The sequence below is a fragment of the Dromaius novaehollandiae genome, chromosome 2 (assembly GCF_036370855.1).
Source record: "Dromaius novaehollandiae isolate bDroNov1 chromosome 2, bDroNov1.hap1, whole genome shotgun sequence".
Lineage (NCBI taxonomy): Eukaryota > Metazoa > Chordata > Aves > Casuariiformes > Dromaiidae > Dromaius > Dromaius novaehollandiae.
In genome coordinates this window covers 167,795,250-167,864,870 of record NC_088099.1, presented here as the reverse complement: position 1 = coordinate 167,864,870, position 69,621 = coordinate 167,795,250, and the positions used below count along the sequence as shown (strand labels likewise).

At 46.5% G+C, this 69,621-nt stretch overlaps 4 protein-coding genes and 1 long non-coding RNA gene across 5 annotated transcripts in view; 4 read left to right on the top strand and 1 right to left on the bottom strand.

The window, feature by feature from the left end:
* Positions 1 to 2,918, top strand: part of LOC112991263 (lymphocyte antigen 6E-like) — a 5,015-nt gene extending 2,097 nt beyond the window's left edge. The window contains exons 2-3 of the mRNA XM_026113616.2: positions 1,828 to 1,947; positions 2,658 to 2,918. Of these exons, the coding sequence (XP_025969401.2) occupies positions 1,828 to 1,947; positions 2,658 to 2,869 (332 nt within the window). The 3' untranslated portion in view covers positions 2,870 to 2,918. The remainder of the gene's footprint in view (positions 1 to 1,827; positions 1,948 to 2,657) is intronic.
* A 9,193-nt stretch (positions 2,919 to 12,111) lies between these two features.
* On the top strand, positions 12,112 to 19,218 carry LOC112991306 (lymphocyte antigen 6E). The gene is made up of 3 exons (XM_026113697.2): positions 12,112 to 12,266; positions 16,975 to 17,094; positions 18,317 to 19,218. The coding sequence occupies exons 1-3, from the start codon at positions 12,215 to 12,217 to the stop codon at positions 18,523 to 18,525; spliced, it is 381 nt and encodes a 126-aa protein (XP_025969482.2). The 5' UTR covers positions 12,112 to 12,214; the 3' UTR covers positions 18,526 to 19,218.
* Positions 19,219 to 34,418: 15,200 nt separating this feature from the next.
* On the top strand, positions 34,419 to 41,566 carry LOC112991308 (ly6/PLAUR domain-containing protein 2-like). Its single transcript, XM_026113700.2, has 3 exons — positions 34,419 to 34,502; positions 39,684 to 39,803; positions 40,717 to 41,566. Exons 1-3 carry the CDS (start codon positions 34,451 to 34,453, stop codon positions 40,926 to 40,928), a joined length of 384 nt encoding a protein of 127 aa, XP_025969485.1. The 5' UTR covers positions 34,419 to 34,450; the 3' UTR covers positions 40,929 to 41,566.
* Positions 41,567 to 60,182: 18,616 nt separating this feature from the next.
* Positions 60,183 to 64,520, bottom strand: LOC112991298 (secreted Ly-6/uPAR-related protein 1-like). The gene is made up of 3 exons (XM_026113688.2): positions 64,384 to 64,520; positions 61,177 to 61,296; positions 60,183 to 60,397 (listed from the first exon to the last, which is right to left on the bottom strand). Exons 1-3 carry the CDS (start codon positions 64,433 to 64,435, stop codon positions 60,183 to 60,185), a joined length of 387 nt encoding a protein of 128 aa, XP_025969473.1. The 5' UTR covers positions 64,436 to 64,520.
* On the top strand, positions 60,216 to 65,063 carry LOC112991299 (uncharacterized). The gene is made up of 2 exons (XR_003261261.2): positions 60,216 to 60,290; positions 63,874 to 65,063. It is a non-coding gene; the product is annotated as an uncharacterized LOC112991299 (long non-coding RNA).
* Positions 65,064 to 69,621: the final 4,558 nt, after the last annotated feature.

The following is a 69,621-nucleotide window of genomic DNA, read 5'->3' as shown; positions in this document are numbered from 1 at the left end:
AACCCCAGTCCTTAATAGTAACCTAACCAGTTGCTTCTCATCCTATATTTATGTAACTTATTTTTATTGCACGTTACATTTCTCTTTATTGAACTGTATCTATTCTTTTTTCTATTCTTTTGTTACACCCATCTGTCAAAATCACTTAGAACTCTACTTTAAAATATTTTCAGCTCTTTTCCCCTTGGTATCACCTGAAAATGTGGTGGGCATCCTTTATCCCATCTCCAGTGTCACTAGTGATGATAAGGAACAGTACAGAGCCCACAGCAAAGCTCTGGAGAACCTTATGAGGTACAATGTTCCAGTTTGACCAATAACTACCCTGTGTGTACCCATGTCTGGCTTTGCACCTGTTCTGTTGCATTTTCACTTGACTCTGTTTCCTGAGCTTGCTCATAAGAATGCCGTGAAAGACTACCAAAAATTTTGGTAAAACCTTGTTGCATCTCTTCTATCCAAAAAACATGCAGTTCTAGCATGTTCCATCCCACACACGAAGATTTATACTTACTAGTGATGAACAAGGCAAAAAAGTCCCATTACGGCCTCCCCAGTGTCAACAGTCAGTAACTTCCCTTCCCTTCCCCTTCCCCTTCCCTTCCCCTTTCCTTTCCCTTCCCCTTCCCCTTCCCTTCCCCTTCCCCTTCAACTTCTCACTTCATGGTCTCCCTGACCTATGTTGCCCTTCACTTTCTTGCTTCCAACTTCTTATCAGGCAGAACTGAATTCATGAGAACATGCCTAGCAGTTGCTTTCTGCACTTTCTGTACTGACAGGTTGTCCCCAGACTTACCAGGAACTTAGCAAGCATTCTGTGTTGTGCTAGATTCCCTTTCCAAAAATGCCTGTTTTTTAAAAGTAACTCATTCCCTCTTTTACACAGACGCACATATTTTGCTCTGGATGATTTTGCTAGCTTTAAACCCAATCACCAACTTCAAACCGATTAATCTCCCTAGTTAGGGGCTGTCCTGCACATACTTTGGTATGGTTTTTCATCCACATTGTGCTCTTGCTCTTGCCCCTTTTCATCATTACTTTCCAGAGGCTTTCCAGAGGTTCATCCTACTACCTTCTGGATTTCAGGGCAAGCATGTGCATCCTTGATAGACAAGACAACTCACCACTTTCCATCTTTGCTGTCTGTCCTCTTCTTCATCTGCTGTAGATGTATGAATTATTCCACCAAATCTGTGTTTACCAGTTTAACCATAATTTTGGTTAAGACTTCCCATTTATTCTCTGTCTTACACAGTAGTATGAAGTTCAACAGAGCATCTGACTAGTCTCCTTGGACTTCCTAGCACTGAGGTTAGGCCAGTTCGGTTCGTGGTGTTCAACTACAAGAAAAGACAAGTGACAGTATTCTCCAGGCCAGATAAAAGAGGTGGGATGCTGGAAATTGCCAATCTCCTTGAAACATTCCAGGCCCCAGGAATCTTCAGGTCCTCCCTGACTATGCCTGTGTACTGTTTGCATAAGACAAGTGACTGTGCAGTAACTGGTAATTCACGTGACAGAGCTCTCAGGACAGAGAAGCTATTGCTAAGCAATAATCTCCCTCATAAAAGACCCCAAGTCCTTGAATTCCACTCACATCTACTGCTGTTAGATATTGCAAACAAATCGATAACACTTCACAGTCTGAGGCACATGAGACAGAGAGGGATTTAATACTGCTGCCATGGGGCAAGGGGTAAAGAAAGTCACCGGTCATTCACACAAGCATTCACCAGGCTACAGTTAGGAAAATGTAGCTATCAAGAGCATGAGTATCACAGTTTCTAAACCACAAAATGTGCTCCTTTTGTTCCCTTCCCCCAGCCTATGCATTTATGTGCTACGTGTGCCAGGAACAGGAGTCCAACAAGAACTGTTTGACCATTTCCATGTGTGCAAAGGAAGACAAATATTGTGTGACTATCCGTAACAACATCGGAACAAGTACGTTTCAGAACAATTCCTTGTTTGGGCTGCGGGACAGGAGTCCCAGTAATGGGCTTGGGGAGTCAGGGGCAATGCCTGTACTATGTATAGTAGCACCAGAGAGCGACCTCAAGCCTGGGACTGCTTCACTGCTAGCTTCCACCCAGCTTTGCTCTGACTACTCCAGCTAGCTCTCTCCACGACAGTACCCGAGCATAGTTCAGTAGCTCACTCCCAGGGTTGTTTTCAAAGAAATATGGACAAAATTGCACCACAGCTGATTCCCTCTGCCCTGCACAATCTTTCAGCTCTTTCCATTGGGGCTCTGCCCCCTCAGACACCTCCATGTGCTCTCACACTGAGTCCCGCGTCATGCAATACTTCCCCCTGGTTTTGTGCTGCAGGAAAACCATCCTGGTGGGCAGCAACCCAGACTGAGCATTGCCTCAGACAGTTTGAACTGAAACCCACACCCACATGCTAATCCTGTTCTTGGCACAGTCATAACATGGAGCCCAGGAGAGACTCAGCATCATGTTCCAGCAGTGTGGACATGACCAGACTGCTCTAGATGGGGCAGCTCCTGAGCAGAGGACATATTTGCATCTGGGACTGGTCCCTGTCCTTCTTTCATTCACCAGTGCAGATTTAGTGAGGGAAATATTTTAATAATTATTCTTCCTTTTTGCTCTCTCTTACTTTTTTTTTCTTCATCTCTTCTCCATTAGAGCCCGACAAGCCAAAGTATGTCTTCTCCAAGATGTGTTCTCCAGTGTGTCCAGCAACAAGTCAGCGACAAAACCAAACATATCAGAAGGTTTCTTGCTGTGAGAAACTATTATGCAATGTGAATGGAGCAAGCAGCAAGCAAAACAGCTATGGAGTGATGTCGCTGGGTGTCCTAGCTAGTATCACTTATATCTTTAAATTTGGACTGTGATGGTTTAGGAAAAGCTCCACATGATGGCATTGTTTGAAATAAAAGTGTGTTGCTCTGGGATAATTCCTACCCTTAAAGAGTTATGCCTTGCAGACAAGCTCCCACTGGGGTTTTCAAGAGATTTTAAATAAGTTAGGTGCTGAACTCTCATTGATTTCCTAAGCCTACTTGAATCCTAAGTATCCCCAGACATCCAAGTCACCTCAGAAAATACATAAAAGGCAGCCCTTTTGGCATGTTCAAGCTTCAAATCATTATGACTCTGAAGAAATCCTTGAAGACATATTTTTGTCTCTTTGAGTTTCAGAACACTGCAAGGAATAACAATCCACCCTCGCAGGAGCACAGGTAATAGCTCAATAGCTATGCTGACACAGAGTTCAGTATCCTCCTTCATTCACAACAGGTTGGTTATCACATGTCAGTGAAGCAATTCATAAACAAACATGCAGAGGTACAGCTCATTTCCAGCAGTATTTTGCATACCTCTCCAGCCTCTGTGGGAAACAATTCCTGGCTCCCCTGGCTCTTTGCTTTTGTAGGGGCATCGCATTTTGAAATGAGTATCCTTCATCACCCGGCTCCAACGCATTGGATGAGCTTGGGGAAAAGGCAGAGAGGACCAAATGTGGCCGAGAGAGGAAAGGCAACCGAAGGGTACCAGATGGGAAACAGGAGGAAGGAAGGAGAGGAGGCAGCGTGGTGGACACTGTGCTGGAAACTGGGCCTATGTTGCTTCCCTCCTCACAGTTTCCCTCTTCCAGGCTGGAAAAGACAATGCTCCCATATCTGTTCCCCTGTTTTACTGCAGGGCCAAATTAATATGACAGCTGTTGCCAACTCCAGGCATTTACAGACTCTGACGCTGATGTAGAAATGATCGAGTTTGCTGGGCTTTTTTTTTGTTATGAGCTTTAGGCTCTCTGCTTCCTCCTTTCCCTGCAAGAACTGTTCAGCAGCTGTAGGGAGCCAGAAAAGCTCTGTAGAAGGCCTAGGGGTGTCCACAGCAAAGTAAGGAGAATGGCAGGCAGCCAAGGACTAACACACTAACATGTACCAATAGTCCAGAGCCTTTTGGTCATAGTCCCTGACACAAGCACACTTCTCTGGACAAAAAATAAAATTAAATTAAAAAAAATAAAAAAGAAAAGTTGGCAGCATCACTGGCTCAGTTGTGTTCTGGCGGAAACCAGAACTTGTCCAAATAATTCAAAGACTTTTTTTTTTTTTTTTTTTTTTTGGATGAGACAATGTATTTTGTGAGCCCTTAGGCTTGTCCAAAGCACTTGCCTTGAAAATCTGCCTTTTTTTGTTTGCATCCATGGAAGAATGCACATTTGAGATATTTCATGTTACCTACTGGTTTCCGAACAGGCTGATCAGCAAAGTTGCCCCATCAACCCAGTGTGTTTGTACTGTGATCCATGGAGTCCGATGCTTGGCCCATGCTTCATACATTTTGTATAAAGAGTAGGAGAGGAATGAAACAAATGAACCAGGTGACACCAAGGTGCCAAGCAGGGACAAGAAGCTGCTGACACCCGTTGATCTGGGCATACTGGTGAGCTGGGCCTGGGGATGAAAGACACATCTCAAGAGAGCCAGAAGTGAACTTGCTTTCTGTCGGCAGAATTTACCGTTAATTTCTCACACCAAAGACAACCACAAAACGGAAAGAGGGCTGTGGTGGAGAAGAGGGAGGGGAAGACTGGTTAAACACAAAGGAAGGAGGAGATGCCTGGCTGCTGAGCGAAAGGGGTTGGCAGCATTGATATGGGTTGTGGTGGTTGTGCTGCATCACGCAGCCACGAACACATTTTATGAATACCTCACACAAAGGGAACCCACTTCTTCCAACAGGCTCTGCAATATAGCGGATGCTTTCAAAAAATTCCAGGAAAGATGGGCTTCAGGCCAAATTCATTACTGTTTTTACCACCAGGCAAGTTGGCACAGGAAAGGGGAAGCAGAAGGAGCGATTTATATCTCGACCAGTTTCACTTGCTGTGAGAGGGCAGAGACCTGGCGGGGGAGGCCAGCTGGCAGGGAGGAAAGGATTCAAGGGTTGAGACAAGTCCACTGAGGCTGGCGGCACACAGAAGACCAGGCTGTGCAGATCGAACGCAGGAGAGGAAACTGCAGCCAGATCTTTGCTAGAGCAGCAGAGGAGGAGCTGCTGCAGGGTCTGGAGGGAGAGCTGGTCAGCTCAGAGCCCAACAGATGCTGCTGAGGACCATCATTCAACACCTGCTTCTGTGCTGGGATCTCTGGGAAGAGGAAGACCATCAGCAACCAGATGCTCTTGAAGGAAGCTGGTTGGTTCTGCTCACAGGGAGCGTTTCCTTCCTCTCTTCTCCTGGGAGATATCTGCACGCATCACTGCATGTCCGCTTGCAGGCTGCTATTGCCTTCCCAACACTTCCCTCCTCTTTGCCACACATGTTTAAGTGCTGCCTGTTAATAACATCTAAATGGATGTTATTGCCAACAAATAAAATGGATAGAAGGGTTTCAAGGTCTCCCTATCTAGATATTTACAGGGTGCCTTTTCTCCCCTGACATTTCCAAATACCAGAGCACCTGCCTGACTGTATCAGGTTTACCCTGATTGCTTTTTTGAAGCAGCAGCACCTTAAAGTTTTCACTGTGTTTAAAAGGAATTTATTGGTTGCATTGCTAGTCATACTGGCATCTGCCTGGCTCTGGGAGTGAAACCCCACAGCTGTGAATTAGGGGCTGAGGGTCTCTGACTAGTGCATGTATAGGATTTATGAATTGAATTTATCAGAGTTGATGCTCTGAGTAGGAAGTCACCGAATCTCTTCGATAAGAAATAAAGAAGGAATGGGGAAACTTAAATGCCTTCCTTCTTGGCTGGGGGAGAGCAACAGGACACATGCTGGTCCAGCTACTGAAAAGGCCACAGCTCCTTCTCTGCACTTTACCTGCCTTCCCTGGGCTGGAGGAAGGTGCAGGTAGAAGATCAGGGTTCCTGTGGCCCAGGAGTTTGGGCACAGAGTCACCTCCTCTTCAAAGGGAAGAGCCAGTCACATTTGCCTTTTCAAATAAATTTGCAGTGTGAGGTGTAGATGATGCTCTCCAGGCTGAGCTGTGCTTGCCTGAGAGCAGGTGATGCTTGGAGGTGCCGCTTCAGTGTTGAATTTGTTGCACAATATCATAACAATTGTGAGCTGCACACCCAGAGTCAGGAGACATGTTTTCCTTCCAGTTTGCAGGTACGTGCAGAGTAAAAGGAAACACAGGTGTGGAGACATTAACCACATCTAACACATGAATAACAGAGCCATTCTGCTGCTGCAGATGTTAAGATTAACATGTATTAGCCAACTAATACATCAAAAGCAAGAACATTAAAATGAAGCAGGGCACAGGTCTAAGCAAAAAAAAGGTGGAGTTTTCAACTTAAATATGCATATCAGCAAGGGATATTAGCCAAACTAAGTAGTGTCCAGGCACAGAGGCACTGGGAAACGAAATATTTGGCATCACAGCTACCAAACACAGCCTGTCTCAGCTGCTCCTGGTTTCTTTGCTATGGGAAACACTGAGGATTTCAGAAGACTGCATACCATTAAACACAGCATCCATACTTAAAAAGAGGATGGGGAAATACAGAGCAGTCAGCCCAAGCCCCAGTCTTAGGAAAAATCTGGAATAAATCACCAGACAATTTGCAGTGATGTGGGGGATACTGTTCATTCCTATCTCCTCGGTAAGAGCTTTGTGTTGAATGAGTCAATCCCACCTGTGATGAGGTGGCAAAATCTGTAGTTAGGGTAAAAGTAGAACCTGTCACATATCTCAGTGCTAATAAAGCTGTTGGCACCGTATCACATGACAGTCTCATATGCAAACTAAGAAAACACAGGCTAGATAAAATCACAGTAAAGCAGATATAAACTGACTGGATCATGTTTTCTAACAAATAACTGTCAATGGTTTGCTGTCACATCGGTAGGATCTATTAAACGGGGTCCTTTGTGGCTTGCCATGATTCTGATATGATGCAATATTTTAATTAATGGTTTGAATGATGGATTAGAGAATAAGCTCATTGAGCTTTCAGGCAACAAGCTGGGAGAATCTGCAACTAGATGGGAGGACAAGGTGAGAGTTCTGAGTGATGAATAAATCTAAGCGGTGGTCTGAAAATGAGGATGCAATTTTGTGAGGACAAACACAAGGCTCTACAGTTAGTGGGGGCCAGTCATCTGCACAAGTATAGGATGAAGAAACCTCTTCTGCAGCAATTTGGCTGAAAAAGAAGTTGCAGTGGGTGTTATACCAGACCACAAGATATATCACACCTGGGGGGGAGGGCAAAAATGGCCTTGTTGGAACTTTGCAGTCCCTTGCAAAATTGCATACATCACACTGGGAAGTGCAAACTGGCATGTGATGGGATGTGATCCTTCCAGCCTCTTCTCCAGTGGGAAAGTCTGGGCTGGTGCATTCTCCTTCCTTTTTTTCTGTTGGGTTCACATGGCAGTAATGAAGCTTTTAGATAGATGCTAGGTAACCTTTCTGATCCTAAGGGATGGTGAAGAGCTGGAGTCAACTGCCTGGAGAACAGCCTCCAGCAGCAGCAGATTGAGCATCATCATCAAGATGCATTAAAGTATGATAGAAAAGTATCTTCCTCAACTTCTGATTGGGTTCTTCAAGAAGGCTGGAGGATGAACTCAGCTGCTGCTCCTGGTCCCCTCAAGTTCTCCTTGCTGTCATTCCCATGTACCTGTTGTGGGTGCTGATTTCCTTTCCTTTATTAGAGCACAACTGTGCTGAGCTGTGCTGCATAACTGTAAAACAAAACTTAACTTTGTTTTGCACACGATGCTTATCATCAAACATGAACCAAAGATGCTCTTCCATTGGCATCTTGTAGGAATCTCACTCCAAAGGACTTTCAACCCCTAAAACATGCTTTGTGTTCCCAGGATCTCAGTCAACAAGTATAAGCAATAGATGTGCTGAGCAGGTGAGTCAGCTCTGCATGATACGAATGACATTATTACCCTCTTCAGCTGATTTCTCAGCTAGGCAAATGCCTTAACATCAAGCAATGTGTTGTCACACAGGGAGGTGACAAAGGTTTCAATTTTACTTACTTGGTCCAGGAGGGCCAGGAAGCAGATGCTGACTTCATGTCCAACGGTCAGAATTGCTCATCTGGGACCTGCCCCTGGCTCCAAGGCCTGCCCAAGCATTAGGTGTTAATCAGCAATTAGATAATATGCAAATGCTGCCCCTGGGAACAAGAAACTCCCTCCTCTGGTCTAGAGGAAATGAGTGTAATAAAACTTAGTGCAAGATCTTCTGGAAGACAAAAGTGATTTTATTGTACCAAACCTCCAAGCTAGCTGATTTTGTCCTCTCACACTTGTTCTTGCAGAGGTCATTTAATAAGTCTTTCACATGCACCAAAATGTGTGTGCCCAGGTGATCTGGCCAGTGTCACTTGTGTGTGACATGTGGACAAGGGACTCCTGTTATGCAGTCCTCATCATGCCTCTAGAGATCTTTTCAGTAGAGGATAACAAACTGATTCTGGACTTGCCTTTTACAGCTTTTAGGATGAATGCTGTTACCCTCCTTTGTCCCTTAATTTGCCCATCTTAGGCAATTTCCCTGAATTTTACAGTTCCTTTGTTTTCTTTATATGTTCTTCATCCTCTTGATTCCTTAGGTGAGTGTGTTCTTCCTCTTGATTTGAATGAAATCACAAACAGATGCTCTAGAGCAATTAACACATACCTTTCCTTTTAACCCTTGCGCCGCTGTTTCTTCTAGCTGCTTTCACACACACATTTCCATTCTTACTTCATTCATACCAAAAAATACTTCTACTACAAACCACAAGCCAGCATCTTGCCTACAGTTTCAGCATGGTTCTTCCTTCCTTTCTGGAGCCCGCTGAACTCCTTGTTTGCAGACAGGCACATTTTTGGTGGAAGGGGTGGGAAGAGTCTGAGATCCCTCTTCCCTCCCTCAAACAACCTGGCAATGAGGTCCCTGCCGTGGGTGAAAAGAGACAACCTTAGCAGAGGATCCTCTCCAGGAAGCTGCAGAACCTACTAAGCCCAGAGACAGGACTAGAAACAAGGCTACAATGTAGGTCTAAAGCTCACTCAGGAGATAGAGACAGGACTAGAGACAGCCACAGTATAGGTCCAAGGGCCGTCCAGGAGACCGGACTGGAGACAAGGCCACAACATGAGTCTAAGGGCCATCCAGGAGAAGATACCAGAAATGTAAAGAAACTACCTACAACATGAGTCCAAGACCCATTCAGGGGCCTGCTGAAAATAGGCACACCTATAGCCTAGCCCCAGCAAGGGTTAAGGCCTTTTAAAGGCAATGAAAACTTTAAGGCTCCTGAGCCTGTGTACAGAGGGCCCAGGTGAGACTGGTCAGGGCAATTGAGGCCCATGGGTACACTCAGGGGGTGGCACCATGGGCCCATTTATAGGCGAGCCAGTTTACAATACCAGAGGACATCATTCTAGAGCAACTGTTCTTTGAAGGCAGCTTATCTTTCAACACATTCTCAGCAGCCTGGAGAGATCACAGCAGCAATCAGAGCTTAACTTTTTGGGTGAGTAATGACCTCTGCTTGAAGTTTTGCAATTCTTCTGTCAAAAGACTAGAATAAACAAGCAAGACAGAGGGTGAGTCATGCAGGCTCTGCAAGTGAGGAGGTGTGAAAGTACTGACTTCTCCAATACGGACTGAGCATGCACCAGCCAGCAAACCACCTTCATATTAATGGCTCTGGGAGAAAAAGAAACCTGGAACATTGACACTAACCAGAAAAGAAAGTTCATAAACTTGACAGAGCCTGACTGTGACTGCAGGCTGTGCTTTAAATGAGCAAATTAAGGTCCTATTCCAGTAGATACCACAGCCCAAAGATATGCCTAATTATGCACCCACATTTTCAGTAACCTCAGTAGCTAATTGCAAACTAGTTCAGGTCTGTCCCCGTGGGTTGCAGTAGAGACCAGCCTGTTGAGGTGATGGAGGACAGAGAGCTGCTTGGCACTGTAGTCAGCAAGGAAACCCAAATAAGCAGCACCTGTGGCACTCCAGCAGGTGCAGGTGTTCAGACCTGCAGGCAAAGGCTGAATCATTTAGCATAGTGTTTTGCTGTGTGTTGTTCTGGAACAGAAAGCCCTACCATCAGATGCTTGCTGTGCTTAGCTCTGCAATCTGCTCTACCACACCGCAGTCTTGGTAAGGATGTGAGAGATGTGGGTCTTGCCTAGCAAACATTTCAGAAGGGCTTCCTAATCTGGCACATCTTCCACTGCAGAGAAGTGGTCCCCCATTGCTCTGTCCACTTGTTCTGTTTGTATCTTCCCATAGTTAACACTGTCCCTGCCCAGTCATTTTAGTAGTGCTGCAATGACTCCAGATCCTGTGGTGGGTTGTGTCCTGTCACTCTTAGCTCCTCTTCCTTCCTGGATGCAATCAGGGGCATCTCCAAGAAGCAGTGGAACTGCTACTGTTAAACTTGTGAGGGAGAAAACCAGAAAGCTGTAGACCTTTGTATACTTTTCTTGAGGATGGAGAGAGGGTACAAGACCCAGAAGCAACAGAAGAGCTGAAGGAATGTGCTACTCCTTCCCGATACTCAGAAATTAAATCTCGGATAATACATGGCAAAACTAACAGACATGCTGTGAGGTTGGGAACACGTAGTTTAGAAATGCCACACTGACTGTTACAGATACAACCTGAATTTGGTCTTCGGGCACTGTATGACACAGGGGTCTTGTGAGTGCATCTGAATGACGGTGCACCGAGAGACCAAGTTACAGTTACTCAGGCTACCGCAAAGCTGAAACTTCCCAGATTTTGAGCATTTGATTTGCAAACCAGAAAATGAAACAGTCCCAGAAACTCATTCCAGTGGAAGACATTAGACCACAGAAACACATTGTTCACAGCCAGTTCCTGCTAGAATAACTGGCAATGACAAATGGAATGAGCCGCAGGAGAGACCAGGGAAGTGGGGGTTTGCAAGTGTGGATTTGTTTCCTGAGTAGAGGACTCTGAGTGCACTCCAACATGAGAGGAGCTGGAATTTCTTCTGACAGACGTATTTGCCAGAAATGCTGATTCTGCAGAATTAAACCCATCTGTGGCACAGAGTTTTTGTCAAACCTGACTGTTTCTTGCTGGCTCACCAGTTGTCTGCTCCATTTCCAGGCTTCCTTGACAGCCAGCTTCTCAGGCTCTCCCCCCCCCAATGCCCTCAGTGCAGCTAATATGCTGGAGGCATTTGCTGTTTCTCTGGGACCTACCGAACCTGTGTTGTTCCTGCAAACCTTCCCAGTGGACTGCCTCGTGCAATGAAGCCCCATTCTGCCAAGTAGGTGAGGCTGCCCCATGCCTCCCCAGCTGCTGAGCCCTTGTGCCTTCAAGCTTTCAAGCCCTGACTGCCTAAAGCCATTTGGGCTCCGGGAAATGTCTCAGGGAGCTGAGAGCTACCTTCTCGGGACTGGCATGCAGGGGACTGTGCACACAGTGGGGTTGTACAGGTTGGTTGAGTATGAAGGGGGGTTGTTCATGCCAGGAGGTTTGCACATACAGAGGGGCTGTGCATGAAGGAGTGTTGCACATGCAGGGGGTTGTGCATGAAGGGGGGATTGTGAATGCAGGGGGTTGCACATGAAGGGGCAGGGGTTGTGAGTGCAGGGGTGTGTGTGCATGCAGAGGATCCGTGCATGCAGAGGGCTGTAGATGCAGGAGAACTGTGCATGTTGGGCGGTGTGTGTATGTGTGTTGCACACTTAGCTGGGTTGCACTTGCAGGGGATCGGAGCATGAAGGGTGTCATGCACACCCAGGGGTTGTGCACGCAGGGCGGTTGCACGTGAAGGGAGCCGTGCACGCAGGGGGATGGTGCATCGGGGGGGGGGTCCTGCATGCAGGAAGTCCTCCTGCTCCTGGCTCTTCCCCCAGGGAGATGGGGGGCTCCCAATGCGGGGGGGGGGGCACGGTGAGGGGAAGAAGAGCCTTAGGGCTGGCACAGAGGTGCAGGGCCAGGGGAGCGCCGGCTCTGCCCCAGCGGGGCTGCCCAGCCCCACCGCGGGCGCGGCGCGGCGCTCCGCGGAATGCGCCGCTTCCCGACCGCGGAGCTCCGGAGCGGGGAAACGAAACCAGGCGGAGCCGGGCAGGCGACGGGGCGCGGCGGCGCGGGGCGCAGCCCGGCCCGCGGGGCGGGGCCGCCGGCCTTTTCCCGCCCCCGGCGCCCGGCCCTGCCGCCAGCGCTGCGCGCCGCCAGCCTCCCTGCGCAGCTCGCCGGCCCCACCGCCGCACCATGAAGGTTCTGCTGCTCGCCGTGCTGGCTGCGGTGCTGTGCGTGGAGAGAGGTAAGAGGGGGGGGGGAAAACACTCCTTCCCCCCCCCCCCCCGAGGCCACCGCTTCCTCTCCAAGGTCCCTCCACAGCCCCCGGTTTGGGAGCAAATTGAGGGGGAGGGAGCTGCGTCTTGCAGCGTGAGCTCTGGAAGTTGCAGGGCGGGGGGAATCGGTGTTGCAAAGGGGCTGGGGGGACAGGGTTGAGCCCTGTTTGGGGGCTGGTGGGGGCTCTTCCCAAGGCCTGCTTTTCTGCAGTGTCCCCCTTGCAGCAGGAACTTCAGGGCTGCTGTGCCGTATGTATAGGTGCGTATCTCCGGCGGTACGTTTTTTGGAGCTGTTCCCAGTTGCAGCTCGAACAAAGACCAGGGCTGGCTCTGCTCCTCCCTTTCAGTACAGCTAGCCGGGATAACGACGCTGAAACGGGCTGAGATGCAGCGGAGGGGAAGGAGGATGGAGCCCAGCCCCGGCAATGGCTGATGGAGCCAGTTGTGGGCAGAGCCACACGTGGCCCTGGCTCCTGCGGTCCCTCGGCAACATTTAGGGGCAGGCTGGGGTTGCCAACGCATGGGGAGGTGACCCCCAAGGGGCAGGGCCCTGTGGAGCATGTCCTGGGCTTGCCACTAAACCTGAGGAGAACGTGTTTCCTGTTGCTGGGTGTTAAACTGCAAGTTGACCAAGTCGCAGGTCTCTTTTCTTGCCTCCCTGATGACTCAATTTCTGGTTATCGAAACGCCACGGGGCTGTGCAAAACCCCATATTGTTTCCATATGTCAATGCTAGGAAAAGCCAAACAAAGAGCAAATCGGAGAGTTCCTGGCCATCTGAGCACCTGCTTGTAAAACACGGATCCTCCCTATCTCCTGAGAACATAAGTGAAAAGAAACTACTTGTTTCCTGCCCTTCCCATGCTCCTCCTCCCTGTGGGGTCCAAGGAGGCAACTGACAATTAAAGCACTGGGTCAGAGCCCAACTGGCATGTGCTGAATTCCGGCCCAGAAGATGGGCTGTCCAGGCCCAGGCAGGAAGGGGTTTAATCTTCTCCTGCCCTAAAAACCTTTCAGTGTTAGAACAAGTTCTCCTTAGCTGCTGAAAAGGGTTTGTTGCAGGTAGCTTTATCCCCAAACACTCCCGTCATGTCCAGGGACTCTTTCCCCCAAAAAACAGCTTTACCCACTGTTCAGAGATCTGGCGCGTGGTGTATGAGGCTCTTGTCTGAGAGCAGTGGCAAAGAAAAGAGCATTTGGCATAGGGACCGAACGGAAGAGCTGGTGAAGCAACAGCATTTTTCACCACTGCTGCTGAGCTTTAGAGCAGGCTTTTAAAGGCTTTTTTGTGCCTTGCTCCTTGGAAGAATGGACCCAACATGCCTTATCTAAGGAATTCCCCCAAATGATCTGCTCTCTTTCATGAGCTCTTTGTTCCCTCAAGGAGCCGAGCAGCAAACAAATAAACACATAAATACTTCATGTAGAAGAATGCTGCATTTTCTAGTTGGTGAAAACGAGGCTCCCCTTTTACATTGTTCAGTCTTGGCTTTTTTTTTTTTTTTTTTTTTTTTTTTTTTTTAGGCTTGAGCTCCAACTCTTTGCTTTGTCTCCAACTGCGTAAAATAATTCTGCTCCCCTCTTGCGTTTTGTGTCTAATTCAGCCTGTTTGCTTTCTTTACTCTGCAGTGATCAGTAGATTGGGTCGTTCAGTTATCTAGTTTGCTGAAATAGGAAGCGGCAGTACTTAACTGAATGTTTCCTCTCTTAAACTATGTTGCAAGACTCACCTTTCCTGCAGAGATTCAGTCTATGTTTAGTATCTATTACAGGTGTTACAGGTTATAGGTGTGACAAAGGAAAAAGGTGGGGGCAGTTTGGAGACACAGTGGTAGGAACATAGATTTAACCATTTTGCAGAGAATTTCATGGCTAACAACACTTTTATGTGTTATATAATATACAAATATTTTTGATGTTTTTTATATCAGTAATCTCTAAGGCTTAATGAATAGTACTGCACCACTCAGCTTGTGTGTTCAGCGTAGTGACATAATACATGTGGGGTCATATGTGCTACTGTAACGCCCACAAGAAACCTGTAATCCAGTTCATTCCTGGTTGCAGACAGTTTGGTGAGATGGGGTGAGTCACTGATTCTTCATGACTCAGTTTGCCCTCGGGGTGGTTGTGAGGAGAGGTGTTTGGGACAGGTCATCTGAGACTTGAGAGTAGACACACAGGGGATCAGGGGACCAGGAGAGAACTGTGATTGACCCCAGGGTCTCAGGCTGAGTTTGTGGCATTACCAGCGAGGTCGAAAATGCCACCCATAGAAACTATGGGCTCAGCAAGGAGCATTGACAGTCCTTTGACTCAATCACTGGCTCAGTCCTCCTCTTCCTGTCCTAGATCCAGAGGCAAGGTCTACTAGCAGATATTTCCTGAGGTCTTTGACTCAGCTGATGGCCCTGTACTCCTGGGTGCTGTGTGTAGGTTGTAGCTGCTGTGTTAGCTTAGTCAGGTGAATTTTTTCTGTTGCAAGGATTTTTGGCAAATTGATGATACTTTGAAGTGGTGTGAGCCAGTCCAGGAAATTCTTGCTAGGGAGTTGTGGTATTGGCTTTGTTTCCAAACCAGAGTCATCTGGATATCCTGGTGTGACATGCTGGACCTCCCACTAACCTGCTTTATTCCGTTTTCCTGAAAAATGCTGTTGTGCTTTTGTTTTCATCCCCTGCCTTGGCCATGACAGCTTAGAAGTCATTCCTCAGAGCACAACTGCTATTTTTTTCCCCAAATTTCCTGTAAAATGCTTTTTCTGAGAGAAACAGAATGGAGAAGAACCTCAAGAGGTCATGAAGGCCCATGGCAGAATGGGACAGATGCTGACAGATGTTTGTCCAAATTACTCTTCAAAATAGGCCATGGCAAGGACTGCTGAACCTGAACAACTTATCCCAGGGCTTGGCTGACTTCCCCTTGTTTTGGAAAACTGTTTGTGATGGAGCCGAGAGGGGTAGGAGCAGGAATAACACTGCTGAGTCCCTAGCGTCTCCCATCCTGAATCGGATCCCCCTCTGCTTTGCATTGTGTAGACACAGGAGAGACAGGCAGTGCCTCATGAAAGGGCTTGCAGTCTGAGTGCTCAAAAATCGGAGCCCGTGAAGCATCGGGAACAGACCTGAGCTGTCTGCCTATGTAGGTCAACAATTGCAGCATGGGTATGATGTACTTATATGTAAAATACAGAGAACACCGTCCATCCATTGTGAAGTGCACATGTCCCTGCTGAGTCACTGGTCCAGGCTGTTTCTGTGACCATTTCCCCTGGCTGAATATCACTTCCCAATCTTTACCTTTTCTGGGGCAGAGCTAGAGGAAATGCGACGCGAGCTAGCTGGTGCAATCCATCCTGTTGGTGCAGCGTAGGCCATTTTGGGAGACCCACCATGGAGGAAGGCATGCTTTTTTGCTCATGCCAACCCCCCCCCCCACCCCAAATTAGAAAGGCTGGAAGTATGTGCTGCCCTCATAGTGCTATGACTCCCTGGACAGCAAGACTGTGTAAGTGTATAAGATTGCTTCCTAGGAGCAGATCCTGTGGCAGAGGTGCATTAGGAGAAAGCAAAAGGCAGTTTGCTGATGCCCCCTTCAATGCAGGATGTTCAATTTTGACTGGAAAAAAAGAAGTGGTTATAAATGGGACCTTAGTCCATGAGCTCCTGCAACTCCCACAGGACCACAAGGTATGGGTGAATTCAGGGGTTTTAAATGTGGGTGATTGTCCTGGGGTCAGGGAGATGCTGTGACTGAGGCTATATGACAGATGTGTTCCTGTAGCTGGACAGGTAGAAATCTTTGCTGCATTGCTGAAGGACCTGAGTTCAGGTGCTGCTGAAGAGCCTGGGGCGGGAAAGGGCTGTCAGTGGATGTAGTAGGATGTGGGGGTGCAGGTTGCCAGATGTCCTGCTGAGAAATGAATCCCCTATCATCCCATTGCTTTTCTTTTTCCTTTGCCACTGACTCAAAAAATTGTTACTGAGCCTGCTTGGAAAATGAGAGCAAACCACCTGGTGTCCTGTCCCTCTGTAAATAACCCATAGGATTGCTCATGGCAACTGGTCTGGACTTCTGTCTACACCTCCATCCCTCCATTGGCCTTGTCACCTCCTTGCAGGTCTTGCTACAATGCTGGGCTTACTCTAGCTGAGAAGTTGTTCTTTCCACCATGAGCTCAAGCACAGTCTGAGCTTCATGCCCTGCTGCCAAAGGCAGGTCATAGGAAGCTCAAACCTGTGTTCTTGCCTGGAACATTTCCCATCAGTGTCCATGGCAGCGGAGGTGAATTAGCGCAAATTTCCACCTCCGGCCTGCAGGTCTGAACTTGCCACCGTTGTTCAGTTTAAGATTAGCAGCTGTTGTTTGACCCTACTCTTGGTGCAAACAGGTGCCTGGTGACAAACATCAGGCTGACCTGTGATGGCATTGAGACTTTTGTCAGCAATTGGTCCTGCCCAGAGCTCTGTGGAAGACGTTCAAAATGTAACCCATAGACTTGAACCCTTAACTTGGCCAAGCTTGGGGGGGAAAAATCCTATTGCAGATTGACACAGCTCGAATAGCAAACACTGCACTGCGGCTGGATGCAGTGCATGCAAGGTGTTGGAGGTGGGGACTGCTGAGTGGGGACATCTCCTTGCCAGCCTCTAACGGAGGTGTGCCTTTCCCTTGCAGCCCACACGCTGATCTGCTTTTCGTGCTCGGATGCATCCTCCAACTGGGCCTGTCTGAAGCCTGTCAAGTGTGGAGAGAATGAAAACCACTGTGTGACAACGTATGTCGGAATGGGAATCGGTGAGTGTTGACAGGACCTTCTTTTGTCTGTCCTAGCTGTTTTCCCTGATGATCTGGAGAGATGCAAGAAGGTTTTCCTTCCTTTGGCTGGAAGAAGGAGGGATTTCTGCTCAGCAGCTGAGTGTCAGACCGTCCTAGTGCTTTTTACAAGTGCTGCCAAATGGAGTCACATTAAAGCACACGTGCCTGCACCAAAGCCAGGAGTCCAAGGGGAATTTCGGGGTGGAGGGGAAGTTGTTGATGAATCAGTGAAAGGGTGGCAAATGCTGCAGGCTTCCTTGATAGGAAGACTTCAGGGTTACCCTTTCTGCTTCTGCTCTGTGTTGGCTGATGTTTGGGTTGTTTATCCCTGACTCCTGCCTTTGCTGCTTCTCCCTCCGTGGATGCGGTGGGGATGCCAAGAAGGGAGATTTCCAGATTTCCTCCATAAGCACCTGCCTTTCTCAGAAGGGGGAAAAGCACTGAGAAAGATCTGGGGGCCTCTGCTTGTCAGCAGCGCTTCCCAGGCAGGCGGGCTCCTCTGCCAGGTCTCCTTGATGCACTGCAAAGACCCGGCCTGGCCTGCCTTGCTGTTCCCCCCAGCCCTGCCCAGGCACCGGAGAAACCCTCCGCATCTCGCTTGCGGGAGGGAGGGGTGTTGCATGCCTGAGTTGCGCGGTCTGCAACGTGGGCGGGCTGTGCATGCACAAATGGAGACTGGGAGCTTATATAAGCCTGTCATCTTAGCACAGTGCTAATGGTTTCCTATTTCCTGTGCTTGCTGCTAAATTTGCGCTGAGCCTCTCAGTCAAGGCTCGTAACGCAGGCATACACTCGTGAGCCCCTCGCTGGTGCTCCGTATGCCCCGTGCTCCCTGTCTTGCTTGAAAAGTCCAAAGATCAAGCTCAGGTGGGATGTTTCAGGTTCTCTTCTTGAACCGTAGCTGCTAAATTTTGGCCAACAGCCTGAAAGATGTCCCTGGGATGCTGTGCAGTCTCTAGGAGCTGTGTGAAAGTCTGCTGGGGCGTTCTTCGAGATGTGTGGGTTGGCTGAGATTCATGTTGGAGCCTAATGCTGAGAAACATTTTACCCTCTCCATGCTACCCTCCATAGGTCATGGTGATTTAGCTATTTCAGTACTGTTATTTGCTTTGCAGAACAGCTGATCAGAATGCCATGAAACACTTTAAACCTATCCTCTTTCTGCTTTTCTCTTCTCTTTACCCCCCTACCCTATGTTCAGGCAGCAAGTCTGGGCAGTCCATCTCCAAAGGATGCTCTCCAATTTGTCCCAGTGCCGGGATTAATCTCGGCATAGCGGCTGCCTCCGTTTACTGCTGCGACTCCTTCCTGTGCAACATCAGTGGTTCCAGCAACGTGAAAGCCAGCTATGCAGTCCTGGCCTTGGGGATATTGGTCAGCTTCGTCTACGTCCTCAGGGCTCAAGAGTGATGGGGCTGGGCGAGGAAGACCCGGCGCCCTGGGGACGTCGCGGACTCCCCCGGCGCGACGTCGGAAGCCCACCTCTGCGAAGCTGCGCTGCGACTGCCTGCGGTGCCCTGTCTTCCAAGTGCCATCTCAGATCTCATTAGCCAATATCTTCTCTGTTGCTGTCCACAAGGAGACCCTGTACTTCTCAGCAGGCCTCAAAGATGATCGTTTCCCAGACTTTATGCTCTTTCGGCATCAGAGACCTGGGAGGTTGGGCTGAATGGTTCTCCTCCTTCTGTGGACATACCCCACTGCACTCTTACACCTCCTGGCAAAGGTGGATTGTTTTGGAAGGGTTTCTGCTTTTATACCTGTACCCCTGGTTTCTAAGATTGATTAAAACAAGATTGGGACTCACCAAGAAACAATTATCCACAAACATCACTAAATCAAGTATTTAGACATTCCTGCCTCTCGCCTCTGCAGAGGTTTCTGGCACTGGCGTGCCCCAGCGCGAGGGTGGCCCAGGCACTGGGAATGCATGACCCAAAGAGGGACGCATTCCTGGCCCCTCCAGCTGGAGTCTCTTTTTATAAATCATGTCATTTCTTCCAATCCTGGGCTGACTTTTCTGGAAAACGAATGAAGTGTACTTTGTCCCTCTGAGCTCTGTAAGTTCCAGACCTGAATAAACATACTCCTGTTGTTACCTGAGCTGGGACTTGTGCTGTGTTGTGTTTCCTTGCTGAAGCTGGGGAGATTAGAAACGCTGTTATGGGAAAACCCAAATCGTAGACCCAGCACGAGGGCCTCTTATGCCCTTGAGAGGCTTTCAAGTACTCCACCTCGGCAGTCCTTTCAGTTCACATCGTAGCAGCAACTCCAACTCCTCCCCATTCCTCTCCCAGATCAACATCCCTGTAGGCCCGGAGAAGCATACCTTTGCCAGCTTGTTTCGTGTCTCTTGAGAAAGCCTTTTCCAGGTGCATTTTAGTGAAAAATACTAGGGGTTAGGGTCTGATTCTGCTCTGTTGGACAAAAAGCAGCTCTGTTGCTCCTAGCTGAGCAAGCACCCTGGGAGCAGGACCTGTAAAATTAGTCTGCGTGTTACAGTGACTTGGTGCCTCAATCTCCCTGCTTATTAAGTTGGAATAATAGATGGTATCTATGCCTTCAATAATATCTTCAATACCTACATGATCCAGGGTGACAATCTGTCTGCAAAATTTAGTGAAGTTGCAGGTGAAGAGATCACTACTCAGGTATTTAAGTTTGAACTGTAATCACCAGATGGGCTGACAGCGTTCCTGGACTACAGAAGGTGACTTCATCCCCAAACCTGCTGCTCCTGCTGTCCCACCAGATCCTGGGATTTCCCAGGTCTTTTGTGCTTTGCTCTCCTCCTTCCACTCTGGTGTCAGATATGTCTGGCTGAGACGGCCTCTCTGGTTGCAACGCTGCTGCAGACCTGCTAGCCTCAAAGCAAGCCAAAACGGAGCCTTTAAACTGTTCACTAAAAGCATGCTGTCACTCTGGTGACTGATCAGATGCTGCACTAGGCTTTTTTCTAGCAGCAAAAGATGGGTAGCTTTGGCACTCTTGCCTTGCCCTCCTCCTTGCCTCCTTTGCATGTGTTTCTCTTTTGTGTTGAGGAACAAAAAACAGCCTCCCAAGCTGCACAGACCATTTAATTATACTTTTATCCCCTCTTAAATGAGTGATAAGGAGGTCCTTTTCTGTGAAAGATCTGTTCAGCTGTAGAGAAATAAGGGATATTTGCAACAAAAGCTTTTGCATGTTTTTCCCCCTCCTCCTTCTCCCCATCTTTTAATTAAAATTACACAGATGTTAATGATGGCTATTACAACAGGAATCACTGGTCATTTTGACATGGCCCACAATTAGGTGATCAGCTTGGTAAGAATGCACAATGCTCCATTATCTCGTTGGGCCTGAGCCACGCAATCCTCTGATTAATACATCCTCCCTCACCTCTCCGCGTTGGCAGGGCTGCGTTCTTCTGGGAAAGCAGGGCTCAAGGCATGCCTCAACCCAGCATCCGGCCCTTAGCTATGTGTGTTAAACAGCACAGGGCAATTTGGGGAAAAAGTTTTCAAAAGTGGGTGAGTTCATATTCCCTAGCTTTGCTTTTGAGAGGCTGTGCCTGAGCCTTTTTCCTGCGAGGGTTAGAAACCTTGTGCCCAGGGGAAATTTGCTCCAGGCCAGTGGCTGCGGATAGACGCATTAGTCCTTGTGGGATTGCTGCAGATCGGAGGGATGAGAGGGGCCAAGACAGGACCTAGAGCCCTCCACCTTGCAAGCGATGGGACTGCAGCTCTTTTTTAGCCCCAGTGAAGGTAGAGTTTGTTGGCTCTGACCTCATTTACCCTCACAACAGATCTGCTATAAACAGGTTGGATTTAGGAGCCATCAGTGTAGTTGTGTCCTAAAGCCTGTGCATGCCTTTGCAAGACTGTCCTGAGCATGCTGCACTTGAGGATCCCATGGGCTAAAGGCACAAGTGGGATTATAAAACCTGGTTGCCTGTTGCAATAGCACTTTCCTTTGTATTTCTGGATTTTGGAGTTTGCTCATGCCAGGGACTTGCTCATGCATGGGAGCAAAGGCTGGCAGAAAGAGCATTCGACAGGCTACTCACCCTGTATAGATAACAAATAATGTTAAAGGCATTGCCAAGGGAGAGGATCTGAAGGCTAGTTCAGACATATTTTGGAGCCTATAGGCAGGATGAATAGATCGCATATGGAAATCTTTAATTTTTCACTACCTTTTTGTCTGTCTTTCCCTCCTCATGCACTATATTCTTACATACTTACTGCATGGAGTAAGAGATATTTGCAGTTTTCTTTTTTACACGTCTGGCAAAGATCTCCTTGTTACATATATGCGTATTTGAGAGACAGGGGGGGTATGACAGCCTGTCAAATGCAAGAGATGAAATTCAACTGTTTGATCCCAGGCATCATGTGATCAGTTCTGCCACCTCTCACAATTTCTGGTCCTACCGTAGATACTTTTCCTGCAAATCTCCAACACCTGAAATCATGTGAGAATTTCAGCCGCCATAAAGAGCAAGAGTAAAGGCCATAAAATGTGCAACTGTAATTATTAAAAAAATAAAAAAAGAAGAAAATAAATAGGAGGAACTCAGCATTTGCAGAGCATTAAAACTCATGGCTAGTTAAACCGGAAAGTTGGAACTGGAGGGCTGTGATGGGACAATTCTTAAATACTTTGAATGTGTTCACTTAGACTGTGGAATTAAAAAGCTGAATCTCAGCAGAAAACTCACAAGTTCATGTTCCCTGACAGGACAAGAGGTTAAGAGGGGAGGCAGCTTTGCTCTGTACAAGTGTAAAATATCCCAGTATGGTTTTCACTAGAAAATGAACAGCTTAGGTAAAAAAATGACACACTTTGGAGTGTACTAATGAGAAAATGGTTTCTGTGCTTCCGTCCTGGAAATGTCCATATTTCAACGGCAGCTGCTGCTGTCTACCACTGCGTTAACGTCACAGGGGCTCCCATTTTTGTGTATTGTCTGTACATGCTCAAAGCTTGTTGCAGCACTAGTTTTATCAGCTCGAGTTCACTGTGTTTGCTGTTCGCTGAAAGGAGGACTTAAAAGAGAGCAAAGTCCACCCGCCAATTTTTGAGACACTTCTTGCGAAAGGGCAGAGTTTCTTTTTTAGGAAAACACGGATGTTATGTGACTTCCTTGCACACGCAGCCAGAACAAATAAGACTAGTTACTTAAGCGGGACTCGACACTGTTACTCAAACAATGTCCTTGCTTGGTTTTGATTTACTCAAATTACAGCTGTTAGAAACAGTTCTCCCCCCAGAGCCCCTCTTTGCAATGAAGAAGGCCTCTGCGGGAAGCCTCGTACCTCTGGTAGGGGTGGCTGTGTCTCCGTGATGGAGCGAGGCAGGGGTGTCCTCTTCACCCCCCTCCCATCTCTGATGGAGGCAGAGTCCCTGGTCTGGATGCTTGGAGGCTTTGATCACAGTTGGTGCTAAAGGATCCTCCCCACCAAGGACCTGTGTCCCCAAGTCCCAGACATGTGAGATGCGGCAGTGACGTGCCTCGGATACAGAAGCTGCGAATCTCAAGGTCTCCACAGTGGAAGGGGGGCAGGAATCGGACCTCCAAGTGGAAATGGCTGGATGCACGACAGCAGGCACCTGCTGGCACAACCACCGCGTTTGGTCCCCTGTCCCAAGTCCCTCTGTCCAGTGTTCCCAATGCTTTTACACCTTGAAGTGCTCTTGCTACGCTGGTCCACCAGGGCTTCCTCACCTGGGCTATACTTTTACCATTGCCCTCAGCGTTGAGGTGCTGGAGGTCTCAGCTTTTTGGTGGGAAGATACCGGAGAGCTCTGAATCCTCCTTTGCTCCTGGTAGAGTTATTTGCCACCTGGGAAGTTGGTGTCAGACGCTGTCAGGCTGGAATGGGGTAGTCACACCCAGCCTTGCACTGTGCTGGGAGCCTTCACGGTGCAAGGGAAGCAAAGCTCTGGGTAGGTCCTGCCATCTACTGGCTTCTGCCAGACCTAGGAGAGATGTTTTAAAGCCCAGATCTCACAGGTCAAGGAGAAACCCTTAACGAAGCTGTAAGTGCAAGCACGGAGCCAAAGGCATGCTACGGAGGGCAGGCTTTTAACCAGATAATTGCATGCAAAGTAGACATCAGAGGCATTAGAGACAAATTGAATGTATTAATTTGTCCAGTTCTGCTCCATTAGAGTAAATTGAGAAATCAAAGGCATAACAGGCTCTCCAGGTCCAACGTTTTCCAGGGTAATGTTTTTCCAGCCAATCTCCTACTATTTCATCAAAACCGAAAACATTTCATGAAAATATAACAAGCCCAATAAAGTGTTCATGGGGAAAAAAAAGATTGAAACATTTTATTTCAGCATTGTTGAATGATCTCATTTCGTTTGTACTGTTACGTTGAAATATTCATTTTACTAATATATATATATATATGTGAAATTTGTAACTGTGCATTGCATATATAGTAGCAGAAGAAGCACAATAAAGAAACATTCATTTCTTGAAATATATCAATGTAAGTATAATACAGTGTATGCTACTTTCTGTTTGATATTTTACTTCCATAAAAAGTAATGGAATTAATTAAAAAGATACATTTGAAACAACATTTTTGGATGGTTCTGAGTTATAGACATTACAAATACTACCTCTCACTTTGTGTAAAAGAAAGAGCTTGGATGTGAGTCAAAGCCCAGGGCTGGCAGTTGCAGGGCCAGTCAGAAGGACAGAGGGAGACAGATGTACGACTGAATCTAGAGACAGTGAGGGAGGGCTGAATCCATTCTTGCACTCTCAAGGCCATTGGAGTCTCTTCCTGTTGATAGATAAAGAGCAGGGATTGTCTTTGCTTTCAATACCCATGCTCATAAATATCTTGCACTTGCCCATGACCCCAGGGGGAGTGGATAGGCTTTGTTTTTTTTGTGTCTGGGCTCTTTCTTGTTGGAGGAAACGGCTATTTTAGACACATAATGGCCCCTGTGTGGCTATTTGTGGGCAGCTGCTGCTCTTTGCACTCCTTGGGCTGCAGCGCTGCGGGGGCTGCTCTGCCCCCTCCCCTGCCCGTGGGTGACCGAGCGGATGGAGGCAGGGGGCTAACTGCTCTGGAGACTCCCCCCAACCATCCTGAACGTCGGAAGGTTCTTGCTGCTTTGCAAAGGTGTGCAGTTATATTTTTTTGTTTAAATCTTTGTTATTTTGGTGGGCCCAATAGGCTTGAATCCATGGGAGAAGGAGATTATGATCCCCGGGGAATATAAGGTAAATGAAAAATAATAGGCATGGGCTCTGGGGAGTTTTCTTAGGAACTCTGGGGAGTTTCTTAGACCACAGGCTGTCTGATACAAACAAATAAAAATATCCTTTCTTCTCTCACTACAACTCCAGCCTGCACTATCTCCTTCATGAGAAAGGGGTCTTCTCCACTGCACTCCCTCCTTGCAATCAGTATTTTGCAGCTTTGCCTACGTCTTTCTCTGGCTTCTGGGCAGAACTGGGCAAATGGATGGAGCAGCCTGCAGTGACGGAGTATTTTCCGGATGGGAGGGCAGTGCACTAGCAGGACACTATTTTGGGACAGAAGAAACCTGCTGCTGAAGAAACTATGCCTCCCTCCTGCCAGGCGCCCCTGTGTTCTTTCCACTCACATTGCCTTCCATGTCCCTGCTCCTGCTCATCCGTGGGTGGGGTCTCCCACTTTTCAGGGGTTCAGGAAGTTCAGGTAGATGGTGCTGTTTCTCCAGTCCGAGAGGGGACACCTTTCCAACCTCAGCCATTCTGTGATTAATGTTTTATCTCAGAGGCGTCAGAGATATTTCCTTCATTAAGGTTTATATTTCCAGGTGAACCTGGTTAAGAGATGCAATGATACCAGCGAATTAAAGTACTTCTTGAAATAAAGCCACAGCGGCTGCTCCCTGTGTTTCGGTTTCAGTTGGCTCTGCAGTTGTTACTCACTGGTATCCCAAGAACGTGTTTATCATCTCAGGAAACAAGACACCATGTACTAGGGAACAGGCCTGAAGCTGGAAAATTCCTGTCTCCCCATCCCTGCCCTTGTCTGTTCCTCCTCTGGATGAGGAACTCCAGCCTCTGCTCTAGCCAGGGCAAATGCAGGTTTTGGGAGGAAGGAATAGCTTTGTGGCTACTGGGGAGTCTCTAGAAACTGGGTTTATTTGCTAGCTCTGAGTCAAGATCCTGCTGAGACAAGATCCTTCCTGCCAGTGTGAACCCTCTCCACCTTTCTTTGGCCTCCCTTCTCCCCCTGGTTACTTTTCTCCCCCTAGTTCACAGTTTGTGAATATAATAGACCAAATGAGAGGCTGTGGGGAGCAAGAGGGAAGCTGGCACCCCAGGCTGGGATGCTGAGTCCATGACCTGAGCTGCAGCCACGATGAGGGGGAGCTGGAAAGATGGGAGGCATTTTGCAAGGCTGTGGGAACTTGCTCCAATCCTTCTGCTTAACACATCCTGAGAAAAAGAGATTAAAAGTCATGCACAGTGTACCCTGCTCTCCCTGGGCTTGGCAGCCTGGCCTCTCATGTGATGTAGGGACACTTGGCTGTCAAAGCTGCTGTCCTGCTTTTAGCCTTTGTGACTGAGACTTCTGCTTTTAATTTACAGCTCCAGCTAAGTTAATAAATCTAGTCCTTCCTATAGCAAGAGTTAAACTAACACATCTGAAATGCAAAACATAAAGCATGAAGCACGTGGAGAAAGAGGTGTGAGCAGCATGCCTTCCTCTCCTTCTCCTTGCCAATTAACACAAACAGCCACCGGGTGTGTTGTATTTCACACAGGTTCCTGTTGTGCCCACATCACTGCGAACATTGTTGTTCCTGAAAGCTGAGCACTCCTGTCTCTGCTTCTGCTTTCCGGTTGGTAAAATGGCAGGGATGCAATCACCCATTCTGTAAGAGAGTCTGAGCTTCACATGAGGGCCCTGTCCTGAGTCTGGACCAGCTAAACCTGCTGGTTTCAGCAGAGTCACCCACTTAGTATCACAACTACAATCAGGTCCAAACTATTAGAGGAAAGATGGCAAAAAAACAGTTGAAAAAATGCAAGCACTCAATAGGCGTGGGATTATGGCACCCTGAATGTGACCACTTTGAATGCTGAGGAAGTTTATCAGGGCAAGGCATCTCTACTCATCAGTTGCATACTGGAGTGCAACTCCTGATTTGTTCAAGGCAGCCTAGACAGGCTGTATTTTTATCCCTTTTTATTTTCACATGGATGCAACTCATCCTAAGGCTGGTTGGAACCAAATGAATATGAAATCCAGCTACTGGAAATAACCAGAATGAAAGACGACAAAAAGAATCATAAGAATTCCTCCCTCCCTCCCTTCCCCCTTCCCTTCCTTCTTTCCCGGGAAAATGGGATGGGACCAGCAATTTGCATTTTCTTCTATTCCCAGAAGGTGGCAGTGGCAGGCCCCAGATCTGTCCTTAAACAGTCTGAGCCGGATGCCCTCAGAGGAGTGTATTGATGCATCAGGTCAACAAGCCCCTTCTGCTAAGGCGCATGATGCAGCAAGAAGTTCATCTGGAACCTGGAGAGGAGAGAAGAAGAACTGCATTAGCTCAGTGTAGTCTTCACTGCATCCGTAGTTCAGCTTTACTGTGGTTCCGTGCAACTCTAAAGCACTGGTGAAGGTTACAATCCACCTACTGTTACTTGATCCATAGAAACCATCTCTAGCTGGTTTGGCCAGCTGATAGATCACTGATAGGTGCATTCCATATCATTTTCTTAGAGTCACCAAATAACTGGAGTTGGAAGGGAACTCTGGAGTCGCTAGTCAAAACCCTGCTCAGAGGACTACAATGCTAGATCAAGCTGCAACCTTGTCCAGTTGTGTTTTGAATATCCCCAAACACGGAGACACCACAGTTTCTCTCTGCCTCATTCCAATTTTTGAACATCCACATGAGGAAATATTTTTCCTTATATCTGATTGGAATTTCCCTCCCTGCAACTTGTGTCCAATGCTGCTTGTCTTTTTCCTGTGCATCCCCAAGGAGAGCCTGGCTCAGCCTTCTCTAAGTTGAAAAAAACCAGCTCTCTTATATCTCCTTGTATGCCCTGTGGTCCAGGCCCTGGCCAAAAGACCTGCAAACTTGGGATCATGGAGACATGGTGGGATAGCTCACATGACTGGTGTGCTGTGATGGATGGATGCAGGCTCTTTAGGAAGGACAGGATGGGAAGGCAAGGAGGAGGAGGAGTTGCCCTTTACATGAGAGAGAAGTAGGAATGCATGGAGCTCTGCCTGCAGACCGGTAAGGGGTCAGCTGAGAACTTTTGGGTTAGCATTAGTGGACAGAGCAGCCTGGGAAACACTGTGGCTTGTGTCTGCTACAGATTACCCAGTTAGGAAGAAGTAGAAGAAGAGGCCTTCTTCAGACAAGTGGAAGAAGTCTTATGCTCAAGAAGGACAGTAGGTTGGATCCAGGAAACTATAGGCCAGCCAACCTCACCTTGGTCCCTGGGAAGGTGATGGAGCAGTTAATCCTGGAAACCATGTCCAGGCATAAAAAGGACAGGAAGGTGACTGGGAGTAGTCAGCATGGATCTGTGAAGAGGAAATCATGTCTGACCAATCTGATAGCTTTCTGTGATGAGATGACTGACCTGGTGGATGAGGGGAGAGCAGTGGATGTTATTTGTCTTGACTTTAATAAAACTTGTGACACAGTCTCCCATAACATCCTCCCTGAGAAACTGATGAAGTTTCTCAGTGGGGCTCAAACGGTTGTGACCTCTGACACAAAGTCCAGCTGGAGGCCAGTGAATTTTGGACTACCCTTGGGGTTGATGCTGGTGCCAATACTGTTTCATGTCTTCGTTAATGACCTGGATGATGGGACTGAATGCACCCTCAAAAAGTTCACAATGATACAAAATTGGGAGGGGTGGTTAGCACAAAAGCCAGTTCTGCTGCCATTGAGAGGCACCTTGACAGACTGGAGAAATGGACTGACTGGAACCTCATGAATTTCAGCAAAGGGAAATGCAAAGTACTGCACATGGGGAGGAATAAACCAAAGCACCAGGATGGACTGAGGGCTGACTAGCTGGAAAGCAAGTTTGCAGAGAAGGACCAGGGGGGTCCTGGTGGGCAAGAAGTTGAACATGGAGCAGGAGTGTGCCTTCAAGGAAAAGAAGGTCAACGGTGTCCTGGGCTGCAGTAGGCAGTGTTGCCAGCAGGTCGAGGGATCTGATCCTCCCCCTCTTCTCAGCTCTGGTGAGACCACATCTGGAGTGCAGTGTCCACTTCTGGGCTCCCCAGTACAAGAGCAACATGGACTTACTCGAGCAAGTCCAGTGAAGAGCCACAAAGATGATTGAGGGACATCTGTCATACGAAGAGAAGCTGAGAGAGCTGAGTCTGTTCAGCCTGGAGAAGAGATGCTCAGAGGGGATTTTATCAATGTGTATAAACATCTGATGAGGGGAGTAAAGAAGATGGAGACAGACTCTTCTCAGTGGTGGCTGATGAGAGGTCAAGAGACAACAGGTACAAATTAAAATACAGGAAATTCTGTTTAAACATTTTTTTTTAAAACAAGCACTTTCTTACTGTGAGGGTTGTCAAACACTGGAAGAGGTTGTCCAATGAGGTTGTAGAGTCTTGATCCCTAGAGATACTCAAAACCCAACTGGGTGCATTCCAGGGCAACCTCCTCTAGTTGCCCCTGCTTTGAGCAGGAGGATTGGATCTGATGATCTCCAGGGGTCCCTGCCAACTTCAGTCTTTCAGTGATTTCTGTGAACTTTGGCTGATGGGACTGAGATATTGGTGCTCCATCGCTTTATGACAGATGCCCATGAAGTGCTCTCCTCTCACATGGATGTTCCTTCACCTGCCCGGCAGGGTCATCGGCCGGGCTGAACTGCTCACCTGGCTGGGAAACATCGCACTGCGCCAGCAGAGGGATACATCCCCCAGCTTTACTAGGGAGCAAAGCTCCAGGAGCCAGAAGCATTTGGGTCATGAGCATTTTCCTGAAGTCTTCAGGCCTCTGGAGGCCCTGGGGCCAAACTTGGGACATTTTTTGCAGCTAGTGGGAGATGGGCTGAGCCTCTCACCTGGGCCATGGAGATATCTCCAAAAACGCTCAGATCTTGCTACTGATCCAGGCAAGCATAGCCCTGAGGCACGCTCCTGCCAGGCCTCAGCCAGAGGCGTGCAGATGTTTCCAGCTTCAGTGACAAGCAGTGCAGCATTGCATGGAGACGAAAGGGACCTGGAGGCAAAATTGCTTAGTTTCAGTCAGGCCATTTACCAGCTTACATGTGTCGTCCTTGTTCTTCCCTTCTGGGTCAGTGAGAAGTGACTCGGATAGGAAAGTATCTCTTGTTCTTTGGATTAAGACTTGAGGGAATGTAGGGAATAATTAAACCAGATGACAGCAAAGCTGGGCAAGTGATTTATGTTCCTGCATCATTAGCAATGCCTTGGAAAGCTGGTTGTAGCAAATGATCTTGAAATGAATCATTCCTCTCTGAGTCAGTCTGGGCTGATGGGAAGGGATAAGTTATTAACTTAAAAACAAAAAGAACAAAGGAACCTAGAAAAATTTAGTAGAGAAGGAAGACAAATTCCCACCAGCTATAAATATATGATAGAGCCTTCCCATGCATGTTATAAACAGAGAGGGAGAACATACCTTGTTAGTTACTAATTTCTGGAAAATCCCTCATAACAATACCATCTCCATATACTGGCCACTGGCCAGACATATGATAAATATGAAGGTCTCCACCCAAAAGGAGTTAAGTGATAAATAGCTATTAGTCTGAATAATAATCTAGGGGTAAGAAGTACCTGCATCAAGTTCAAAGCAAGAAAAAGCAAGTTGCAGGAAAAAAAAAAAGTATGTATGTGACTCATTACATACAGGAAATGGGATTCCTTATAAATATAAATCATCTGGTTCCCCTTCCTCCATACCCTTGTGAGTATGCAGAGCATCACTCATGCTCAGGCACAGTGCAAGACACAGGCCTGGGGCAGAGAGCATAAGCTATAAAGTTAAGATCCGATAGGAATTTGGGAAGAACAGCAGAATCAGGGAAACTTTCCAAACCTGGTCTCCAGTCTCCTCTCTTTGTCCCAGGTTCATTACTGGAGCATCTGCATGGTACAAACCCACCCATGGGTCTTCTGTCCATGGTGTTTTCCTGAAGTTTACAAATGGGCTGAGTGGAAAAGGCCCCATCTGTCTCAGCTGGGCCCAAACCCAACCTTGCATTGACCTCTACATGGTCCATGCAGATGAGGCTGGTGCAAAGCTCTGGAGAAGCCCAACAGGAAAATGTCAGCAGGGACCAGGAGCCTAGGGCAGGTTTATTGCATGGTTTAGATAGGAACAGACAGAGCTGAGTATAACCTATAGCTGTCCCAGCAGGCCACAGAGGGGCTGGAGGAGTACCCCACCCTCAGCCCCTTGCTCCCACCAGTCTCACAGTGCCAGCATCCCTTGTGCCGCAGTCCAGAAACAAGGTGGAAACCAGTGTGGAGAGAGCTACTGAGCTTTGTTTTCCCATCTGCAGCTCCAGGCTATAGCAGACTCACCTACTACCAGGAGCAAAAGCCACAGCTGCCTGCTCAGCTTGATGCTCTGGGCTTACGGCCTATCGGGTTGAGGGGACACATGCCCTTTCCCCGCAGGCATGTGCCAATAACTCAGTTCCAGGAATCACCTAGCTTCTACATGCTTAATTGGTATGAGGCAGGGTGAAGTGTCTCGCAAAGCTTTGCCAACATAATGGTTTTAAAGCCAGCCCTGGACACGTTGGATCTTGGCCATACATTGTAGGGAATTGTAAAATCAATTAGTAGGAATAAGGCTGCTGTGACTAATGAGCTAATGAGTGATGCCTGAGTGGAAATGGCTCCAAGAGAGCTGCAGGGTTGGAGTCCTGATGCATTATTCATAGGAATAGGGCAGATTCAGGCTTTGTGCTGTTTATTTTTTTCTTTATTTCTCCAGGCTTCCCTTTAACTTTCAGAGTTGCTTCCCATCACAGGAAGAAATACAAAGCAAAGGTGGCTTTTCAATTTCTTTCCTTCTCGGTGTGAGGAAGCTTGATCGCTACAGAATTCTGGTTTCCATGAGAGGCAGATAGGGGAAATTATGCATCACAGGTGAAGTTCATGGTAGTTTAATCCCTGGCACTCTGCACGTCAGCAAGTTTACTGATTAGACTAACCCATCCATGCTGCTGGCTTCTTTAAGTGACTTTCATTAACTACATTATTTTGAAGTTACCAGGAGAAAGCCATGAACTCTTTGAACAGATCTCCTTTTTAGCCTTTTTAATACATAACTTGAATAATAATTATGATTAACCTTACAACAGGCCCTAGCAGTATCAAAGATGAGGAAAATGAGGGTTATTTTCCAAGGTCAGCTAGCTAGCAAATCAGTAATAACATTAAGAATAAAACTCTGAGTACTGTCTCTAAGGCCTGTGCTCACCCATGTTGCTTTTAGCAATTCATGCATGTCCTCCCAGGGTTGCACAAAAATAGCAGAAGAGCACTGATAAAGAAGGAACATTAACTAACAGTTAAACCATGTGGAATATAAGTCTGGCTTCTGTTTCTGGTGTTGCTACTAACTTACTCCCTGAGCCTAACTAACCTCTCTGCATCTCAGCTTCCTTATGTCTTAACTCAGGATAATAATGTTTACCGATCTTACAGGAATGTAGCCAAGTTTAATCTATTCATATGCGTGCAACAAAAGCTTAGCGCTAGCATATGACAACATCATGTCAGCACATCTCCAAATCTACCTTTGAATCCAGTCATAGCTTTTGTCCATAGATCTTCCTGCTCTGGCAATCTGTGAGGTTCCTGCAGACATTTAAAGAATTGCTTAGAGTCAAGAGAAAAGATGAGTTCGAAATTATCCAGTCAAAACAGCTCTGAATCGAAAGCAGTGCCCTAAGCGCACACTCACTGCCCACAATCCTCAAACTCTGCCCTGGAGTCAGGCAGCAAAATACCTTGTGAACCAAAGCACTGTGCACATCTTAAGACTTATCAGTGGGACCTACTCAGTCTGGTAATTAGGGAGTGCGAGCAAGATTTATGGAGGTTATGGGATTTGGAGGCTCTTTCCGGCATGGATGCAACTTTTGCAGGATTGCTGACATCCTGCGAAAATGCCTCTGCCAGGAGATGTCTCAGCTGGCCAAGTAGGACAGTAGAGGGGTTTGACACAGGTTTCTTAGCCCAGAAGTAAAAAATGGACTGACCATTTCCTTTTTTTTAATAATAACATATTCCTCCAAGTGCAGAGAAATCTTGTATGAGCTTACATTTGAACGCATAAACTAGAAAATATCTTTTTTTTCAAATCCATCTTGTGGGTTGGTGAGGAGGATTTATACAGTTTGCAGCTTTTTATTTCTCTTTAGTTAATGGAAAACTCCCAACACAATAGGCTGTAATTGCCCACAAAAGAAGAAAAGGAGTTCAATGAAGTGCTGTTAGGATGTTCCTATTAGTTCTTGTTATTTCTTTGGTGGCTTGCCAACGCTGCAAAGCAATTGCATAAGGTGTGCATAAAAGAGGAAATATTTCAGGTGGTGCTTATAGACATGCATAAGATCAACTGAAATGACGAACAAGTGAAGTATGTTATTCAGCCTCCAAAACAACCCTCCAAACTGTCGAAGTTCAGCAGGGTGTCAGCATTATAAAGATCCTTCCACCCAAAAACCTATAAGGTAGTGAAGATCACATTTCAGAAGTGTATGTGAAACCAATCATCTAGCATGCATTGTTCAAGTCCACTTAATACCAGAAAACCAGGAACCACACCCTTTTCTGTGTTTAGGCTTTTCCTAATAACAAAACAAACATGATCAGTATATTTGCCCTTTCTTAATAGGATTATAAAAAATCTCTGCTGAACACGGAGAAAGTCAGGCGAAGAAAGCATCAAAATATCTTTCCTTAGATAATTAAGACCTGGAAATAACTGTAGAACCTCCATAGCCAATATAATGACTATTATAGCCAGCGTGAAAACTGTGGGTCCCAACTTGTGAGAGTGTAGATCACCCAGAACTGTTGTTAGTAAGTGAGGCTGGACTTGTTAAAATTATGAGACTATGATTGGAGCTTTAGGTTACGACAGATGAGGACTGGGTTCTTTATTTGAGAATATCAGACGACCTTTTACTTTTACTGTTTCAAGAATTTGAGTGATACTAACCCTGAACAAAGTTCCTCCTGATGGTGGAACAGATCATAAAGGCCGTGGGAATGTCTCTAAGAACATTTTCATTTCAGATTTCCCCTTTCTTTCTGTATTAAAAGTGAGGGGCATCTGGCATAATGATGGAAAGGTGCTTCTTGACCGGTTGCTGCAATCCCACAGTAAAATATGTACATCCCCCTTAGTAGAAAATAAGGTTAATTAACACAGGGAGTGACTTGAGGCACAGGCATAATGGGCAGATCTCTGGGACAGCAGAGTTTAGGGACGGGAAAATCAAGGTGTTCTGCAAGCAAAGAAGTTATGGGCTTGCCGGGGTGCTTGGCGAGGGTTGGCTCAGTGCGGAGGCAAAGCATCTTGCTTCTCCAAGCAACACCTTCCCTGAATTGCTCAGGGTAGTGAGCCTGAGAGACCCCCTTGGCCCAGTCTTCTCTGGCTGGGTCCTGTTGCCTTCCCAGTGCACCCAGTTCTGCTCCCACCACCTGGGAGGAAGGAAGACACCCACCCCCTGCACTCTCAAAACCCCACTTATAGCTTGAGGAAAGGCATTGCAACACCAAAAAACCCAAACGTACCATTTCAGCTGAGTAAAGGGTTGGAAGTCAGTGTTTCCCCTCTCCTCCCAGTACAAAACTCTGGTTGCTGCTGAGGGTTAAAAAATGCAGATGGGAAAAGCCCATGGGATTTAGCCCCTTGCTGCTCACAACTACAGATACTTCTTACCAAAGTGAGCAGAAACCAACGATATCACTCTAACCACTACAAAAAAAGAAGAAATATCAGCAAGCTGCAGGGCAAGGCGGAAACAGTGGAGTTATTTAATCCCGCAGGTTTGCATGTCATGCCTAGACACAAGGAACCTGGTTTAAACAACCTCAGCTATTGTCCACCATGCAAAACCTCATTTTCTTCTCCAAGGAACATGAAAAGAAACAAATGGTAGGAGGTGGGGCCTGTTTAGTAGATCGTTCAGAACATTTATAGCTCAGACTCGTTTTTCTAGTAAAATTGGATCTCGTGTCAAAATCAGTATATGGTAAGCCACCAGGAGGTGTGTTGATAAAACCAGCAGTGAAGAGCAGTGACAGCCCAGTGAGCAGACGACGAGGGTCCACGCAAGATGAAGCTGTTTCTGGCTCTTTTGTTGGTTGCTGTAGCTGGTGTGGAGTTCGGTAAGGTTCTGCTCTGACTTCTCCAAACTCCTGCAGGAGATGGAGAGTGATGGGATGGGCTGTGTCCTGTTCCCAGGGAAGTCCATGCCTTTCACTTTGACCAATTCTAGGCAAAGATATGTCTTTGGGGTATTTCCAGCCTGTTGGATGTTAAGGATCATTGTTGTATAGCTGGGATTGTTACTTTAGGCTCTTTAAGAAGTGTTACAAGATGAAATATTATATGGTATCTTTTCTTTAATCCAAGCTTCAACTCTCACTTTTTACATATTTTCTTGCTTAATCTGACACTCCTTTCTTTTTAACTTTCTGTTCTGTTTGTGAGACAAAGCAAGCTAGTCTGTTTAATGTATTGTGTGTAACGGCTCTCTCTAATTACATGTTGCATATATAATTTATTAAAGTTCAGCCATTAAAAGTTAGACAGAGGGGCTGGGACACAAAGCTGGTGCCCCAGGTACTGCAGGGCTGATGTCTGCAGTCCATCATGATCTGAGTGGAGCCAAGGACAATTTCAGCAGGCCACCTGTGAAGACCTCAAGGGTGAAGTGTTTTGGGGGGTTTCCTCATTGGCAGGTGGATTTGGGATATTGTGCTGGAGTTTGTCCCTGTGGGGAGTGACCCCCTACCATCCTCCTGCCTCCTTTCTGTCCCTACTGGGCAACCTGCCACCTCACTGGAGGGAGTGGGCTTGAAGCATACCATGAAGTGGGCAGGCAACAGCAACCCAACATGGGGGGTGACTCTTCTGGAATGTGGAGGAAGGGAACAAGCCCCATGAGGCCTGTCTGTTCAAGGATACTACAGAAACCTGATCCCTTCATTTCCATCAATGGGATTGAATTACTTCTCCTCCCTTACCAGGTCCATAAGTCCAGATATGGTGGGGTCTTTGGGATATGGGTGTTTTCTTTCCCGAGGCAGTAGGGAACTTCCACACTGCAGGCAGCCCGATATTAGTAGTGCTGTCGTAGCTTCTGATGGTGGAAGCTGACTCACAGAAGGAAAGAAGATCCTGGCACAGACTCCACCCAATCATCAGTGCTGCCACCAGGTTACCTTCTTGCCCAAGAACGTTTTTTTACACCGCTGAACCCAAGCTCAGAGCTGGAGTTGGCCTGGGTGTTCAAGGCAAGCCCTATGCAGGGTAAATGCAGGTCTCCAGAGAAGCTGTGCATCTTGCTGGGATGTTTGCACGCTCTAGACATTTCCTTCAGGTCCAGCCAGTGCAAGGTCTCATTTTATCACTGCCTATTTGGGACTAGGAGCTATGTGAGGATTACCCATCACAAGTCACCCACAGAGAGGGGTTGCATATCCATTAGGGAGAAGGACAGTGCATGATTCCTCTTAGAGGCTGCTATACTGTAGGACACTGGATGCTCTGGAACCAGAAAAGATAGATATTGTGTTTCTTTCTTTTGCATGCTTTTCTTTCTCCAGACCAGGTCTGGCCTCTGAGGTTAAAATCTTTGGGTCTGCAGAGTGGATTCTGCCAGGGAGGGCAAAGCAGGGTGGAGAAAAAAGAGAGCTTTGGAGGATTTTTTAAGGAAAATACAGCTGCTGTCTGAGGAGGCTGACCCAATCCAGAGCTGGTACACCAGCTCTGTCTTTTTTTTTGTGTAATGCACTGACTGTTCTGTTATCTCTAAGACGTGTGTCTTGGCTCTGATCATTGTTAGTCCAAAGCCTCTGAGTGCTTGTGTTGTGCAAAGAGCAATGGGTGCCTCGTGATCACCAGAGCTTCTGCAGCAGAGATTAGTCACCATCAGTCTCCAGAGCGGGAGATATTTTCTTTCATCATTGCATCCCATTTATTCTGGTGTGTTTGTTCTTCAATGGAGAAAAAACAATTCAGAGAGGAACATCACTAATTAATAGAGGATGGCTTGGAGAGAGAGGACTCCATGGTCAGATCTCCATAAGACAAGGGAAAGAATCATCTAGAAGGAAGAATAGAACAGGACAGCAATGGGGTGGGACACAACTCACTGGCTTAGCTTTGCCAACCTGTTGAATGAGAACTTGACAAGACTTGAGAAACTGGGGAACAGAAGCTTCTGCTGTAGCCCAGTGCCGCCACATTTCTCTGTCCTGTCCTGCCCCACCTCCCTGTCCCATTCAGGTAGGCATGGTCAGGACAGATGCTTTGATTTGTGAGGCAAATGCTAGCAAAACTTGAAAAATGCAGAGTGGATTCTGCCAAGCAAAATTTTTCTTTTACAAACTTTCACCTCTGAAAAACTGGGATAAAACTATGACATATCTGCAATTCCTTCAAGCTTTCTCCTGGGCATGAACAGAATCTGTGTAATTTTGGCATTTTCTGGAGGGACAGTCAGAGGTGAAGAATGAAAGACTTGACAATATCCAAGTGAAGCTGGTAAAATCTTCTTTAAGAAATTCTGCTAATTTATCACTGTTCTTGCTTTCAGTGCTCCTAAAAGGATGTGCTGTCACTAAATGGAAATACTTCAGCATTTTACATTTCCCTCTTCTTTTAAAGAAGCCTCACAATTTGTCTCACTCCATTTTCATACTGTGATTTCATTTTTAATCTGCTGCACATCTGCTTGTCTATGTGTAAGTTCATAAGTTCTTAAAATGAGAAGGGACCACTACATCTGTTATCTAACTCCCTTCACAAATAGGCCAGATAGATTTTCCTGAGCTTGCTTAAAACAAGGCTTTTAGACACCACATCTTAAAGCGTCCAAGTCACAATGTCTCCTCCCTGCTCTGTGAGATGCCACGTGACCTTTGCTTCTGGAGAGCTGCCACAGTTGCAAAAGTAGTTGTTCCATTCCAGCTCATCGTGTTAAACACTTCTCTATCTGACATCTTTTCCATGTCTAAAGAAAGATATTCTTATAGCTATAGCTCCTATTAAACGTATTTAGCAATGTTTGAGTCTGTTAGTCTGAGTGAGGTCTGGTTTGCACACATGCTTTATTTATTTAAGGTTCCTTTGTGCATGCTCTTTGGTACTGACTTTGACTTGTCCAGTGTTGAGGATCAAGAAATCTGAGAATAATGACAAAGCTTCCTCTCTAAAGCTGTATTTAACAGCTGTCAGATGTAGAATTAAACTGTAAACAGAACGTCAGACCACAGTGTGGAAAGCAGAATAATTATGCAAGCTTTGAATAAAGGCAGGAGAATTGCTGGGTCTGTTTATATAAGGACTCTTTCTGACTTACTAATTGGGATGAAGTTGCAGGTAGTGTCTATTTACTTAAGGCGGATTGCTTGGCACTGCCTGCTTTTATAACACCCTACCTTAGCTGTGCTGAGTTTAGCTGGTTGAATTTTTGGTGGGGTGTAAAGTGATGTCATCAGGACTGTTGCACAGATGGAGTGAGAAGGATTTTTCAGACAGGACCATATGCAACGAAGGAGGGGCTGGCAGCCCGTGATCGTACCAAAATGCCTTGTTATGTCTGCAATGCCTGACACTTAGGAGTCTGGTCAGGGCTGGAATGGAGGACCTAGGTCAGGTGTTGGGTTCCTCAGCAAGACATGTGGAGAGTAAAGTGCTCTAGAAAGAGAATGGCTTCTGTTGGCTGGGAATCATTGAGCTGTGTGATAAGAAATACAAATCACTCCTTTGGCTTGAGATCCTTGGCCTGGAGCAATCTTGGAGGTTTAGGAGTGCTCTGGAAATACTCACTACACCGCAAGGCTCTGGGGTCTTCAGAATCTCTCTCTTAAATCTCTCCATCCCAAAGTGCTTTAGGCACCAAGGGACTGAAGCTGAGGTTGTTCTGCACATCTAGGAACCAATTGGCACCTGCAGCCTTGCAGGGCCCTTTGCAGCCCAGCTGGGAGGTGATAAAGGGCATCTAGGAACTGGTGAGGGATAAGGCAGGGTGAGCTACCTTGGACTGGATTTTGGGACTCAGGCACCGAAGTCTCTTTCTCTGGCCTCTTTCTAGAGCACAGCAGCCCCTTGTCTCCCCACATGGTCTATTATTATGCCCACGATCTTCTTTTTTTAAGTAAGTTTTTACACATTCTTTTCTTAAAAACAGTATCTCAGCACAGGGGAAGTGGTAGTGCTTTATTTTCTCTCATGGCTCAGCAAATTTGATGGAGACAGTTCCTCCTCTCTGGGATGATCTCCTGCCTGACAGCTCCCAGCCTTGGGACTTGGGAAAGGGCTGATGGTGTGGTCAGCAGAAACGGCTGTCCTTGTTGCGAATGACATTCAAGTCTGACTTCTCTGTTCATCCAAATCACTTTCCAATGCTCTGTTTATACAAAGACAAGAAGGAAAGCAGTCGTAGAGTAAAACACAGTTGGGGTTAACTAGCTGCAAGCGTGTTTACTTTCCTATGGGAATAAGGTAGATACAAGGAACTTGGGGGTGTGGTTGGTTGGCAAGCAGAACGTTCAGACACTTGGCATAAACATGTGAAGCAGAGCCTATTAGCTAACTGTGATAATGATTAAAAGAAAAACATCTTGCAACTGCACAATTGAAGAACTGGACTTCCCCTCGGTCCCTGCATGTCTTAGCCGGCTGCTGGCATCTGGGCCTAGATCTTCAAAGAATTCAAGCATTGAAACGTTGCATTTTGCAATGCCCGTCTGCTTGGCATTGAGCCACCCTGCAGAATAGTCAGCTGTGTCTTAGGTAACCCAATTGCTCCCATGGTGATAAGGGAGAAGCAGGTGGGTCAAGCAGCTCCTCCTCTGTGTTTATGTAGAGTTGGAATGCCCCACCGTAGTCAGCACATATTCACTGCATACTCCAGGGTTCATAACCAAAAATTAAGTAAAATCCTCTCGTAAACCCTTTTTTTTCAGACTACTTAAAAGCTATCGGCAAAAAAATACCAAAGCTACCAAAAATCCTGATAACAAAGCAAGAGCAGAAGGAACATTTTCTTGCCCCAAACATTCAGCAGCCTAGTGTTGATAGACTTTCCTGTATTTTAGGGCCCCTTGATTTTGACTCTGTCATGCCTGACTTGTTACGTGGGGAGCTGAACCGACATCTAAGGCTGTGATTTGAGCATGACACTACTGTATTTCTCATTTGCCTTCCTACAAATGCTTTCTATTATTTCACCTCTATTCTCAGTATGAGTGTTTTGGAGAGATACCTTTCGCAGAGGTACCTGGAGGGGCATTGACAGCACCACAATAATGCCAACCCCGTGTTGCTCCTCTTTGCAGCCAAAGCCTTGCGATGCTACACTTGCTATGAACCTACCAACAGTGTGAATTGCCTGAAGGTCCAAAACTGCGCTAAGAATGAAACCATGTGCAAGACAACCATGTATTCCCTGGAGGAAGGTAAGGAAGAGACTCCCAGAGGAAGAGCTGTCTCTTCAAATTTATGGCAGAGTAGGGAAATCCTTCTAGGTCTCACACCAGCAGAAGAGTGGGGGAGCAAGATAGGACAGCAACAACCTTCCATGCTGCGAAGGGTAGGACGATTCTCGTCCCCTAGGCTTGCCTTTGTTAGCAGCCCAGTTTGACTTAAGCTTGGGAGATAATTTTATCCCATTACTCTGGCTGCAAAATGGGACCATAACACTCTTTATTCATATTCATAACATGAATTGGTGTTTGCCCAGGGAAGACTGATGGCATGGGGAGCAGTGCATTTCCTCGCTTAAAAAATGTAAGCCTGGAAGAGAGCTCTTGAGGGGCAGAGAGTAGTCCCCTGCTGTCACTGAAAGCAGCTTTCACAGGAGTGAGCACTTAGTGAATACAAGATAATAGCCACCATTCAGCCTTGAGTGTGTTTAGGGAAAACGTGTTGGCATGTTTGTATTCTGATGTTCAGGTAGCTTTCTCAGCTTGAGCCATGGAGCTAGAGAGTCCTGGCTCTCCAGACCATTTATGTGACTCACACAATGGGTATGTGTTTAAGTGTTCTCCTGGCTTTGAAACTGTTTATGAAAGCTAGGTGGAAAAGAGAGACCAGTAGAGATCAGCAAACCTCAGTATAGTGGAAAGGCCAACTTCTGATCCCCTGAAAACAAGCAGAAATGCCCTAGAGTGCTCAGGAAGACTTTGCCAGTCTGATTGGTGACAGACAGGTCATAATCTGCCAAAAATAATTGTGTTTGATATGTGTTTGAACTGGACCTATGACCTTAGTGGTGAGGGTAGCTAGTGATTCCCCGAGGGACAGGGAGCTTTTCTCCACCATTCCTCCTATTCCTAATTGTTCCTTCTGTCTTGCTTTGCAATGTTATAGTGTATCCCTTTGTGGGAGTCTCGACTGTCACCAGGATGTGTGCTTCCGTCTGCATCCCATCTGACGTGGACGGGATCGGCATGACGCGTCCTGTCTCCTGCTGTTATTCTGACTTGTGCAACACTGATGGTGCAGCCAGTTTGAGGATAGGCTTTGTAGAGGTTGGGACACTGGCAGGTTCCCTTTGTGTCCTCTTCTGGACTAGACTGTGAGGAGCTTTGGGGGAGCTCTTTCCTACTGAGGAACCCACCTAAGAGGAGAAATAACCTTTGCCAGCCCACCTTTCCATTTGGGTGCCTCACAGAAAACCTTCAATGGCTCCCAGAAATCGATTTTCAGTACCTGCCCTCCTGCCATGACCAAGAGAGAAGCAAAGCTCAAGAAGTCCTTACTAATTGTTTGAGTTACTAAATTGGGTTGACTTGCCCACAGCTCCCACAAAACTTACTCTGGAATTCCTTTGTTGTGCTGGCCTGTCTGGTTTTGAACTTAAAATTCTGCTGTACAGAGTATATTTAAAGTAAAAATCCTGGAGCTAAGAGCCTTCCATACCACCTTAGACCACTTTTTCCCCCAGGTGTTGGCCAACAGAATAGCTGAATTGACCGATCTTCTCAGTTGAAATTCATTTTTTATGTGATGGATCCTCTCCACCCCACAGTTTTGTTTTGAGCCTTTGTGCTGTCTAAATTTCCCTCTTAGTGCATAAGAAGTTAAGGAGATACCTCTCTGCTTCCAAAATATGAGGCAGGAGACTAAACTTCCCACACCAGTGATTTGATCCAAGGAGGCCGAACTCTCTTTTGTTTTCTGTATTCTTTTGACTGGAATAAAAACAATGTTTAATTAAGTCTAGTGATTGCTGAAGTTATGTACAATGCACCTGTCCTATGATGAAATCCATGACATTTTATTTTATTTTATTTTATTTTATTTTATTTTATTTTATTTTATTTTAATTAGTTATTTTCAAACTCCAGCTCCACCTTTCCATATCTGTTACTTGGTGAGGTGAGCTACGCTCTGTGGTCAGTCTTGCAGCAGATATGTAAGATGGTCCCCATTATCCCCCACTGCCAGGGTGAGCAATCACACTAGAGCATTTCATGATGATATTGGAGAGGGTTTGCTGTGAGACCATGCACTGGATCACAGAACTGCTATTCATGATACACAGCCCTGTGTTCTGCCACTGGACTTTTTTTGCTGTTGATGCCTATACTGTGCTGTTGCTCTTCTATACTGTTCCTTCCTCTGGCCATCCTCAATTCTCTGCTCTCCAGACCTCTGCACAGACCAGGATATCTGGCCTTTCATCAACACGTCTATCACCAACTCCACTGGCATGAACCTGCCCTTACTGGGGAGACTGGGTGACTTGTCTAAGTATTTATTTAATCCTGGCCTGAATTTGGAATTCCATGGAAGAACTTTCCCCTTTGCTTCAGTCTTCCAGAGCATCATCTGCAAGTCCTTGTGCATTACTAAGGGCTCCTGAATTTCAGTGTTACTCATCCTGGTTCAGTTCTTCATGTTCCCCTAATCCCCTTTTACTGGAAAAAATGTCTTCCTCAATTGTCACTCTCCTTCTGATCTTTCAGATCACTAGTAAAGATGAGGTTTAAGGTCTTTCACGTAGCATCTGCGTTGGAACAGGTTTCGAGGAGAGATGGTGCAGTTTTTATCCTTGGAGGTTTTCAAGACCTGGGTGAAGCCCTGAGCAACCTGGGCTGATCTCAGAGCTGTCCCTGCTTTGAGCAGGAAGTGGGACTGGAGACCTCCTGATGTCCCTTCCAACCTGAATCATCCTGTGATCCTGTGATGTGAATTTACACACACTGAGGTCACCAGAGCACAAACACCATTCTTTCAGGTACTCTGCAAAGTCTAGCACACATTTCTGCAATTGTTTTCCCACATTTCTTCCCGTCACCTACTTGACTGAGAGCAAGTTTGGATGAACTGCAATTCTGGATCCATACCTAGCTCCCAAGTGGCTCAAATGTTGTTCCCTTGCTGGAATGGGTTTGTGTAAATAGCCAAGGTGCTGCACTAGCATGGAGGTAGCTTGTTGAGCCAAATCCCTGGTGGTGGGAAGACTTTGAAACCCGTTGCAGGCTTGCACCACGTGGCAATGTTTCCTTCATGGTGTCCTCTGCCCGTGAGCCATGCCCAGAGCTTAGTTCCCAGAGGTGTGCGATAAGATTGCGGCTTTCTGCTGTACAAAGATGGTACATGGGGCTTCTCCCTTTATATCTGCCAGCTCTGGCAAGCAACGATCTCAGGCTTCACTGGCCTAGAGGCTGCATCAGGAGCACTGTGTATAGTAGCCAGCAGTGAACCACCATCAACATGTCTTGTTCCACGTTGAGTTTATTAGCGCTCCAGCCTTCAAAGCACCCTGTTAGCATTAGTACCACCGTTTCTTTAAAGGTAGTTTGAAAAATGACTTCTTTCTTCTTTTATTCTTCTTTCATTCTTCTTTTATATTTCTTTTTAACCCTCTGCCTCAGAATTTCATTCAGTCCCCTCTTTCCCGGAGCATGAGCAGTAGTGAAATTGCTCTGTTTACCTTTTCTGCATCATGCATGTTGTTCAGCCCTCTGCCCCATGCCTTGCCCGTTAGCTCTTCCTCAAGCTGAAGAGCCCATGTCTAAATCCACTTTTCACTCATGAATGCATTCTTTGCCTTTTATTTGCTGAAGTAAATCTGTACCCCAGGTGCTTGGGTGCAATAGAAAGAGGACTGCTTTTCACCACGTCACTGAACTAAGTTCTTTTTATCCAGAACCCCAGAGCACTGTGCCAAGGCAGTAATGCCTGATAAATTTCTTCTACAGTCTGAAGAAATTGAGGTATGCCTGAAAGGAAAGCTGTAGCCCAGATACCTGGTAAGTATTTCAGCATTTTTGTTTCTAGGCGCTTGTGAAGAACCCTATTTTATGTTCTATCCTCAAGCAAAACACAAGAAAGCCCCCATTTATTTTGCATTCTTATAAAAGGAGGGTTTATTAGGACATAATCAGAATATCTAGTTACTGCGTGACTTGTCAGGGCTAGAAAGACTATTATACATTTCCCATTCACTTGCCACAAGTGTATCTCAGCCCTTCTGCTCATGATATCAATGAGTATGTGCTAGTATAACTTGAAGATAACCTGCCCCCCTTATTTGTTTTTCACTGCACAGTACTCCTCTTTCTCAGAAATGAGTTACTGTGCTCACTCTACCTTGTCTGTATCCTGCGTTGGTTGTTAAGCAATGAAGCCATGCCCCAGAACATTGCAAAAGTATCACATCAAGGAGCATTTAAAAACAAATACATCAGGAGCCAGATTATTATATTATGTTGTCATTTCAGCAAACACCACTAAAAATATCACTGCAATCATGGGCACTGGAAGTATGAATCATGGGTACAAGATACTGAAAATGCTTGAAACCAAGCCACGGCTGGGCTTGGGAAGGTGAGCTGAGGAACCAGGACTTCACATTTAGCTGAGGAAACTAAAGTTATGTTACCAGAAAGCTACACAAAAAACCATTGGCTTTCAACTTAAAGAGATGAAGATATAGCCCTGTAGCCCAGTAAATACATTACTGCCCTTCCTAGTAATAGGCCACAGTCTTTTCATTGAGTTTGCAAGGCCTCAGGGCTGAGGCTTGGTAGGCTTGCTGTGTCTGAACTTTTCTTTAGCTGCCCGGAGCTTTGTTTTTACCTTGTTTAGCTGTAACAGCATTTTCTTTTTTCTAACTGACTAGGTGGCTATGGCTAATTTGCTTTACTTTTGTTTATCTGGGTCTGGTACAACCATATTTTTATATAGATAGCTGTAACAAGCAGTTGTTCTATGTAGAATGAGATAGTTACCACTCTAACAGAGCGGACAACATTGGATGCTGCACAGAGGAGTCCTGGCATGGATGGTAAGAGATGGGGCACAGGCTTGGCACTGGAGACCCCATAGACTTAAACAATTCACCAATGGTCAGTCAAAAAAATGCAGACCAGGAGCTGAGCAAAACTGACTTTGTGGATAACCAAAAGGACAAAGAACTTGCATAAAATGCATCATGCATAGTAAATTCAGATGTAAGGTGGACTTGCAGACCAGTGAAGAAAGAGCAAGGTGCAAAAGTGCTTTAGCAAACAATATCAAAATGACCCCAAGTGGATCCCAGATTAAGGAAGAAGACTGCATCTCTACCAGCATCATGCACCTCGTGGTGAAGGTCTTGGGATGCTGGGAAGTTACTGCACCCCCATAGAATGAAAGCCACCAGGATTAGGACCCCAAGGGGCAGTGGAAGACCAAGCACCAGGAAAAGGTCTTGAAACTAGGAAGAATGTGTATAACAGTTTTAACTGTATTGTTACTACTGAAACTTTTTCTGTAATAATACTATTTTTTTTTCTTTTTTTCTGTAAGAATTAGAATTTTATCACTAGTAATTCTTTGATTAGACTGTTAAAATTTCAATAAAGTCTTATTTTCAAGTATGAGATATGTTTTCCTTTTGCCCATAACAAGATTTTGAGCATAGCAAAAATACAGAGATTCTCAGCAGGGTATGGAGAGATGGCTAGGTATACTGATATTTATGCAGGTCTCATTTCCAGTGCTGCAGTCCTGCTTGGCACACATCATTATCTCCACAGGAGAAGGTCAGTCTAACTCCTTACACTGAAGGCATCTTTGCTGAGAAATTCAGTCAGGGGACACCCTGTTCTGGGAAGCAGCAGTTCTGAAAATCACTGGGCCTTTGTGGACATCTGGACACGGGTTCCTTGGAAGACACTGAATCTCCTTGGATTATTGTTCTGTTTTCAACAGGATACAATAATTCAAGGAGGAAAAGCTTATTTCTCCTCTTTGCTCTGATCCACTGGGGTTGGTTTCCCATGGCAGAACATGGGGGAGAGGAGCAATGAGCCAGCTCTCCTCTCCTTTTTTTCTTTTGTGTCATACCACTGCTTGCAGATGTTCGTGCTGAGTTCAAGGATCTTCAGTGAAAGTATTTCCATGAAGAAAGGAAATCTGATATTATGGGACTCTTCAGTCTAACAAGCAATGGCATAACAAGATATTATAAGTTGAACCCAGACAAATTCAGGCTGGAAATAAGATGCACATTTTTAACCGCAGAGGTCATTCACAGGAACAGTTTACTAAGTGTCCGCATGGATTCTCTCTCAGTGAAAATGTTTTTTATAGACAATGGTCTAACTGAGAATGGGGTGCATTTACAATGTAGACATCTACACCAGGGCTGTTCCTCCTGACTCCCCTGAGAATCAGTGGAAAGAGAGAAGAACTTCCAGGGCACAAATAATTTGTCCTGTTGTTAACATCTACTCCACAGTGGCGTAGACTGGAAAGGGCTGTTTATTACTGGTGTTTGCACAAGAAGCTTGAGTGAATAACTGTGTTGGAGACTTCTGTGTTAAAAACGTCCAAAACATGCTGTGGTGGGCCCCACAATCAATATCTTTCCTGACAGGTCTTCAGTTCAAAGGAAAAGGAACTCTTGAGGTCTGTGCTATAATGAAGATCACCTTAGACCAGAATGGATGGGAAAGACAAGTGTTGCTTGACTTCAGTCTCCCAAGCTCTTGTGAGAAATAATAGGGAGAAAGACAGAGGTTGCAGAGCAACTTTGTCCCTTTATTTACTAGAGAGGGAGCTGAGGGAGGCTTTTCTCCTGAAGGGCATTTTAGCTAAGTGCTTTCAGTTTGGCAGTTTTGGCAGATCTGGGTTGAGATGAAGCTCCCATTCCTGTACTGCTGGTCATTATACTCTATTCCTAGCAATGAACCTGGACCTTTAGGAGCTCCCATATTGCCCAGATGTGGTCATTTCCTTACTCTCTTGTGGCCACATCTGAAGCCCTGTAATGTCAACAGGAAGACCTATATTCTGTTTGGGTGAGATTTACTGGAGAAGACTTAAACACTGTGCAGTGCAGTTTGTTCTTGGGAAATTTCCTTGGGCAGTTGGCCAAAAAACATTCATTGCTCTTACACTTGGGTGACAAGCAACTTCCTCTGGGCTGTAATGATTTCAGACCATTATTTCTACCAATATTCCCTTTATTGAAAGAAATAATTCTGGCCAGGGTGGCTCATACCTTGGTAACAGTGGGGTCCATCCCCACCAGAGCTTTATAACCCTTAGCAAAATCTTTTTGAGTCTTATTTTCATCATGAGCTAAGCATGGATGGTGCATATATGAGTACCAAGCCTGGCATCACAACACACCAGAACAGGAGATGGGGATTTCTTTGGAAACCCCAAAGATGCAGAGACAGTCATGTGGCAAACTGGGCTGAGCACAAAAGGTGGCACCAGGGAGAAAGTTAAAAGGTCTCAAAACCTCAACTGTCCTGTGATTTAATTTGTGAGGTGAATGGTGACAATTTGTTGTACAGCTGTGTGCTTCAGCCCTCCATTTTACAATGCAGTTGAAGTAAGACTTTTTGAGATCCTCACCAGCTAAAAAACATTAGACACAGCTGATTGCAGCACTTTCTCAGTACTCCTGCTCCTCGACTTTAATTTGTGTGTCCATGTAGCTGTCATCACTTTGACAAGCCACAAGCAGAGAAGGCTTATCCTCCTCTCCCTTCATTGGCCGTAGATGCTTCACCTCTTTGATCTCTGGCCACTTTGTCAACGTATTTTCTGTACTTCAGCTATTATGACAGGGATTGCAGCTCCTGAATGAGATCTAGTCTGAAAAGCATAAAATTTATGTGGGTGAGGCACTATGTCCCACAGCTGCACCCCAGACCCAAAACCAGAACCTGGACCTCTGAAACTACAGGGTAGTGCTCTCTGGTCCCTAACTCAAACCTGACCCACTCTTGTGAGGAGCAGGTAGCATGGCATGCAGAACTAGTTAATATAGTTCTATTCCCACAAGCCTGGTGTAAAAGCTGGCTGCTCCCAGGCTGCTCCTGCAGATGCCATCTCTGTGCATAAATCACCCAAAGAAAGGCTCAGCAGAGCCTTTTTCTTATGTTGCAAACTCCTGTCTAAAATGTAGTTCCCTCCTCATGCAGACCCATCTGTTTTTTCTGGTCCTTTTCACTCTCAGAAGCTGTTTGAGGCTTATGGTCTCCCTGAAGCTTTGTATTTGTTTAAGAATGAGTCTTTTGCTCACCTATGGCCTCTGTTCATAAGCTCTCCTGATATCTTGCATCTACTGCCTCTTATCCTATTCCTGTGCACCTTTAAGAAGAGTCTGGTTTTGTCTTTTCTATACCCTCCTACCTGGTAATTTTAGACTTTTAGCAATGAGGTCTCACCTTCACCTTCTCTTCTCCAAGGTGGAGAAATCCAGTTCACCCAGCCTCTCCTTAAACCTTCTGTGCTCTAGTCCCTTGAACACCATTGCAGGACTCACTCTGGTATGTTGACATCTTTCTAATTCTGGGGTAGTAGAGGCATTTTTTTCTGATTTTCTTAATACTGTAACTCCTGTTGTCATAGCCAAAAAAAATTAAATGATGTTTTTGCCTTGGTCTGTTTTCTTTCTCTCTCCTTTGAGCCCTCCTCTGAAGATAGGAGAGTACATGGGCATGCACCACATCATCCATCTTTCCATCACAGCACCCACCCTTGCTGTCCAGCTCTGCCTAACTTGAGCCACACATGATCAATTGTGATTAACAACATTTCTAGAATTACCATGAAACCAAGAGGCAGCAACATGACCCACATGAGCTAATACCACAGCAAACACGCTCTTTGATTTCCCAAAGCACTAGGTGCTTAAACTGGGAGGGAAATTTTACTAGGGCAGGAATGTAATAATACACACTTTGCAGTGACAGGGTAGAGTCACCCAAACTCGGACAATAGCGATAGCAGCCTATCTGCTTACATGTTACTGCTTCGTGATCCCATATGGTTTTCCCTGCACAACAGCTTGTAGTTTGAGATGAGCAGAAATAAGAGTTTTCTTTCATGTAATTAACCATCCATCTGATTTTTTTACATTCCTCTAAAAAGATTTTGAACACTCCCCCGCCAATATTTTGGGCAATATTTTCCACAGCAATTCCTAGCAATATATTCAGCCTTTGATTGTCATTTTTTGAATAGAAAATTGAAAGTTTTCCAACTTTTCCAAACCTAGAGAAAAATAAAAAATATATATTTTTGTTTAGAAGATCTTCTCATCAAAAGTCAGGAACTTCTGATCCTGGAAATAGCAAAGAACAGCCTAACAGATCTCACGTCTGAACACTATATAAATACTTCATGTAGCTGCTTTGCCAACAATTTTCAATACTGTTAAAAGTGAAAGGCGGGCTATTTATTTTCAAAATGAGAAAGCTAAGTAAAATATTTTAGCAAAAGTTTTGTAATGTTGGGAGGGACAACGGTTCCTTTTGCAGACAGGGAGCAAAGGTATGGAGAATGTTAGGGAGAGACAGATAACCTGACCTGTCCAAAAGCTGTGTAGTCTGAAGAAATCAGATAGGATCTTTTCTTCATCAGTGGAGGGAGACTGGCTGCACAGCAGGCCTCTGCCCCACACATTTCCACCACTTGCATCAGGCTGTGGTGAGCTGCGGTCTGATTTTCTGGTGATGTGATTTTCTCCCAGAGTGATCCTCATTTTTTTCCTAGCTCAGCTCCACTATGAGTTTTAGCAGATCAGCTTGGCCTCAGCTCTGTGTTTCAGCTACCAGCCCATGAGTCCTTCCTCTGGGACTTGGAGATGTCTGAGACAAGCTGCCCTGGAGAGGAGGAGGCATCTAACTCGACTCTTGAGAAAAACACAACATCACCCTACTCAGAGCTCTACCTATCAGATAACAAACTATGCCCCTGCATAAGCATGCACCTTTCTGCTGCTGGCAGCATGGGTCACCATCTGCAGTGTGAGCCGTGCTGGTGTTGTCCCCTCCGGAACGGCATCGCTCTTGGGCTGAATTCCCTGCTGTCCAGAGTTATGCAGTGGGGATCTGTCAGTTCCGCTGTTTATTTATTATTCATGGCTCTTCTTATTTACTGTGTTTCTCCATGCACCTTTCTGATCAAGCTGGAGAGACAGACCTTCAGCAATGTTGCATGAAGTTTTCCTCTTGAAGAAACTAGATGGTTGTACCCAGAATGATTGCCACAGGTTGCAAGTAGATACGCCTGCTTGCACAGGCAGGTTGTGTATGCCTGTAAAATCCAGGAAGTTCTTTGTAAAACGTTTTTGTAAAACAAATCTATCTGACTTAATTTAATCACAGAAAGATACCTGGGATTATGTAACAAGAATCTATCACTTAATGCACAGACAAAGATGACTCATGTCCTTAAGGGTAAGGTTATGTTGTCATCAGTGAGTGGTTATGTACTTACAAATCCTTGCTTCTTATGGCAACTGCGCCTTCCCCTTTGCAGGCAGACTGTGAAGGACTTGGATACAGCACAGCCAGATGTGGGCATAGTACAGCACAGCCACTGCTGTAGCCCTCCAAAGACGGAGAAAAGTAGGTTATTGCTGACATTCAGAAAGACGTCCAGCTATAGCTGACAGCAACTGGTATACAGTGAAAAGTGTTTTGAGGGTAAAGCATAAAATAAGGAGTTTCATTCCCAGGAAGGATCCAGACTGTAGAATTATAAAACACCTGTGATTGCAAGGGAGCCCCTGATGTCTCTGGTCTAGACCCCTGCACAAATCAGGGCCGGCTTTGAAGACAGATCCAACTAAACTCCTCACTGGCTGCTGCTGCGCTGCCTGGGAGCAGACGACGTGTGAAAGCAGACCCATCCTCCCCTTCCCCAGCCCCAAGGGAGCTGCAAAAGCAGTGCCATTTCCTTGTTCCACAAATGAACAGGTGGGAAATGTGTAGGTTAATGTCCTGAACCAAAGCCAACAGTAAGTTATAGAGGCTGAGAGACTTCCTGCAGGCTACAGTGGCACGGGGGTGGGATGGGAGCTGAGCCACCCTTCGGAGTTGTTCTGAACCGTCATCTCACTGTTATTGATCAATGGACAATATTTCTTGCAAACAAAACTGTTTCTGTTATTTGGGATGTGTTTGTAACTTGCTTTCTGAATTTCTTTGAAGTGATTTGTGATTTGAAACTGTTCACAAACCACACAAAGCCTCTGTTCTTTATTTTTGCAAAGGGCTTTGACTTCAGTATCCTGTCCTGACAAGGATTTAAGGCACAGCTTCTCTGGCTGCAAAATGAGGAGAAAATTTATCACTTAGCTTTGGTGTTCAGCCTCTGAGATCCTCAGACAGGAAGATGCTATAGAGCTTCAAAGCACTTTTTAAACAATTTTTAGGTTGGTAATGAGTCATTACCTGTGCTCCCATTGTGATTTACATCTAGTGAGCTCAGGACACTTTCCAGATGCAAAGAAACATTTTTTCCTGAGATAGAGAAGGGCTACTTTCAGAGGGTGAAATAATCCCTGTAAAGGTCTCACAGAAAGCTTGATGCTTGGCTGGAAACATTGCAGTCTTCATCTCCTAAAACCAAGGTCTAGCTGCCCAACACATCCTTGTCCTAGTTATCAGACTCAATTAGAATATGTGGCTATTTATAATAGAAACCTAACCTACATCTCAGCGCTGAAAATAGAGGGGAATAAAATCCCATGAGGAATTAAAAAGAAACATTAAAAATAACGCTGCTGAATTTCAAGAGCTGCAAATATCTCCTGCACCTGGCTTCTTTAAAAGCTGTTTACTGCTGTGGTGGCTCATTCTGCTGCATCTTTCCAGGCCTCCCTTCATGGGAGGATTCAGCCCACCTTTGGGCCCTGGGCAGGTATTGAATTTCACTAAAAGAAGTGATACTATGAAGTGAGGAATGGGAGCAATTTGCCCCTACACCTTTGAGAAGGAAAAAGGTGAACTCATCCTGTACTGAAACTAACTGGGCTGGAGAAAGGGTTAACGCATCACATGCATTAACCTGCAACCATCAGTCACTGTGGGAGTCTTAGTCCCTCATGAGTGGGTGCATCCAGGACATGGAGAGGCCTTTCCCAGGGCCCTTTCTGCCTAAGTGTTGGATCTGGGAGAAAGGAATCTGCATTCATATCTTCTCCCTGAAAATATATTTAAAAAAAAAACAAAAGAAAACAAAAAAACCCTACAAGTGTCCTGGAGACAGGCAACTGCAGATTTCTGGGGATGTGCAGGTAACTTTGACAGCCGGTTGGTGCCTGAGTATAAATGAAGCATCTTCTAAATCCCTCATTAGTCTTAGTTGCAACTACTCCCCCCCAGTAAAACAATCAAGCTGTCATGTGTTATTTAAGCTTTGTATAATTACAGAATACCATAAAATCTTTTAACTATCCCATGGCCTCAAGGGCTATCCAGATCTTGCCAAAGAGAACAAACCAGATTATTGAGCAATGGGGGAGAAAAAATAACACAGGCGCATCTCTCCACCCATGTGTAGAGTCCCATACTCACATCCTCCAGCCATCCTGGCCTTTCCAAAGTCCACTGCAACACCCCTGTGCAGCTCTTGGCACAGGCACTGCTCCACAGCAGCAGCAACACCAAGGCTCAGAGTCTGGAAGGACCTGATGTGGTCTGAGAACTCCCCAGAAGATCTCAGAAGCCAGTTCTAGCCTCTTCTTTGCAGGCTGAGATAGCAACTGTGGTGGGATAGCCTCCACTGCAGGCTTTGCAGAGCGTATATTGCCAAGTCTTTTGATGCCAGCAGGTAGTTCCCAGAATCAGAGCTGTTTCCTGGCAGCTTTGGGATCCCATGAGCAACATCTGTGGGCCAGCTCAGACCTCATGGCTTGTCAAAACAGCAGTCAGTCAGCAATTGCATTTTATTACATGTGAAAAATGTTCCTTGTCTGCCAACCTTTTCTCAAGGAGTTTTAGAGGATTTTCATGAGAAAACCTGAAAGCCAAAACTCAGCCATGTGCATGCATCCCCCCACAGGTGATGGAGGAGGGGTGCTGTGCGCACATGTGTGCTCTGAATTGATAACAGAAATGTATGCACATCACCATTTTCCATTTGATAAAAAAATACTTTCTTTGCCTGCCTCACTCAAGAGAACTGACACAAGAGGACTCCGGTGAGACCTTTAGCTGTGTTTCTCCATCAGATAATGACTCATGCACTGCCTTCCTAAAGAAGTAACATTGTAATATTCAGTAATTGCCTACTTAAAACACCTCTCAGCTTTTTTAGCCATCCCAGCCTTGCCCCATGAGAGTGGTGGAACAAGAGACTCTCTAAAGATCTGCTTTGTGAATCTTTTCTGGCTCAAGAGATCTTGCACATTGTTTGGGCTGCCCAAGAAAAACTTGGTTTGAAACCAGAACAGACACATTTAATGAAAATAATTCTGCTTTGAGAGTTGGTCTTCCAAGAGAAGACCAGCACAGGATGGCTTGACTCACTGGCCCACAAGATCTTTGTGCAGAAGTGGCATGCCAAAAGGTAGCTTCTACAAAACCCTGTCTTGATGTGAAGGCATCAGTAGATGGACTGTCTCCTGGTTGCTTGCTCCAAAGGTTAAATGCTCTGAAAGATAACGTGGTGTGTCCCATAGAGGAAATAAAGATAAACTAGGCTCCTTTCTCAAGCTGGCCATGGCTGGTGGCTTATAGCAGTCTTGTTTAAAAACATTCTTTTACCTGGGTACAAGTCAGATCTCTTGGTATTAACTTTCCTCTCTTCACCAGGACAGTTTTCCTCCTCTGCTGCAAGTGCATCACAGTATGTTACTATCTCCTGTGTGTTTGTTTCCTGTTCAGATTTGGATGTCACCCTCAAACAGAAACAGCTGTCTTTACACTGAAGAAACACCTTTTCCCCTGTTGTCCCCAGGGCAAAGACCCTGCACAACAGTCAGGAAAGACAAAAACAAATTCTGACTTGTTTTAGGCCGCCTTTATAAGAACAAGGTTTATTTGATAATGGATTTGTGTGTGCAGAGGTAACACCATACAGCTTCTGGTTTGAATTTGTTGCTCAGAGTTGTAAAGTCCCTGTAGGTTTCAGCAAAACAGATATTCAGAAGGAAGAGACTCTACTGGAGCCTTTGCTGGGACTGAAGTCTGAGCTGAGCCCTTTTTAAGACTTCAGAGGATCCACAGAGAAGAGCTACATCAAAGCACAATGGTATTAAACAAGTCTTTGTTGTTCTTCCACTCACAGAAGGACCCGGTACAGTGAATGTGTCCTAGTGCCACTTGCAACCCAGTTCACACTGCCTGCTGGGGCCAGTTCTCCTCAGCATGAGTGGTGGCATGTCCTTCTGCAAGCATGTCCCATCATTAACCCATTGCTGCCTCAAAGCAGATCTGAGCCCTCCGAAATCCTGCCCCTGCCCTGGGGAAAGTTTCATCTGGCAAACTGCCATCTGCCTCCGTGATTTCATGCTGGCAAGTGGAAAAGTGCTGTGCCACAGCCTGTGTTTGTGTCTCCTCTGGGGAATCAGCTGAGCAGCAAACCTGTGCACACAGCAGCAGGGCATGAAGAGGGAGTAAATCTTCTTTGGACTGTCAGGGCGCTCCTCACCCAGCTCCTGGCCTTGCTATGAACCTGTTCATGGCAAGTCCAGTGGTAAAGCAGGAGCACATACACCAACATGAGCACTTGGAGATCAGTTCCCCTCCTCTTCCTGCAGCTTTTTGTCTCCCAGTCTCAGATTAGCAGGCAAAAATAATTTCTCTTGCGAGGAGATGGAGGCATGCTTGTGCATCCACAGTCCAGCCTGCCAGGTCCCCGCCACAGCTGGTAACAAGGCAGGAGTGAGAGCTCCTGCTCCAAACACCAGTGAGTTGAGGGTGAGGCTTTGTGCACTGAAACAAGAGCTGGGCATTGGCAGCTCTTGGGTCTATAGGTCGCTCTTCAAGGCCACCCTCTGCTCTGAGCTTCTTGCTCCTGACTTCGTGATGGTGATTGTATTGCTGTACGTCCTCTCAGGGGTCCCCTGGAAGTGGACAGGTAAGCAGGATGCACTGGTCAGGGCCAGGCTTGCACAGAGCATGGACTGATTATTCCACGCACCTTGTATTTTTTAAAATCTCATCCCGAACTCCAGCGCAGAGTCCCAGGGAAGGGGGTGAAGGCACCTCAGGAATCCCTTAATGCAGATGCAGCCCTTCTGCCCCATCCTTTTCCAGTACTCTGATTAGGCTTGTCCCAGTTTGGGGACAAGGATGGCCATGCAGCTGGGAAGCTCTCCCCGGGGATGTCAACATTCATGTGCTTTGTGTACCCCTAAATGACCTTGCTAAATTGAGATCTGAACCATGGTTCTCTGCTTGCCTCTGTCTCCCCTCAACATACTGCTTCAGACACCTAGAAGTTTTCTTTTGCATCATCTTTTTCAGGGGATTTGTCTTGTTCTTAGATTTGGGGCTGTACTGAATGAACAGACTCTGGCTCTGTGCTCCCTGGGAATTAGGGATGTGAGAGTCTTGCAGGACAGTGATGAAGACATCTGAAAGAGGATGTGCCTGTGTGTCAGAAGCAGCCATTCCAAGTCTTCCCAGGCCTAATACGGAAAAATAGGTCTATTTTAAGAAGAAAAAAAAATTGCACATGATAAGTTTTAGATGAGAAATAATTTTGGAGTGATATTGAGAATGATATCACTCCTGCTGCACTTCATTCCTGCCAAGTGCTTTCTATAATTCATAACTACCTCAGACAAAGTGACTTTCTTTTGCACGTGAAATATTAAACATTAAAATCCCTATCTGTAAATATAAGACTACAGCAGATATCTCCATAAGCCTTGCAGCTAGATGATAATGTATATTTATATTTTACGTAGACATTTTTAGAAAGAAGTACAAGTTCGTTCTGTATTTGATTACGCAGAGTTCCATTTCACATTAAATGTCTGAACTGAGGAGATACCCCTTCTTTTTTCTTCTCTTGTTAGAGTTTTGCATTTATTTCTGCTCCGGCTTCCTCTCTTTTTCTCTCACACCCTCCTTGGATCAATGCATCTTCCATGAGGGCAGAACGTGTCTTCCCCCCTCCCCCCCCCCAGAAGACAAAATATATAAAATGAGAAGAAATCAAGCAGAAACACAGCTCCTGGTGTTTCCCACCTTGCAGCTTGAGCCAGCCTGTAATCAGGGCATGCCAGGATAATAACCACCACCAGTCAGGTCTACACATGATGTGACCAGTGTCCTGCTGCTACTGGTGCAAAGTTACTGGCAATGATCCCTGCTGGAAACCCAGATACTGTGAGCGTTAGTCACAGTGTTTGCTTTGACGTGTAGCTTTCATCCACTCCCCTAACCTCACAGCATCGGCGATGACGCTATGGGATCCTTGCGTCAAACCAGGAGGATTGAACCAGGTCCAAATTTGAACTCGCACAAGACATTGGAATGGTTTCTCTTGTAGCTTTTTCCATCAATGGGGAGGATTAACAGCCTTTTCTAGCTAATATTGCACAGTCTAGGTCTGAACCACTGTCCTATTCATGTGGTTTAGGGACTAAGACTCACAGACTGCAGGTGACATGTTTTCCCGATCCAGCCCAAGCCAAGGCTGGATGTGCACTGCGTTTCCAGAGGAAGGAGATGTTCTTGGAAATATCCACTCCACTCTATTTTCCTTTAAGACTCACGGAGACAAGGAAAGGCTATGCAAGGCAGACACATCACCCTCATGGTGGGCTAGAGTTGGGACTGAAGTGGGGAAAAAACACAGTGGTGATTCCCACCGAGGCTGCACGCCTGACATAGCCCCACACTCTGAACAGGCCCAGTGTCACTGTGTACAAAACCCCAAATCCTCTAGCTGTCCTGGCCCAAGGCATCACGACGGAACAGCTAGCAGGACAGGCTTCATCCTCCAAAAATGCTACAGCTTGCAGAGCTGCCTTCTCCCGAGAGGCGTGGGGAAGGTGACACAGAATGACAGGCTGCAGGTTAAACACTCACCAGCTCAGTATTCAAACCCCTCCCCCAAATTAAAGTCTCTACTCGGCTTTGATCTTTTAGTTCTAGGCAGAGGATGGCTCTGCCTTCAGACGTGCAACTGAAAGCGGGTGATGCTCTGTGCTCTGGAGCAGAGCCAAAGACCTAGATTTACTCTTCTCTCATCCTGCACTGTGTGTTGCCCTGTAGATCTGCACACAGAGGAAAGAAAAAAGTCACAGAGCTTTATGTGGGCAGCAGCACAAATTGCTGTGCTAGCTGCAAGTCACCAGGCAGATCAGGGTTACGATTTGTAGATCAGGGCTGTGCACCTGCAGGGCTGCCCCATATTTGCAGAAGGGCTGGAAGCTGAGTAAAAAGGCAGCTGCTAGGCCAGATAAAGCATTAAGTGCTGAGGAGTGCCTTCAATTCTAGAGGGAAAACTTCTGGCCCTGCAGAGTTACTGCTCAGATGAACAACACTCCAGAAGGCAGCTAAAATTCTGTGATGCAGCAATAAGCAGCACTTGCTGCTGCCTGCTACAGAGCCTAATCTTGCAGGGCCTAGAGACCGCAAATCTTTTTATGGCCCTTTGGAGACACATTTCTCTGGTCTGCTCTATCCAGTCTATATTTAAACATCTCTTTATGTATGTCCACACTACCCTGCCATGCAAAAGTCTGCAATGCTTTTGAGTCACCTGGCAGCGTTCTGCCTTTGCTGCGGCAGTGGTATTCACTGGGGCTTAACTTCTATGGATCAAACACCAAGAATAAATAAAGGCAATAACAGAAGCAGCGTCCAGAGCAGTTTGGTGCACCCAGGAGAATCAAACTTTGCAAGGACTCTCAGGGAAGACTGTTCAGTCTGCAGCTTAGGACAAATGAATATTAATGCAAAAATATGTTTTGCACCCCCTAACACATTATGTTAATGGCTTTTCACCTTACATAGTCCAGGAACATTTCACAAATGCTTGAGGATAGGCTCTGCCTTTTGCTCTGCATCAGCTAAAGTGGATGGTCACTGCTCTGGAGATTGAGTCACATTAACAGGGGAGCCAGAGCTGACAGGACATCTACAGCGTTGTGGGATGCTGGATGCTCACAGCCAGTACTAGGCATCCAGCAACACAGAATGGCAGCTCCCTTTGCAGTGCAGAGCAGACCCCTCGTGCAAGCACTGAGTCGCTGCTCCCAGCTGCCTGCTCCCCTGGCAATGCTGAGCTCAGCTGCTTTCTCTTTGCCTGCTGCAAGAAAGGTGCACTAGGAAAAGCCCCAGTTCTCCCTGTACATGCACCAGATGAGTCTCCCATACCTCCCCTTGACAGTCACTGGACAGTCCTTTTCCCTTCTGCCTGCTTCTCCTTCTTCTCCCACAATGGGGATCACCTTTATTCTAGCTCTTGCAAGGACTGTTTTTGAACTCCCCTGCCTGCCTCCTGAAGCTTTCACAACTTTTCCCCTCTCTGCCACTTCCCTCCTCTTCCGGGGACATTCAGGAGCTCGGTGGGCTGGAAATCAGCCAGAGATACCCCCCTTCTTGCAGCTTGTGCTGCCCCCTGCACATTCCCTGGGTGAAGGATGAGCACACAAGAAACGCTGCAGCTGAGGACTGGAGGATCCAACTTTATTCACCGGATTCTCACCCCAAAAGAAGACCCCACCCAGCCCCTCTGTATCCAACCCTGCCCCATCACTGTCTGTGCAATAGATGGAGGAAAGTTCAGCCCATCCCAGCACAGCACAGGACCCTGGACCCAGAGCGGAAAGGCCCGTGGGGATAATTTCTTCCTCCAGACCTTGAACGTGGAATGGGAAAGGGGATCTGACTTAAGGATGGCAGGGACAGTGGCCTGCTTCAGGCCTGACACATCAGCCTCTTTTCTGAGTGGGGAAGGAGGGAATGGATGAGAAAACTGGCTGATGCTTTAGCATCTGCATCTGCAAGGTGGGATACCAGCACTGCAGTAACTCCTAAGGATCATCCTCTCAATGGCGTTTTTTCCCTGGAGATCTCAAATTTTCCTAGATGTCTCAGGGCAGCTGCCGCTGTTTTAGTGAAGCATGGAGCACTTCACCTCCAGGACGAGGGGCTGCTCATTCCTCACATCTGTCTGTGCCCCAAGCTTGTACTGGGCCCGCCTCCAAGGAATGCGATACCCTGCCAAGGTTTTCTTGCAAACGGTACTGAGACAGACCTTGAGAAACAATTACCTCTGTGCAAGCAAGAAAAAGAAACCCTTTCTTATTTCTTATTATTTCTTCTTATTATTATTATTTTGCCACAGAGGAGGTTGCAGGGATGGCACTAATGCACGGTTAATGAGGATGGCACCTGTCCTGCTCTATGCCCCTGCTGTTGCAGGTTGTCTGCTGGTCCCCCGAATGAGTGCTGGCAATAAGAATAAAGCAAAGTTCAAATCCCCCTCAGAGAGTGAGGAGAGCCAGGAATGCCTGGCTTGTTTGGATCCAGTTTCACTCCTTCTACTTTTACAGCAGACAGGGGAGAAAATCAATCTTACAGCTGCTCCAAAGGAGAACGGAGCCAATCCTTCACTGGGGCCCCAGCAGCACTCTTGCGCCAGCCTGAGTGTAGTCATTCGCCTTTCCCAGAGCCACGGGTCTGCGAGAAGCATTAGTTTTCCTTTTCTCTGGCCTCTGCTGTGAAGGGATGGGGGAGGGCAGAGTAATGGAAGAAGTTGCTTGAAACTGTCTGTGAAACATCTGGAAATGGAAAGCCAGGGGCTCAGGTTGTAACCTGAACTCAAGCAAAGGGCTGATAAAGTTTTGGGCTAGACAAACTCCGGAATCTGCTTTTGCAGGTCTAACCTGCCCTGCCCTGTTAATCCTGAGCATCTCTGGAGCTTTCCAGAAATACACCTATCTCAGTGCAATAAGGCCGAGCCCTTTTGAACTCATTCCTTAGCTTATTCTGAGCAGAATTAGACAGGTTTCTGCAATTGTGAACAGCACTTTGCTGAGCAGGTCTCAAGGGGTGACTAACCGTCCCCTGCATTCACTCAGGAAACAGGACTGGAAGAGGAAAGAAAATAAGCCACGCTTCTGATGGACAGTCACAGGTTTTTGGGGCAGTACATGGGGACATGGTAAAGTAGGCACATGTGCACAGGCTGTGTGGGAGCTGAGGGAGGTCTGGAAAGACATCACCATCCATGCCCAGGATGTCTACACAGCCTCTGCCCTTGCTGGAGAATGTCCCAGAGCACCAGCCTTGATGATGCTGCCGAGGCCCTCCTGCCACCCAGAGCAGCCAAGCTTCACCCACTACTGTGCCCTGGCAAGGAAAACTAGGGGGTGAGGACATGGGTCCTGGCAACCAGATGCAGCTCAAGGTGAAGAACTGCTTAGAAGCTGGAATCTGGAATTTCGAGGGTTTCAGGGCTCAGTGCCCCAATTCTTAGCTATCCGTTTGAATTCACAGCTTTAAAGATGGGTGAAGCCATAGCTGAGTGAAGAAGGTTATTCTTAAGGCATCTACAAGTTCACAAGGCGGCTTGGCAGACACAGCAGAAGAGACGCTTCATTTGGAGCCTGGGAGCCCACAGTGTTACAGAGCGGGCTTGAAGAGCATGACGAGGACCAGGGCCGTGACGCTCAGTGCTGCATAGCTGGTTTTCAGTCCCGGGCTGCTGTTGGAGCTGTCGTCATTGCAGAGGTCAGTGTAGCAGCACGACATGGGGCGGTTCGCCCCTATCCCGCCGGAGGCAGTGCAATTCTCTGCGCAGGATCTGATCACGGTGATGTTGCCGAAAAAGGGATAGCCTAAAATGGAGAGGGAAGAAAGAGGAGAGGGAGAAGACAGATAAAGAAATGGTGAAGGAAAGTTTAGATACTTGGCACCAAGCAACATGGGCTTTGTGTTGGTACAGTGAAGGGGGACTTAACAAAAAGTGTTTAAAGGCAAATAAAGGCTAATATATTAGGGGCTGAGCATCTGCAATCCGTTGGGGCCTGTAATCCAAACTGTTCTTTGTATGTACAGGTCCCCTGGTTCTCTCCCTCTCACCCTCCTGATTATTCCAATTTTTTTCTAGTGGAGACAAGAGACACAAGTCCCTGCATATTTTGCTAAGGTGAGCTGTTCCTGTGTTGGCTCCAGGTAGGAGGTTCCAGCCCAGGCTGCACGAAACGTGCTGGCATAATGCTGGCATGGTCATGTTGTTTTTCTCCCGTGTTACACAGTTGGTGCTAGGTGTAAGCATCTGTGCACACAAACAAGGAGAAAGTCCCTGGGTTTCTGTGGTATGCTTGCACATATCTGTAGATTCAGGTTCCCTAAGAATGATGTAGGGATAGGAAAGGCAAAGAGACTAAGTGGGATTCTGCATGCTTCACTATTAGGCTGCGAGTCTAATGGATTCCTCCTCTTCCCACTCTAATTTTGGACAAATCCACCTGGATTCCTATAGAGAATTTAAAGAGCAATACATGATGGGGACTGGGAAGGGGAGAAGACAGCATGGGAGAAGTTCATGAGGTAATTTGGTGCATGAAGGATGCATCTCTTGCCACGACTCCTCCCAGCAAGTAACGAGACTTACCCGAGTCTACGGAGAGCAGTGTTGTTGTGCATGCCTTGGCTTTCATGGGGCACAGGGTCTCTGTTTTGCACAGAGAAATGTCTGTGGGTTCTTTGCATGTGTAGCATCGTAAGGACTGGGCTGCAGAGGGGAACAGAAAAACAGGTCTGAGTTGGTCATCACAGCAAAGACAGACAGCTGGTCTGCAGCTTTTCTGCTCTGTGGTGGGGAATATGTGCAGGACAGTGCTCCATCCCTTTGACAGAGATGCAGCTGTCTTGGAAACTAAGCACAGCTGGAGACAGCAGCAAAGCTTTGAAACCTCAGAGGGAAAGAAGCAAACCCCAACACTCAAAGGACAGAGGTGGCATTGCAGAGGGCTTGACACGCACACTACCTTAGGGCTTAGCAACCTAAAAAGTGCGGGGATATAGAGGGATCTGTTGCTTGAGCAGCTTTAGTAGGATCTTTGGAGAATCCCAGTTGCTGGATTACCTGTCCCATCAGCAGTTCGGAGATCAGTCTGAGATTGTTTATGTGCATTATAGCTGCAGCTGTTTGCTATTTTTTTGTAGACTCAAAGAGCAAACCCATACCAATTTTCTAAACTGATTTCATTTTCAGATTTAGGGAATCAGCCTGACCTGAATTAGTAAGCTCCTGTGTTTTGTATGTCCTCTGTAAAAGATGTTCAAATGTGTCAGCGTGAGACCTGTCCATCCGCAGCTGGTGGATATGGAGTGTGCATGTTGATTTGAACTGTGCTGGTGTGACTTGAGGACTGAAACCAGTCCGGTGTGGTGGTTTCCACCCTGTGCATCTTCCACGACCTCCCTACAACGCAGCGGCTGAAGAACAACGCACATGTGTCCACTGCCATCTATTGGTAAAACTGCAGAAATACACTGCTTTTTTGTTACTAATTCTGCAGCATCAGAGAAACCTCTGGGACTTTGCGATAAGGATAGACATTTTTGAAGGCAGCTGTTTGAACGTCTAACTCCGGAATTCATTCCCAGGGCATCTGTTTCACTTAGCACCTCCTTTGGAAATTCAGCCTTAAGCTGTACAAGAGAGCCCACAATGATGCAAGAGCATTTTCCATCCTCTTTGCTGAGGTAGGAAGGGCTTTTTGATTTGAGAAGTAGTGAGGAAATAGGCTGGTTGCAGCCATATCCTTTGTAAACAGGATCAGTGGAGCTGTCCCAGTTTAATTGTGTTGAGTTTCTTGACAGATCACTTCCAACTGACCCACAGGAGATAGTTTTACTTTTTAATATGTAGCACGCACTGGGAGAAAAATCACAGAGATATCAGTCTGGCAAGCATAAGGATTATTTTTTGAATGTGTAGGACCAGCTTGTGTATGAAAGCAGTGCTGATAGTTGAAGGCATTTGCACTGAGCTCATTTCTAACCTCATCATTTTTGCAGGTGAGTGGGGCAGCACCATGGGCTCTGGTGGAGTCACTTCCAATTAAGAGCAGATCTAAGTAAGATAGCTATCAGATCCCCTTACATTTCACTAACTCCAAGTGGGGGACTCTGGTTTCTTGGGAAGGGTGTAGTGAAAGAGGAAAGTCTGAAACTGTAAGGACCATAGAAGAAGAGAAGAACTGAACATAGAGGACAGTGCTGTGTCCTGACCTGAGTCCAATAACCGCAGTCCTCCACTGTCTGACAACATTTTTTACTGCTTGATTTAAAAACTCTGCAAGATGAATGGTATTCTTTGAGTCCCAGACATAATTCTAAGCTATAAGAGCTGTTCCTTGCCTAGCTGCCTCCTGCTACATCATCCCAGAAAAGCTGTTTCCCTTATCTCTGCCTCAATCTTGACTATAAAACAGAGGGTGCTGATGCCTATCTGTTTCCGCAAAGCAGTTTGAGACCTGTGGGTGGAAACCTATTCTATCAGGTCCTCAGCAAACCCATTAAATCCAGGACAGGGTTAGACCCAGAGGCAGGCAAAGAAACAGATGTAATAAAACAGCTATGAAGTGTCTGAAAGAAAAAAAAAAAAAAAACAGGCATTGAAGTGATACAGATTACAGTAACTGTATGGAAGTAACTGCAGCTGTCCTGTTGCATTCCAGAGCCTGTAAGGAAATGGTCAGCAAGCAGTTGGGTTTGCTTCAGAGATGGGTGGAAGGAGGAATGAGGGTAGGCAAATAAAAAAGCAATGCAACCTTAAGAAGACATGACCCAAGACACTTCTGCACATAAGGATTTGGAAGGTATTCGCCTTTTAGTCTTCTGCCATTTGCAACCCTCTGAACTCCAGGTAGACAGGACTCTGGGTGGAGGTGTAACACCCCTGCCCAGGCTGCCTTTTCTTCAAGATTTTTCAGAGACCCCTTAAAGCAGCGTGCAGATTTCTGGAACGGCATCCATGAACTGCGGGTTAAAAACCACTGAGCTGGTGTCACCTCAAGGATGACTCAGTTCCAGGCTGAGGAGGCATTTGCAGCAGGTCTCAAATAGGCACAGTGAGAACACAACAATGACTAGATCCCACCATCAGCTTGCCTAAGACCCTGATCGTGCAAGGACCAAACGCAGACAGAACCAAAGAAAGTTCCCGATCTCTTTCTATGTCCTAACCAATAGGGATTAGTATAAACCATGGAGCTGGTGGTTTAATGCACTTTTGAAAAGTCCTGGAATTTCCCATACCCTCACCCATACCTGTTCCTAAGTCTTGGCCTCTGTTTTTCAGCATTTCTGCAGCCAACCATTGGAGACATCGGAGGGACAGCAAAAACTCAGAATGGGCATACTCCATCCCAGCCCCAAAGGGACACGTTGGCAACCTAGGTGAAGGCTGTTGGCTCAGATCGTTGTCTGGACTTGTGCTGCCTTGCACCATGTGGTTGTCCTTCACACCTTTGCCTTATGAAGGAACATGTCCGTCCCCTCTGTCCCAGCCAGTGCTGGGGTAGCGTGTGAGCAAGGAAAGGTGACAAGCGAACACCCCTAGGGCTGAACGGCTGCCACACTCTGCACTGCTCTCTGCTAGGCGCCAGAGCTCTTCCCATCAGGAATGCATATCCCCTTTCCTCACTCACCCACCCCTCAGGACTTTCTGCTCCATTGGCCTTCCTAAATACATAAAAGCACCATTTCCCCTACTTTGGGAATACCGGGTCTTTCTACATTGCAGTCTTTCCCCTCACCTCCCAGGAATTTCCTGGGAATCCCTACAGCGTCTGGAATGTGGCGGTCTTACCCAACTCCATGTATGCCAGGCCAAGCAGCAAACCAAACAGAAGGGTCTTCATGCTGAGAGCAGATCCGTGCACCCTGGACAATACAGGAGAGCTGTGCCTGGGTAGCTTTATATGCCCTTCATCCTCCACCTTCTTTTGATCCTGTGGGCGGATTCCCTTGGGTTGATCACGGGAGAGCCCAGCTCCAGGCTGGATTGGGAACTGCAGTGAAACAAGTTCCCTGTCTGTGGAGGAGATGACGTCACTGTGACAAGCAGACTCCTGCCATACCTCATCTCTCCTCTTCAGGTTTATGTCCTGGGGCTGCTTTCATGCAAAACGCAAAACAATGCCTTGCAATACAAGGGACGGCCCTGTGCCGCTTCTTGGATGGGGAGTGTGACAAGGTATGTTTGTTCCTTCAAGTCTGGCTTTGCGAGCCGAAAACTAGATTACATCATGTGTGTGTTGTGTTGGGTAACGCCAGGCAAAATGCATGTGGCAGCAGGCTGGGCTTCCACCTGCATTGGCTCAGCGTCATCAAGGCCTGTGCCATGCCTTCATGTTCACTGCTCCCTGGGCTGGCAGGTGGAAAGCTGGCTGCAGCTGGATCTGCGCAAAGCATGTCTATATTCCTACCTCCAGTGCAGATATAACTAGACTGGGACCCATTTGCCTTAATAAATTTAAGAAAGCTTCACATTGCTGCACACCAGGATGGTTTTTCATCATAAGCCCATGATAATAAAAAGCATTTCCTGGATCCTCTGCCTCTCTATGCTGGCTAGCAGTTAGACATCTAATTTATCTGAGACTTAGGAGTCTCAGATAAATGGAAAGAGAGGAGTTCATCCCCTCCCCAGCCCCAGATTAAGGGAGTCTGATAATACAGATTACCCAGCAGCCAGGGTGTGAATGTGTAAAGCGCTTGCTTCAAGGGTGTGGCTCAGGGGACTCGAGCAGAAGTAAGGCCAGTTTCTGGATCATGGGGGATTCCTAATGAGAAGTTTACCTTCATGTGTTGCAAGGCAACCCTTTCACACCTACATTTTTCATACCTTACACAATATTTGTAGAAACATCTTAAAAAGTTTGGAATTACAGAAGATGCTTGGCTGCTCCATTTTGACTAAGTCAATGACATCTTGCATTTCACAGGAAAAGGTAATTTGTTGTCGTTGCTGATGTTCTGATCCAGAGTGGAGAACTCCAGCATTATGTGATTTCCTATAAAACAACCAAGTAAGTCACATACACAAAAAAAGAGTTTGCGAACCACTGTGAAGCACTCAGAGACTTGAGGGATGGGGACAACGTTAGCGTACAGGCTGGTTTTATAGCTATGGGTTTGCTTGCCACAGGCCCATTATGCATGTGGCTATCACAAGCACTGCCGTGAGTCTATCCCTTTTCCTACCTTGAGAGGGGGACATTTTGGGAGAGTGCTGCTCTCCCAAGAACTCGCAGTAACTCAAGAAGCATTGCTACTGAAAATTTCACAGGCATGGATGACACAAAGCTGGTCAGGCTGGGGTGCTGGGACTGGTACAGTGCTGTGGGAAGGGGAGGTAAGACATGCACCCACATGCTTGCTTTCTTTTGTAGTGGGGGTCCAGAGGGAAAAAGAAACCAGCTCTGAGAATGAAAACCAGCATTTATCTTTAATTTATTTTTCTGGGCCACCAGAGACTAGAAGCATAAAGAAAATCAGCACAAACACACCTCCCTATTTGTTTAGAAAAGGCTCGCTGAAAGCTGCCAGAGCTGGTTACATCCAGATCCTTTCTCGTAACTGAGGACTTCAAGCCACATTTGAGCAATATCTTAGTTTACACTCATGAAACTGGAGAAAAGCCAGCACTCCAGGCATTCAGGGTAGTTAGGTCTTAATAGGTAAGCACAGCAGTGTTGCCAAACCAGCATTCACATCACCAAAAGGCTACTTGACAGACTATGCGTAGCTGCTGAAGAGAAGATGTCCACACAGCACATCAGCTTTCTCCGCCTGTGCTTGAAATGCATTGCATACCAAGAAAGCGATGGAGTAACTCAGTGTGGTAGAAGGAACAGTGATATAAATAGGGAACTAAATGACTCTGTCCAGCTTGGTGGAGGTTTTCTGTTGCTGTCTTGTCTGAACATGGGACGTGTAGGATTGTTTGCCTCTGGCCAGCGTGAAGCCACTACACTCTCCCTAATGGCTGCAAAGGGTTTGAGATCTGGCTGTAAAGGCCAGAAGTCGAGAAACCATCAGAGCTGCAGCTGTTAAAACTCTTGCAGACTGGCTGAGTGGGTGGGAATGCAAAACTGCAGGGAGAGAGAAGTTGGGAGTGTGCCAGTAAAAATACTGAGGAAAGGGAAGACGTGCGGTTATTAGCTGATCTAAAGGTAACTGTGACCTCCAGTGAGATGGAGCCCTGAAAACCAAATAAACACAGATGATATCAAGTTGTGCATTAGGCTGTAAGGGAGGATGTTAGCAGGGCAATTAGGGAAGTGCTAACACTGTCCTATGAGGCTCTGCTGGCTTTTCACCTGGAATTTCATTGTCTTGTTAGAGAAAAATGGAGTCCTGGTGGAAGAAATGCAGGTGGGAACTAATGGGAAGACTGGGGGAATGGGATCAACCACAACAGGCCACATGAGAGGATACTGGCCCCATTTAGCTTGGCAGAACAGAGATTGTGAGGAAGTATGTTTTGTTACCCATAAATACACTGCAAGCAGCAAAAACAGAACTACAGAAGGAAAAACTACTTAAGTTAAAAGATCACATTGGGCTAGAGGTGAGTTCAGACTAGCATGAGTTGAGTTCGACAATCAGAAGTAGGCTTTTAAACGCTGAGGAAATTTAGGTCCCTTCTAGAAGCAAAGGCAGGGTACAAATGCTTCAAAATGGAGCTTGATAAATATGTGAGACAAATAGGCAGTAGGACAGCCTTAGGCAGCTTGTAGGACTCAGGAGGACCTAGATTCCCAGCCATCTTTGACAGGAGTGGAATAAACCCTGTACAAATTTTTGAATGCTATCTGACAGGAGCCATAAGGGATTCCAGTTGAAATGTCATTGTAGGTCTGAAGATCTGAGGATATAAATGAGACCTGGTATGCAGAGAAAAGGGTTTGTGTGTCCAAAAGCTTGTCTGATTTTTCAGTGCTATAAATCCAATATCACTACAAGCCTCTCGCTGTGGAACTGACCTTATTTGTAAGGTAATTAAGGTAGATATAATCACTCTCTGCTTATCACATATGTGAGGAAAGGCAGATGACATGAGCTCAGTGTTTATAGGCAAGAAGACAGTGTCTTTTATAACTATCTGATTTGACCTCCTTTACAGCTAATTCTTGTTTGGATGAAAAACGAACTCAATTTTTTAGACATGTCCCATGATATCCTACTACAAACTTTGGTAAGCTGTTCCAGTGGTCAGTTATCAGTGGTGTGTAAAATAAGCCCTGTATTTCTAGTCTGAGATACAGTTTCCTCAGTCAGTGGCTCTTGTCGCACCTCTGCTAGACTTACTAATGCACCATTGCAATTTCCCTCTTCCCCACGGAGATGCATTTCGATCAGGATACCCCTTTGATACACTTCGGTGGGCTCTTGGACTCCTTCCCTGGAAGCTCTGTCTTCCAGTGCTTTAATCCTTCCTGAGATTCTTCTCTAAACCACCTCTGATTTACTAACTTCACTCCTGCATTGCCCACTTGACACTGTCTTGCAGCAACGGCCACACTGGTTCCACATGCAAGCATCCTTCTGGCCTGAGATGTACATCAAATAACTGTCTTAGCCCCTGTGGCCATGGCAGGGTAGCAGGAACTCAGTTTTGGGTGGCAATCTACCCAGTGTCAATGTCTTTCTTGGGATCTGTGCCAGGTTCCCAGATATCACAGTGATGGCTGAAGTATAGGAAACTAGAGACACCCATGATCAGTACATTAAGCCAGCTATTTGTTTAGCTCTTGCGATGAAGGGATGGTATATATTTTTTGGCACCATTAGGATGGCTGTGGGCTCTACTGTCGTCATCGGTGACTCAGCAGTGGGAAACTGCACTGTCTGTGACCACGGCTGCAGTGATGCTTGATGATGTGTTCAGCCAGCTGAAGCTCCTGCCTCCCAAGGGCGTGTGCTAATAACAAGACTATAGGCTTGTTTGGGTGGAGCTGCTCTCCACCCTCCTGATGAAACTGTGCAGATGGGCAGAAAGGAATGCGGGCTTCATTGGGCAGGAGAGACGGTGAAAGTGTGAGCATGACTTGGTGAACATACTTCTCCTAGGAGCTCTTTCGATCTCTCTTCCAGTGTATTTTTGATATAAAACACAGGTTTCTCTGCATAGGGGAATATCAAAGCATTAAGAGAAAGTCATACTCTCAGGTCTGATCCAGAGCTCTTACCCCTTTCTGCCCAAGTGTGTGCTTCATTTTGGTGGTTTGCATACCCTGTCTGAAGGCATGAACAGGAAATCAAACCTCTTCAGGCAGAGAAGGAAATTGTACTCACATCTCCCGTATGCTGGCTTATGCACGCTAACCGCTAGACTAAAAAACAGGTGCATGTGTGCAGATGGGAGGAACTCCTCCCCCTGTGCTGTGTTTTTAGGAAGGGAAGTGAGGTCTGTTTGGTGCTGAGAGCTAAAAGGGCAATCCAAGAATATGGACTTCATGTGCCTGCAGGTGCATCTTTGTGCTCCTGCAGAAGGTGTCCGAGGAGTGAAGTTTATCCCTCACCCCGATTCTCAGCACTTTGCTTCTAGCTGCAGGGATGAGGGCAATCTCTTCAGGCATCCCCTTACCATCTGTGTTTCATCAGTGCTAGGAGGGACATAAGTCTCCTAGGCATTTGTAGAGGGAACGTAAGTGCCCAACATGTGGTTTTGAATTCTGCCCCAGAGGAATGGATATCTAGAAGTCAGACTTTATAAGGGTCCTTTTGGCTACACCTCTCCTACCATGATAAACAGGGCATGGAGCTGAGCATTGCCTAGGGTACATAGTGGTCAGCACGCTCCTGGCACTGTTACAGCCTGAACCCCCTGGCTGCACCCCAGGCAGTGTCCAGGCACACTTTGAAAGCATGACATGGGCCAAGGGTGCTTCCCAGCATGGCTGAGGCCATTCTGTTTGGGAGATAAGGGACCTTAGGCATATGGGCATGGGATGTGTCACTTGTCCTCAGGATCACAGAATGGATCCTGGTCCCCTTTAGAGTACAGCACAGGGATAGCCTGGATGTCTTTCCAAATCGG

Excerpts from the sequence above, each read along its gene's own strand:
- LOC112991308 (XM_026113700.2), top strand. The coding sequence starts at position 34,451 with ATGAAGCTGTTTCTGGCTCTTTTGTTGGTTGCTGTAGCTGGTGTGGAG. Across the intron at positions 34,503-39,683 it reads TGTAGCTGGTGTGGAGTTCG|CCAAAGCCTTGCGATGCTAC; the intron begins GTAAGGTTCTGC and ends TCCTCTTTGCAG. Across the intron at positions 39,804-40,716 it reads CATGTATTCCCTGGAGGAAG|TGTATCCCTTTGTGGGAGTC; the intron begins GTAAGGAAGAGA and ends GCAATGTTATAG.
- LOC112991298 (XM_026113688.2), bottom strand. The coding sequence starts at position 64,435 with ATGAAGACCCTTCTGTTTGGTTTGCTGCTTGGCCTGGCATACATGGAG. Across the intron at positions 61,297-64,383 it reads CCTGGCATACATGGAGTTGG|CCCAGTCCTTACGATGCTAC; the intron begins GTAAGACCGCCA and ends TCCCCTCTGCAG. Across the intron at positions 60,398-61,176 it reads ACTGCTCTCCGTAGACTCGG|GCTATCCCTTTTTCGGCAAC; the intron begins GTAAGTCTCGTT and ends TCTCCATTTTAG.
- LOC112991306 (XM_026113697.2), top strand. The coding sequence starts at position 12,215 with ATGAAGGTTCTGCTGCTCGCCGTGCTGGCTGCGGTGCTGTGCGTGGAG. Across the intron at positions 12,267-16,974 it reads GGTGCTGTGCGTGGAGAGAG|CCCACACGCTGATCTGCTTT; the intron begins GTAAGAGGGGGG and ends TTTCCCTTGCAG. Across the intron at positions 17,095-18,316 it reads GTATGTCGGAATGGGAATCG|GCAGCAAGTCTGGGCAGTCC; the intron begins GTGAGTGTTGAC and ends CCCTATGTTCAG.